Source organism: Botrytis sinoallii (assembly GCF_014898435.1).
Source record: "Botrytis sinoallii strain Bc 23 chromosome Unknown BSIN_002, whole genome shotgun sequence".
Classification (NCBI taxonomy): domain Eukaryota; kingdom Fungi; phylum Ascomycota; class Leotiomycetes; order Helotiales; family Sclerotiniaceae; genus Botrytis; species Botrytis sinoallii.
In genome coordinates this window covers 196,955-268,771 of record NW_024066029.1, presented here as the reverse complement: position 1 = coordinate 268,771, position 71,817 = coordinate 196,955, and the positions used below count along the sequence as shown (strand labels likewise).

General features: G+C 39.1%; 12 protein-coding genes across 12 annotated transcripts; 5 read left to right on the top strand and 7 right to left on the bottom strand.

Moving 5' to 3' along the window:
* Positions 1-11,364: 11,364 nt before the first annotated feature.
* EAF02_001318 (uncharacterized protein) lies at positions 11,365-12,121 on the bottom strand (the record flags this gene model as incomplete). The annotated part of the gene is made up of 2 exons (XM_038897366.1): positions 11,365-11,674; positions 11,904-12,121. 2 exons carry the CDS (start codon positions 12,119-12,121, stop codon positions 11,365-11,367), a joined length of 528 nt encoding a protein of 175 aa, XP_038762341.1.
* Positions 12,122-13,359: 1,238 nt separating this feature from the next.
* On the bottom strand, positions 13,360-15,207 carry EAF02_001317 (uncharacterized protein; the record flags this gene model as incomplete). Its single annotated transcript, XM_038897365.1, has 2 exons — positions 13,360-15,011; positions 15,108-15,207. The coding sequence occupies 2 exons, from the start codon at positions 15,205-15,207 to the stop codon at positions 13,360-13,362; spliced, it is 1,752 nt and encodes a 583-aa protein (XP_038762340.1).
* Positions 15,208-34,875: 19,668 nt separating this feature from the next.
* Positions 34,876-35,624, bottom strand: EAF02_001316 (uncharacterized protein; the record flags this gene model as incomplete). Its single annotated transcript, XM_038897364.1, has 2 exons — positions 34,876-35,233; positions 35,419-35,624. The coding sequence occupies 2 exons, from the start codon at positions 35,622-35,624 to the stop codon at positions 34,876-34,878; spliced, it is 564 nt and encodes a 187-aa protein (XP_038762339.1).
* A 4,850-nt stretch (positions 35,625-40,474) lies between these two features.
* Positions 40,475-43,407, bottom strand: EAF02_001315 (uncharacterized protein; the record flags this gene model as incomplete). The annotated part of the gene is made up of 4 exons (XM_038897363.1): positions 40,475-41,033; positions 41,087-42,731; positions 43,128-43,223; positions 43,380-43,407. The coding sequence occupies 4 exons, from the start codon at positions 43,405-43,407 to the stop codon at positions 40,475-40,477; spliced, it is 2,328 nt and encodes a 775-aa protein (XP_038762338.1).
* Positions 43,408-47,932: 4,525 nt separating this feature from the next.
* EAF02_001314 (uncharacterized protein) lies at positions 47,933-51,720 on the top strand (the record flags this gene model as incomplete). The annotated part of the gene is made up of 6 exons (XM_038897362.1): positions 47,933-49,604; positions 49,681-49,943; positions 49,990-50,624; positions 50,684-50,894; positions 50,946-51,389; positions 51,475-51,720. The coding sequence occupies 6 exons, from the start codon at positions 47,933-47,935 to the stop codon at positions 51,718-51,720; spliced, it is 3,471 nt and encodes a 1,156-aa protein (XP_038762337.1).
* A 757-nt stretch (positions 51,721-52,477) lies between these two features.
* On the bottom strand, positions 52,478-54,215 carry EAF02_001313 (uncharacterized protein). Its single transcript, XM_038897361.1, has 2 exons — positions 53,784-54,215; positions 52,478-53,714 (listed from the first exon to the last, which is right to left on the bottom strand). Exons 1-2 carry the CDS (start codon positions 53,987-53,989, stop codon positions 52,754-52,756), a joined length of 1,167 nt encoding a protein of 388 aa, XP_038762336.1. The 5' UTR covers positions 53,990-54,215; the 3' UTR covers positions 52,478-52,753.
* Positions 54,216-56,313: 2,098 nt separating this feature from the next.
* Positions 56,314-57,214, top strand: EAF02_001312 (uncharacterized protein; the record flags this gene model as incomplete). The annotated part of the gene is made up of 4 exons (XM_038897360.1): positions 56,314-56,443; positions 56,810-56,859; positions 56,983-57,151; positions 57,210-57,214. 4 exons carry the CDS (start codon positions 56,314-56,316, stop codon positions 57,212-57,214), a joined length of 354 nt encoding a protein of 117 aa, XP_038762335.1.
* A 439-nt stretch (positions 57,215-57,653) lies between these two features.
* On the bottom strand, positions 57,654-59,189 carry EAF02_001311 (uncharacterized protein; the record flags this gene model as incomplete). The annotated part of the gene is made up of 4 exons (XM_038897359.1): positions 57,654-57,856; positions 57,911-58,052; positions 58,192-58,770; positions 59,166-59,189. The coding sequence occupies 4 exons, from the start codon at positions 59,187-59,189 to the stop codon at positions 57,654-57,656; spliced, it is 948 nt and encodes a 315-aa protein (XP_038762334.1).
* Positions 59,190-59,949: 760 nt separating this feature from the next.
* EAF02_001310 (uncharacterized protein) lies at positions 59,950-62,654 on the bottom strand (the record flags this gene model as incomplete). Its single annotated transcript, XM_038897358.1, has 2 exons — positions 59,950-62,521; positions 62,581-62,654. The coding sequence occupies 2 exons, from the start codon at positions 62,652-62,654 to the stop codon at positions 59,950-59,952; spliced, it is 2,646 nt and encodes an 881-aa protein (XP_038762333.1).
* Positions 62,655-63,060: 406 nt separating this feature from the next.
* Positions 63,061-65,809, top strand: EAF02_001309 (uncharacterized protein). The gene is made up of 4 exons (XM_038897357.1): positions 63,061-64,294; positions 64,343-64,801; positions 64,974-65,130; positions 65,223-65,809. Exons 1-4 carry the CDS (start codon positions 63,692-63,694, stop codon positions 65,468-65,470), a joined length of 1,467 nt encoding a protein of 488 aa, XP_038762332.1. The 5' UTR covers positions 63,061-63,691; the 3' UTR covers positions 65,471-65,809.
* Positions 65,810-67,627: 1,818 nt separating this feature from the next.
* On the top strand, positions 67,628-68,227 carry EAF02_001308 (uncharacterized protein; the record flags this gene model as incomplete). The annotated part of the gene is made up of 2 exons (XM_038897356.1): positions 67,628-68,016; positions 68,131-68,227. 2 exons carry the CDS (start codon positions 67,628-67,630, stop codon positions 68,225-68,227), a joined length of 486 nt encoding a protein of 161 aa, XP_038762331.1.
* A 664-nt stretch (positions 68,228-68,891) lies between these two features.
* On the top strand, positions 68,892-70,712 carry EAF02_001307 (uncharacterized protein; the record flags this gene model as incomplete). The annotated part of the gene is made up of 1 exon (XM_038897355.1): positions 68,892-70,712. The coding sequence occupies one exon, from the start codon at positions 68,892-68,894 to the stop codon at positions 70,710-70,712; it is 1,821 nt and encodes a 606-aa protein (XP_038762330.1).
* Between the last annotated feature and the right edge of the window lie 1,105 nt (positions 70,713-71,817).

Genomic DNA, 71,817 nt, shown 5'->3' with positions numbered 1-71,817 from the left:
GCACTCGTATAATCAAGAATATCCTCCAAAGACTTCAAAATTCAAAAAGTAATCTGGTTTTCTCAAATGTCGTATATATTCCTGGATTTCATATTGTTACGGATTGGTTATAACTCTACTTAGTAGGTTTGATGTTGATCAAACTACTTATACCCTTTTGGGGTTACGTGGCTTAGTGGTAGAGTACTTGGCGCCGTGACACATATCAATATTGTTTCGGAAATAAAGCTCTTAGGTGCAGGAATATGGTTTTTAGGGATGGATTTTATATTACAGAAGGGCAATCTTGAGAATAGTTATATTATTGCTTATTGTACTTATAAAGATAACCTTTTGTTCTTAGAATACAAATCACTTTCCTCCTACTTGATTAATCTAAGTATAATACTTGTGAATCCAAACCTTCTGATATATTTTACAATTAATATCAATATCAAACAACTATTTCGCCGATTAAGAGATCTATTTAAACCTTGAAAGGATTCTATAAAACTTTGGTATAAATGATCAGAATATTTAAGTAAAGAAATACTTGAATATTTTGTCTTCTCAATAAAGAACATAAAGATAAAAGGACTCTCTAGAATTGAGTGTATTGATTATTCATGTATATATATTAAATAAATAATATTACAAGCTCCTAGTGAATCCCAATCACTATATCCTTTTTATAAAATTCAATAGGATTTATTCGATTTTCCACACATATATATCAGAGCATTCTGGCTCCTAGTAATTAAGGATATATTTAATAGAAAGATCTTTAGCTTTCTATTATACCAAAAGACTTATTTTGAAGTATTCGACACAATCCAGAACTTCCTTGTTTGGATACTTAGAAAATATAGTTTTTCAATAATCTATATCAAATAGAATAACAATACTTCAGTCATTAGTATCATAGAAAACACTATATTCGAAAATTGAATTAAAACCGAAAATATTGAACTTGAGTTATCTCCACTAAATACATACAAATCAAATAGAGGATTAGAATAAGCAGAACAAGAGATAATCATCAAATAGATCAAAATGTAGATCTTCATAAGTATATCTGATCTTTTATAGATTGAAATAATACAAACTGCTACTTATTTATATAATATTAGTTCTCTTAAAGCTCGATTGTTTAAATCCCCAAATAAAATACTGGATACTTGATTTCATGAATATCTATAATCATCTGCCCTAGCGGTCACGGATTATTTAACTATCGATCTCTGCTCAAACTGGAGTAGAATATATCGATACAGGTATAGAGCATACCCTTTGGATAAGGAAAGAGAACTAGGTATAAACAAGAGAATTTACAAAACTAACCCTAGAGCAAATATTGGATATCTCGTCGAATACATATCAGATTCTCCAATCTACCGTATCTGGATACCCAAGCTTAAGTGGATTATTGTTACTCGAAATATTACTTTCTTTGAGAAAAGAATATACAAAATGAATCAAACAAATAAAACCATCGATATATATACGGATCAAGAGCTACAGCAATTTGCACTAGCTCTCAATATTCAGTAAACAATTGATATCGATAATACTATTGTTGATCAAGGTAATAATATAATGACTTCGACACACACTATTACTAGTTCTGTTAATATCATCATATACACTTCAGATATACCTCAAGACAAGCAGAACTCGGAAGTGTCTCTGGGGGATAGAAGCTCATATATGAATATCGAAAATAGTAGTACACACAAGATTCTGTACTCTGAAGAAGCCCTAGAAATAAAAGACCAAATTCAAGAACAAACCACCACTAATCAGACACAGGAGTCTACAAATTCTACTTTGATATTACCGAGTAACCATAATAATCAATCAGAAAGTATAGATTATGAACACACTAGTAATACTACCCAAGTCATACACAAGGAGTATAAAAACGATCTAGATACTTATTCTACTAATACTATAAATACCTACATTGTAGAGGAAATAACATTACCGGAAAGATTACCTCCTCCAACACGTATAATTAATCAATTCAAGAAAGATCAACTTTCATTTCTTTCTAATCGAGAATCTAAAAGATAAAGAATTATAAGAATCGAAATTCCTTATTTAACTCTCAATCCATCTAAATATCAATCCTTTGATTTTGATGATATAACTCCTGATATCAATATATCTATAAATTACTACCATCAAACTTGATAATAAAAGAGATTGCAAAATAATCTGTTAACAAATAATCACACGCTTATAAACACTCTTATTACAAACTTATCACTCGAAAGTAATTCCCATATCAAAGATTTCTATTCAACATTTTGATCTAGCTACCCAAATATAGATATACAAAGGGAAGAACACTTATTTGTTATCATACACAATGTAATCGCCTTCGCTATACAAATAAAACCTAGCCTTCCTAAAGTACCTGAAAATAGAGCCTTAGAGAAGCTACCCAACTTGCATCTATCAGAATTACCTAAACTATCTCAGCATTACTATCAACTCAAAAATCACTTCTTAAAAAAATAGTTTAAATACAAATATGAAATCGAAATCAATAATCTAAAGGATTACAAAATATAGTATGAAATCAATACACAAGATACACCAACTGCCCCTATATCATTACAATAAGTATTCATATATAAATACAATGAACAGGGATTCTTAATATAATATCGAGTTAGGCTAATTGTTTATAATAATCTTCAAGCTAAAGATACAATCAAATCAATCTATATTATAACACTTGTCAGAAGATTATTTAGGATTATAATAGTATTGATAGCAAAATACAATCTGGAAATAAAGCAATTTGATATTGTTAATGCATTTATCAATACTCATAGGGATTTATTAGGTATACCTATAGTTTGCTATTTATCGGATAGATTTAAGGAACCAAATAAGTATATAGTTCTTGATCGCACACTATATAGTCTCCAAGATTCTCTTGCATTATGGTTCAAGGATTTTAGCAAGATACTAAAGAATCTAGATCTAAATTAATGCAAAAAGGAACCCTGTCTTTTCATAAACCTAGATCAGACTGTTTTGGTACTATTCTTTGTGGACGATATATAGATCGTATATTATCGCAAGTATATATCAATAGCTGATGATATCATCTCTGGTATCAAGGCAGCCTATAAATTGAGAGATCTAAACGATACAAAATGGTTTTTGGGTATCCAGATCATTCGCGATCGGAAAATGGGAAAACTTTAATTAGCACATGATACCTACATTAAGAAGATTACAAAGAAGTTTAATCTCAATCAATAATGGTAACGCATGCACACCGTTACCAATCATAGAATTCGTGAAATATAATAGAACTGCTACTATCACATTCATACAAATTTATTAAGAAAAGATAGAATCAATGCTATATACCGCAATCACAGTTAAAGCAGATATCGCATTCACAACATTGCAATTTAGTTACTTTCTAACTAACCCATCTCCAAATCACATGAAAGCAATTGATCACTATATTCAATATTTCTGGAATACGAGATACTATTTAATTGAATACTATCGAGAATAGATCCCACAGCTTTTGTCATTTTCAAACGCCTCATTCGCCAACGATAAGGAATCACGAAAATCATCTTAAGGTTTTGTGATTTCATTATTCGGTAGATTAGTAGTATGGAAAACTTCAAAACAAAATATCATCACTACTTCCACCATCGAAGCCGAATTACTTGGTATCGAGTATACATCAAAAGAGACACTTATTACCCTTCGATTTTTCAAAGAGATTAATCTTATAGTCAAACAACTAGTCACGATTTTCTACAATAATCAGCAAATAATCAGATTAGTAATAGATAAGAACAAAAGAATCACTACTAAGCTAAGACACATCGATATACAGAATATATGACTATATCAGGAATATTCAAAAGGGAGTTTCCATCTCACATATTTGCCTATAACAAAGATGATAACAGATGGATTAACTAAAAACTTATTACAACAAAAGTTCAATCACTTTATATCCCTCCTAAACCTACAAGATATAAGTATTAGGATCAACAAGATTAAATAATATATTTTCCTTCAAGAACATACTTCTTTGTAGTGAATTCAATCTCAAACTATATCAATTCAAGCTTTCGCTTCTTCTCAGCAAGCTTGTTATCAAAATCAACCACATCCCCTTTATCAACAATATTATACTCGTTATCAAGATCATTATCATCATACATATCAAACTCAACCTTTTTCTCTTTACCCTTCGAAGCAGTACAAACAGGCTGTGACCAAGTCTTAGGACTTGCCGCAGGAGCCCTCGTATTAATCTTCGAATACTTTACCGCAGGAGATTGAGGAGCAGGAGAGGATCTCCGTTTCCTAGTTGGAGAGGGAGGTAATGATCTCGTGGCAGGGGAAGGACAAATGGATGATCGCGACGATCAAGCAGGGGGAGGAGATATAACCTGTATTGGTGATGAGAGAGAGTCAAGATCGATGAACTTGCTATCCTCTTTAGTTATTGTCAACATAACCGTTATCGTAATACAGACCGATTTCTGATTTGAAACAGTTCTCTAAAGAGTATATCAGCAGATCACAACAAAATAAAAAAGATCAGAACATACCTTTCCAGAAAGTACCACAAACTCAGGATTGCAAAGCTCCAATAGTTGAACACCCAAAGGTCTCAAATACACTGGGAGAGGTGTATAAATATATATAATACATTTCCAGTATTAAAGAGAAGATACATTTCTCTGCTTAAAACACTTATCATATTCCTTATAACAATCAGAAAGAAAAGAACGAACATATTCTGTACAAAAAACAGCATTTTGCATACCCTTATTTCTAAGATTACACTTTGGGCTCTTTTGCTTACACTCATCACAAGCTTTGCAAATAGATATCCAGCTCTTACTTGATCTAAAAACAGGAATAGGATTGATAGAAGAAGAGGAAGGTAACTCCAATAAGGAACTCTCGCCATTGGGAGGAAGATCAGAAAGATAATATTCTTTCTCGCTATTGATAAAAGGATTACTATGATCCGCAGGAGTTATCATTATACAACTTTTATTTATATCAATCTGGCGATCTCGAATAGCTTCAACCTTCTTCAGAAAGCTATTATCGAGATTTTGATGATATTCATTAAAGAATAATCTTATCTGTGAAAACTGTTTGTTGGAGGGCGATCGAACCTCAGCTATAAATAATAACTGATCAGGAGAACACTAAGCATTAAATCCACTAGATTGAATATCACCCTTTGGTAAGGTATGCGGGAAGGTGGTTGTATATCGATCAACAAGATTAATAGAGGCTAGGGACTCTTTGACAGAAGAAAGCATAATGAAAGAACATATTAGAATTATCGAATATAAATCTAAGGAAGGGGAACTATCTTCCTCTTATAATCATATCGATCCACTAAATTCTCTTAAAATCCATTGAATTCCATTCAATTCCATCTTCGCTATAGAGTGTTATATACACGGATCGATCAAATCAATTGATACAAACACTCAACCGCATAACAATCAAAATGACTCAAGCCTCCTGATATACAACAATCCGAAGGATTAATTCCCTCATTCGAATATTGTCACTTTCTTATAGGCTTTCCTGATTAATGATACAACTCACTCTTTTCTTTTCTTGAAAAATCATATGCTTTATACACCTCACGCTCCTTTATCTAATAAATAAGCCTACCCAACAGATAAAATCACAGCAACTATCCGAACAAGGTGCTCACCAACACTTACACCACTCACAGCCAGAAAAAATTTTCCTTTGTTTGCTATGCAAATCCCTCAGTATAACCATCAAAGCATTGAGCGATCTGGGGGGTATGTCACGAAATTCATTGTATAGTGTAACCCTACGGTATTAATCCTAATACTCCTCCAGAGTACTCATTCCCATAATTACTAAAACTATTTCACTCAGTTCATTTGTATACCCTATATACCTAATTAGGCGACTCCATCGCCTGATCAGGGTATATAAAGCAGGTATAATCCTTATAATCACACCTCAAGTCAATCTAGTTTATTATCATTCTATATACCTATCTCCTGATCAAAGTGACCATTAGACATAGCTATTACCTCCGTGATATATCTACTAGTAGATTATATTCCTTTGCAATTTAATATTATATTTCCTCAGGTCTATATTTGAATTTCTGAATGATTGTAACTCTCAGATATTGCATTAAATTCTTTACTCTTATTCCATAGCATTTTGCTGGCTTTGCTATATACTATAACAATCAGCTTAATACAAAGAAAATGTTTAGTTTTGTATATACCATTAAATGAATGAGACTATCTATAGCTTGTTGGTATTTAGTAATATCAATCAGTTTGTTATCTTTTGTAGTAGATTGTAAATATGAGTAATTAGTAGCAGATATTTTCTTAATATAGTGCTGAGTATATGAGATTCCGAATTTTATAAGTATAGCTTTCAGATATTCTTCTTAATTCAATATGAGAAATCTGTTTGCTCAATCTCTTATAACTCTAATACCTAGAATCTTGCTAATCTCTTTCAGATTCTTAACATTGAAGTGCGATAAGAGTATTGTAGAAAACCAATTGAATTAATCTTTTAAGATCAAAAAAACAATTATATCATCAATATATATTAGCAAATTGAGTTGGCAAGCAGCGTATATATAGAGATACAGATCAGCGAGATTTTGGGTAAAGCCCTAATTGATTAATTGAGATTTTAGAAGTTAACTTCAATCTTGTCCAGCTTGTTTAAGACTATACAAGCTTTTCAATATGTGTAAAACACATCCATCTGATACCTTGAGTCCCTGAGGTAGTATGAGATATATCTCTTCCTTGAGATAGGATTCTATAAAAGTATTCTTTATATCGAAGTATTAGCATTCCGAGTTCTCTTTCATAATAATCACTAAAAATAAACAAAGCATATCAAATCGTACTATAAAAGCAAAGATTTCGTTATAATCTTTTCTGAGAATTTGATTAAAACTTCTTATTATTAATCGTACCTTGAATTTCTTGATCTTATTGTTCTTCATCTTTATTGTGAATACCCATTTTGTTGAAACAAGGTTCCCTTCTTTCAATAGAATATACTCTTTTTAAGTGCTATTTGCAATCAATAAATTAATCTCTTCTTCAATAACTTACTTTCATTTTTCTTTATATTTGAAATTCGAAACCGCTTGATAATATATAATAGGAATAGGGATTCCTAAAATCTATTCTACAAGAAAGGCTATATCCTCGTCTTGTCACGGGGTGACACTAAGCCCTTTCTGTCCTGTCCTGTCCTGCTATATATATGAGAGTAAGGTAGAACTTCCAGTTCTATCTTTTAGTCTTTTGGGCGTTTAGCTTAGTAGTAAAGCTTCTGAATACTCCCAGAAGTGATTCTGTGATATTAGGTAGAATTATTCTTAGTTATAAATGAAGCTATATGGGGAGCCCACTTATAGCTTACAGGCCATTGGTCTGGGGGCTAGAATATATAGATCCTGTCTGCCTGTCTAAATGCTTGAGGTATTAGAATTCAGAATCCTGAATTCTGAAATCTTCTAGTAGGTGATGGTATAGAGATCATACCTTAAGGAGGGGGGTGGTGTCACAAGGTGACACTAAGCTCTTTCTATCCTATCCTGTCCTACTATATATATGAGAGTAAGGTAGAACTTCCAGTTCTACCTTCTAGTCTTTTGAGCGTTTAGCTCAGTGATAAAGCTTCTGAATACTCCCAGAAGTGATCCCGTGACACAGGATTAGATTCTTCATTTTAATAAATATACAAATTTTGTATATAGAGATCTTAAATAAAACTTTGATTAACTTTCCCAATATAATAATTTTATAAAGATTTCGTATTTTCTTTGAGCCAAGATAATTAAATTGTTTGTATTATAATAGATAAGTTTCTAGATCCTTTTTAGTCTTATTTGAGGAGATATCTAGAGTGATCTCATTTAGCTTAATATCACTAATGATCTCTATGCTCGATAGAGTGATATCTTTGTATTCTTTTGTGATATCCAAGATTATATAAATTCCTCTATCCATTTTTGCTTTAATAATATTTATTTTATTTTTTCGAAAGTATATATAATCTGAATTGAATTTGTCTTTGAATTCAGTTTTACAGATCTTTTTGTTAAAAAGGAGATTAACTTCTAATCCCGGTATATACAATGTTTTTGAAAGTAAAACCATATCCTCATTTTCCAGTTTCATTGCAGTAGTACCTATCCAATCATAGTATATAACTCCCTTATTGACTTTTATTGTCTTTCTCTTTATTTTCTTAATATTTCTAAAAAGGGAAAGTTAATTAGATATATGTGAGGAAATACTAGTATCTATATACCAATAAGAAGGGATAATCTTATGGATAAGCTTTTTAGATATACAACACTTTTCATTATCAGATTCTTCTTTGCTTTCTGATAAATCGAAATCAACTGAAAAGCTTTTGCTATCTATAAGATAAGCTTGATTATTCTTTTTAGAAAATAATACTTTAATTATCTTTTTAAATATTACTCTCCATTACTAGACTCTATAGTATTTGCAGATCAGAGCTTATACAAGTAAGAGATCTTTGTAATTATATAAAAAATGTCCTTCTTATTTATACAAATAATAAACAGAAGATTTTACATTATTATTTTGTTTTTGCTTTCCAAATAGGCTTAATTCTTTATATTCTCTTTATTGATCCAGAATTATATATTTTCCACTAATAATATAAATTTGTTCTGTCTCTTTAATACTGAGTTTTTTAACTATAAGATACTTGATCTTATCTCTAATTGCTAGTGTAGGGTATTGAGACCTCATTTTTAGGAGAGGGGGATCATGTAAATTAGAGATTATCCCGCAGTTAGCCCAACCGTAATGCCCCCTGGGAGGTTCGCCTATACGGCCCGGTTGAAAATTACTAATAATAATAATTGCTAGTGTGTTTTGAATACTTATAGCATCGATTATTGTTTAGTAATCAATTAATAGGCTTTTTGTAAGAATTAAAAAAAGAGCTTAATCTTTATATAAATCTTTAAATACAGAATTAACTGTATCAAGCTTATATCGATATTTCTTGAGTTTGTTCTAAGCTTCAATAATAGTCATCTCCAATTGATTTGAGAATTTGAAAATAAATATCTAGATCATTATCAGATATAAGTTTACTGTAATATTACTTATTCTCAAGTATTTGGATTTCAGATAATTCTATAATATATATATTATATCATATTCATCAGCTAGTACTTTATTGTTATTGCTAAGCAATCTGTATATATATAAAAATGCATTAGCTTTATTCTTTAAATATACAGTTTTCTTCTCAATATTAAGTCTAATATGTATTATTATAATATTTTTAGTAATCAAGAAGACCTCAATGCCATCAATCTCTATTCCAAGTTCTCCGATTCTCGTATAATCCTGAAATATAAATTCAATTATATAAAACCAATCCTTTCCTTTCAATTATATTTTTATTTATCGGAACTATTTCTTGTAAGTTTTTTGAATAAAAGTTGGGATACATTTGGCTTGCTTCTTGATATTGTCCATTTTGATATCTGTATAGAGAATTTACAGAGTTTTTCCTTTTTCTCCCCTTTTTCTGTATAAACAATGCCATATAGATTTGTGATTATAAATATATAAGTGTAGATAGCATTGTATACTCTTCAACTCTATGAATTAATAGTAATAATCGATTGTAATACCGCATACTGATTATAAGATAGTATTGTGTACTCTTCAATTTTGCAAGTTGGATATAAGATAGTGCCACACACTCTTCAGCTCCGCGAGCTGGATGTAATATTGATTATATCAATTCTATTCAAAGGCTATATTAACCGGATCTTATAACCTATTAAAAGATTGGGTGGAAGAGGTTTTTATATTGATTATATAGTTACGTGTGTAAGTATATTGATCTCCTCGTAGTATTATATGAGGGGATTAATATGCCTGTCTATGGTTTGTCTAATCTAGCCCGTTTAGATAGCCGTATTACTAATCACTACACGTGCTTAGCACCGGTAACTTCTATTCCTTTTAACAGGTTTATAATATAATAATAAAATGAATCAATTATCGATATTAAAGAATAACAAATTATTATACAAAAAGTGAGCCTGAAGAGAACTTTTATAGATTCTATCCAATAGGACCAAGATAGGGCTAAGAAATAAACGAAATGATTTGCCCTGCCGGGTAGGGTGAATAGGTGACTAATCAAGACTTAAGGCCGAATCGTCACACCACTAGTGTATTATCATATTAAATATTAATATACTCATCATTCATCAATTTTAAATTATAAATTCGATTTTATGTTTTGAAATAAATAAATAAATAACTAATAAATCTAATTCAATTCAATCTAATTCATTTCAAATAGCATAGTTCATAAACCTCTTCTCCGAGATTCTCATCTATATACTCATTTATTTATTTTATTTATTTATAGTGATTAACGTCTTGTGGAGGACCTCCCGAGGGGTATGAAAGACGTGACTAGATCTAGAGTTACAAATACAGAAAGGCGCTGATGCGCACGCTAGTAAAACCTCATAGGGTAAACCCAGTTCCTTCTATATATCCTAAACAAGCCAGTGTAATGTTCGCAAATAGGGCTATTTGATTGGCCCCATATTCCTAGCGCTTCCTTCTGCTCATGGAGAGGAGCGCTCTGATTGTACAATTACTTCTGTCATAGAACCATGTTTATGGACAGGAGCGGTGTGTACAGGTGTGCCGCTTCAAAGAAGCGGGTGTGTGTGTGATGGTGCTCCAGAGGAGCGGAGGGTTCGGCTATTAGGCCGCTCAAGAGGAGCGGCCGGAACGGTGGTTCTGCTTGATAGCGGAGTGGCGCATAGGCGCAGTGGTGGTGGCTGGAGGGGGGATCACTAGTTCCTCCTCAGCACTCGATCGATCGCTTTTGCGGCCCATAATAGAGAAGCTCTATTAGGGTTAGCGGTAGATTGTCGAAGCTCAGAGGAGCTGTGTTATGAGGTCCACACTAAGGTGGCCTATGAGGCGGCATATAGAGTGGATCCATGTGGATCCCAAAGATGGGGATTGGCCCATATATACGAAAATTTCGTCGCTATAGCCTTAAGTCGTAGAACAGTGGGAGAGTGGCCCGATCACTTTACCACTGAACCAGCCGGGCTCCTTGCGGAGGACAATGGTCCTTTTTGTCTATATACTCATTTATAATAGATATAAAAAAAAAGAACATCTAGATTCTAAATAAATATTTAACATCTAATATTTATTTATTTATTCAATTTCTTATCTTATATTATATCATCTTATATCATATCACCTCATTTATTCTATTCTATTTTTATTTAATATACTATTAATTCTCCTCTTCCTCCCTCTTTTCCTCTCTCTCCTCTCCTCTCTTCTCCTTTCTCCTCTCTTCTCTTCTCTTCTCTCTCTTTTTCTCTTTTCTCTTCTCTTCTCTTCTCTTCTCTTCTCTTCTCTTTTCTCTTCTCTCTCTTCTCTTCTCTTTCTTCTCTTCTCTCTTTCTCTTCTCTTTTCTCTTCTCTTCTCTCTCTTCTCGTTTTTTCTTCTCTTCTCTTTTCTCTTTCTTTTCTCTTCCTTCTCTCTCTTTTCTCTCTTCTCTCTTCTCTTCCTTCTTCCCTTCTCTCTTACCCGCGATCCCACTATAAATATATCCAAAGCATTTTATATAGTTACTTTCAATACCAAACCAGCTACACAACCTAAATAATCAATAACCTAACACCTACCCAACCCATGCAATCAATAGAAATATACTAAAAGACCCAAAGACCCAAATACCCAAATTACCCAAATACAAACACAATACTCTCCAAACTTAACTTCGCCTGAATTAATCTATATTATAGTACGTCCCTTTCTCCTCCTCACTCTTCCCTCCTCGTCCCGCCTCTTCCCTCCTCTTCCCTCCTCTTTCCCTCCTCTTCCATCCTCTTCCCTCCGCTTCCCTCGCTTCCCTCCTCTTCCCTCCTCTTCCCCTCCTCTTCCCTCCTCTTCCCCTCGTCCCTCCCTCTCCCCTCCTCTGCCCTCCTCTGCCCTCCTCTTCCCTCCCTCTTTCCCTCCTCTTCCCTTCTCCTTCTCCTCTTCATCCCTCCTCTTCTTACCTTCCCATTTCTATCTCTCTCTCCATCTCCCTCCTCCCCTCCTTCTCTTCACTCCCTATCCCCTCCCCCCCTATCACCTAACACAATAACAAGCCTTCCTATTTGTTCTCCCCTTTCAGACACCTACTTCTCCTTATATTACATTATCATCATCATTATCATCATCATTATCATCATCATTATCCTTCGTCAATCCCTACAATCGAATATTCAATATTCAACATCCAATATCCTCATCAAACCATCAACAATACATCAACTCATTCGCATCACCACAATTAATCAAAAGAATCAAAAAGTTTTGTATCAATATTTTATTTTTTTATTCTCTTCTTCCCCCCTCCCCCCCTATCCTCTCACTAAAAACTATCTAATCTGCTTGCTTTCATTTTGCAAGTCATAATACAATTGTTCCCGTATTCCCATTCCCATTCCCCCTAAACTTTTATATCATCCACTGCCTATCCTTCCATTTCAGTTCCCATCCATTCAGATCATATACAAAGATTCATGCTTCCTCTCGAAAGTTCATGATCTTATTCTCTCAAAAAGAGGAAAAGCTTGAACTGAAAATAAAAAAATCCCAAGGACTTTCTCAAAAATCCATCATGTGGTATCATCCCAACGCCAGTTGAAATAAAATCCGCTGGTATCAAAACATTCTTTGAAAAAGAAACCATTCAGTTTTCTTCATAACACTTTTCCTCGAAAAAAGCTTTTGTGTAAAATGAAGAAAGACGCAAAAGACGCAAAAGAACACCGATCCATAATTTCCCATTCCATACCAGTTTATTCCCATACCAGTGTTCTTTCCATCCCCCAAATATGTGTGGAAGTTGTTGATCTTTTTCTTCCAAGTCGCTATGTGAATATGTAAAAGAAGAAAAGTAAAAAAGAAAGGAAAAAAAAAAACAGACAAATATCCCACCCCTCCTTGATCCTGTGATTGTAAAAACATTCGCTATAATGCAAAGTAAAAAAGCAAAAAGACATTAATTCGTGCCCAATGCTATGACCATGTAAAACTTCCACACGTCTTGTTTCTATGCCAAGAAACTCCATGACGATGAATGCAGTTTTGACTGTGAAGTCGATGTAAGACTTGTAAATTACCAAAAGGTAATACAAGTCAAACGTATAAATTGTTGTATACTGGTGTTGTTTACTCGATGCGCAGATAACCCATTACATTATGCGACTAACACGTAGTATTGTTCAGAAATTTACCATCCCTTGGAATGATATTCTCCCAACCCTTGACTGAAATATTGATTCCAGCTTGAGTTAAGAGCTTGATCATCCTTATCCATATAAACATTCTCTGGGTATTGTTTAAGGTTTGCAACATCATGTGCAGTATGTCTTCGTTTGAGAGCTGCAGCAGCTTCATTGACTGATGACTTTTGTCTTCTTTCCCAAAGGAGGTTTTGTCGAAGACTGACAGTCAATTCAGTTGCAAGCATGTTTCTTCTGGTAGTTCTTGGTGAAAGTGCTTGTTGATGTGCGGTAGTGTTGGTGGTTGTCTTGATAATTGGTTGAGCTCCACGAGGAACTTCAGCAATTGGTCTGAGTCCTCTCATCATAAGAGGGGTCTCATCGGATTCCGGTGATGCTGCGAGGGAAGGACCATTTGGTGAAGAGTTGCGGGATCTTCGAAGAGCTGGAGTCGATCGAGAAGCTTCGGTGGCAAGTGCTTGAGCACGATCGTTTTGGTGAAGCATTGTAGTGATCAATGATCGTCTGGAGGTGAGTTGAGGTCTTGAATCAACTCGTTGAAAGAAGGTCTTGTCATCGATACTTGCGTTTCCAGAATCCTCAACTGAATCTTCCCAATCAGAGGAATCATCGTCATCGTCAATGGCAGATTCGTCGACATCATCCTCATCATCTGTCTCAAAGACATCGTCATCGAATGCTTCTTCTTGAATGGTTCTAGTGGCAACCTCTTCTTGGAAAGAGGTTTGCTTCTTGGCCAAAGGCTTTTGAAGTTTGTCAGTTAATGCACTACGTGGTTGCATTCTGTTTGGTAGAGAGCTCTCGTCTTCGTTTGATGATCCACCAAAGCTGAATTTGGCTGGCTTCTTCTTTTGTTGGAGTGTTAATGGTTTGTCATCCATAGAAACTGCTTGTTCACTGAGTGAGTCTTCACCGGAAGATCCACCAAGAGCGAACATTTGCTTCTTCTTGGGCGCAAGTGCTTTTGAATCTGTGGCGAGAATATCGGCAGTTGGGATCGACGATGGTACGGTGTTGAGTGGGATGGAACGCATTGAACTGCTGACGTGTGCGGGGGAGAGAGAGAAACCTTTGACAACTGAAGTGGCACTCTTTTCAGAGTTACTGCTTGATGATTCCATGGTGGCAGATTGATGTGGTGAGTTGATTGAGAAAGACTCATTTAAGGGCATGGCAGGTGATTCATACTTGGGTTGAATGAATTCTGGGATTCTCTCGGCGAGTGGCGCAAGGTAAGGTGTAGAGATTGTAAGAGGAGCCAAATCTTTCTTCTCCTTGATAGTGATAACCATCTTCTCAAGGTCATCCGGTGTAATGTGACGTTCCTTTCCTCGACTTCTGCTATTGCAAGAATCTTGTCTGTGAATTTGTCGGTGTGAGATATCGAGAGGAGAAGAATCGGAACCTTCTTCGAATTCGATGGCCTCTTCATCAACGAGCGAATCCAAACTTCCACTTAATTCCGGGACGTTATTCGAGTCGAGACCTGCGGAGCTTCTTGAGGATCGTGAAATGATGGGTGTGGTGGTGTTTGCTTCTGAAGTTGGTTCACAGCAAAAGGTTTCTCTGTTCCATAATCTCCAACTCAAGTTTTCTAATCTTTGACCTTCTTCTAAGGATCCAGCACATCTAGAGAAAACTGTGGCAAGGGATGTTAGTCAGTACAGTGAATGATGGGAATGTCATGACGCGAATGATTTCACGAGTGAATGTTGGCAGAGAGAAGTAAACTTACCCGTCCACATGCTGTAGAGGTTCTCGACGTTTCTGGTGTCGACTTTATGGATAAGTCCGGCGTCAACGGTCAAGACCGGCGCATTTAATCTGGAAGGCATAGTGATTGTATTGTGGAATCGAAAATTTGCTCGAACGCACGAGCTGTTATGAAAGTGAAGGCACGACTGCGGCAAGGAGTCGCGATATGATCGCGAAATGGTGGAGGAATGTTGGTTTGTTATGTTGATGATTGAATTTGTGTAATCGTGTAGAATCTCTTGACAGTGATTCAATTTGGTGGAGGCAATATCGAAGAGTGAAAGGTTGAATAAACGGTCGGTCGAGGGAGAAAAGTATTCGAGGGATTGATGCAGAAGGAGGAGAGAGTTGTACTTGTAGGTTTAAGTTGGGGTTGAAGACGTGGGGAGGAAAAGAGGTTGATGGACCGGATGTGGGTGAAGTAAAGTATAAGTATAGTGTGAAATAAGCGTTTTCGGAATCAATCGCCTTTTTTTCCTTCTGGGTCCGTTTTAATCGAGATGGGAATTTCTGGCGAGGTGCAGGAAGAGGTAGAGGAGAGGAGAATGTTCTTGAAGATATTCTTCTTTTTGGTAGATGTGAGTGTGAGTGTGAGTGTTGAATGAGTTGATTGATGTTGAATAGGAAGAGGGTTGATTATGTTGTTGGTAGGTAAAGTGATGGTGATGGTGGAAGTGGAGGTGGAGGTGGAGGTGGTGGTGGTGGTGATATTTGATAGATATTATATCCAAGTAATGTCATGTAATGTAATGTGCTGGTCGCCTTTCTTTTAGACTGCCTGACTTTGACTGAACTTGAACTACCTTGAACCTTTTTAGGTTTACCAGCAGAAAGGCGGAAAAGGAAAGAATGGGAAGAGAAAAAAAAAAAAGATTAAAAAAATAATAATCCAGTAGTGTGGATCCGCTTTGAGTAATATTCTTTTCTTTTCGCACACGATTTTCCTGCTTTCCTACTTTCCTGCTTTTCCTCTTTTCTTCTTATGGTCGGTGAATTAAAATCCAGTCAAGTTCAAGTGGTGGAGGAGGGGGTTAATGATCGGTCTAACTAGGGTGATGAGGTTATGAGTAAGTGAGAAAAAGGCTAGATCTCTCCTCTTCTCTTCATTTTTCCCTTCTCTTCTCTTCCCCGGTGGGAGTGGATCTCAATGAGGATGGGTGGGTGAGTGAGTGAGTGGGTGAGGGTTCTCGGTCTTGGAGAGAGTAATTAATTCCTTAGTGTCATCTGGTAATTACCCCTTTGAAAAGAGTCATATCCCATTTAGTCTTAGATCCATTCCAAATTCATGCCACGATCTATGACCGATCGGTCGATTCTCGATCATTCAGTCATTTTAGTTTATTCCTTCATTGGGTTAAGTAAACGGCCCTTTTTCGTATGGAGTCCAATGGCCCTAAGCCTATTTGAGCTGCTTTACATGAGTTTAAGTGCAATGGGGAAATTGTCAAGGAGTTCAATCATGTGCTCAAGAACCTGAAGATCGGTTCCAAACTTTCGCCATCCTTGTCTCCATCTCTTTTACCCCTGGTTCGGATTGAAAGAAGCCATGAGGTCCAGACAAGATAGTGGATGGGAGTTGAATCGTGATGGGGGAAATTGATGCTAGAGGAAAAGGAGTAATAATTGAAGGAGACTAAGCACAATGAGGATATAATGTGAGGATTGATCCCAAGGACTCCTTTCCCTTTCGAGTATCTTTTGATGGAAAGCCGATGAAAGGTCATTGCTTTCATATTCCATGACTTCTCTGGCGATGGCGATGGTTCTGACTGTGACTATGGATGGTATGGATATGGCTATGGTATGGATATGGATATGGCTATGGTATGGTTATGGCTATAATTATGGCGATGGCTATGGCTGTGAGCTATGACTATAGTTGTTTTGAGTGAAAAGGTTCATCTTTGTACCTTACTCGTTCATATCAAATCTCTCGAGAACAATTGGGCAAATCAATCGGTAGATGATGAGTACGTAAGTTTGAATGAGTATGAGTATGGGTATGGATGATATGAGTATGATTGAGTATGGATGGTATTACGATAATTGAGTATGATTGAGTATGATTGAGTATGATCGAGTATGGATGGTATAACTATAATTGAGTCCCGTTCAATCAATCAATCAACTCAAATATACACGCCGAGGCTTTCCCTTCACTGCCCTCCTCCCCCTTCATCTTACTCCACACAATCATCACCCCAACCAACATCCATATCATGAGGACGATAAAGTATCAAGACCTTCTTAAACTTCGCCTCAACTCGCCTCACCTCGCCTTAACTCAACTCACCTCAACTCAATTCAATTCATAAGCACAGCCATCAATGCATTATTGACAAGTGGTTCTGTATCTCCTCCCCTCCCTTCAGCATTACCGCCCTATCCCAAAAGCACATCACATGTCCATTGTATCATGAAAGTCCTCCCTCCCGGCTATCTATTCATCCATCCACCATCCAGAGACCGAAGTGTACAAGTATAAACCCTATCCTATTAACCCTATCCCACCCTCTACGCCCATTCCGTGGCGATGAACCTCTTATCCAGGATCCCCCGTTCCATTCGTGATAACTCTTCTGAAATCCATTAATTACCTAGTAAGTAAGTATCACTCTTCTACCGACGATGAATCACATCACCGAGATCCGAGGATTATCTTTTGGTTTGTATGGTTTGCATGGGTTTCACGGTTTTCACGGTTCTATTTCATAACATCAATCTAGTAAATGTAGTAAATGTACTACTAACGGACTGACTGATGGACGGACGCACGCTGACTGAGTACCGATGGGAGAAGACCAGAAGAAAAGTTAACCCGCATTCATCAAGCACATGATATGATTCATTGGAACACGGTACCCTTTTCCCAGCCTCTGGTATTGAGATGTGACACTGGTGAGAGTAGTGAGAGGAGTGAGAGTACCTAGTGAGAGTTTGATATCCGTTCAACGTGTCTTGCTTTACTTGTCTAATGACATGGGATTTTTTTAATGGGGATGGAGATTGAGATGGGATTTGATGAGGATTGAGATGGAATTCGGGATCCCCCAATTGTTCAGATTAGATGGATTTTCAATCATTCATTGATTCATTGATTCACATCCTATATCCTATATCTCATTGCCACGGTCCATATTTCCATTTTTCAATCCCATTCATTCATTCAAAAAATGAGTATTCTCAAGTATCCTCATATATCCTCAAATAAATATCCTCAAATAAATATCCTCAAATAAATATCCTCAAATAAAATATCATACATCTACAAAGAATAACTACCAACTACCAACTATCTATCGAGTAATCTTTCTTCCACCTCTATAAAATCACCAATCCAATAACCCTTATACTATCATCCTATCCCATCATCATTCTATCCCATCTATCACCTCCCAATCCCCAATCCCAATCCCATTCATCCATACACCTCATCAACTCTCAATCATCCAATCCATCACACACATCACCTATGATCCCCTCCTCCAAATGACCTCTCTTATCCCAATTCATCTCCTCACCTCGCCTTACCTCTCCCCAAACATCACCCACCAAACATCACCCACCAAAAACACACTCTCCTCCTCTCCCCATTCCCAACTCTCCCCAACTCACAACCCACAACCCGCACCAAAATAAAATAAAATAAAACCCGACGATCTTCCTGCAGGGACTTCCCTCAGTGCATCGCATCAAATCAAATCAAGTCGCATCAAATCGCATCAAATCGCATCACATCACATCAGCTGATATACACATACACATATACAATACACAATACACAATACACAATATACAAATCTATATATATAGCGAGCTATAAGCGTATATTATGATTTACGAGGCTCATTCCATTCCATTCCATTTTACACCATGCGATGCGTCGCTTATTCATTTTGTTTATCTTATCTATTTGTAAGTACAAATGAACCTGGATATAAGGGCCTAAAAATTTCAAAACTTAAATACCTATATATAGGGATTGCTTATATATACAATTTCAGTTTTGGCATTTAACCTTGTTTTATACCTTTAGCCTTTTCATTTTCATTAAATATATTATATGAATTTATGAATTTATTATATAATAAATTAAAATTAAAGTTTAGACGATTTCTATCAATTTGTATAAAGATTTTGGAAAATTTAGAACTATATACTTTTATAAATTCGGGGAATTAACGGTACTCGATTTATATCACATTATATAAACAAAATTATCTTTATAATCAAATCATTTTTATAATATGTAATTATAAAACCCTTTCTGTTTAATTATAAGTAATATACAAAACTTTTAATTAATTAAAACTTCATTTTTCTAATCAAATAGAGAAGAGAAAGTTTATTAAATCAAAAGGAAAAACCCACAAAACCGTTTCAATTTAATATATAATCTCAAAAGAAAAGGAAATTGTTGGTTCGAGAAAGATACAGAAGACGTTGTTCCTACTATTAGTAGGCCCCTAAATGTCTGTTTGTATTCAATTTAAAGAGCTAGTTAAGTGGGAAAATAGTAGGCCTTATATAGGCACTACTGAAAGAACTAGTCTCTTTTGCATTCGCTTAATACCTTTGATATAGTAATCATTGTATTGAAGTTATTCCTTTGAAGTGAATACTCTTATTCACACAGAAATTCTATTAGAAAAAAAGCAATTAGATTAAAGCAATTAAGAATTTTTGAATACTATTATTAGTTTTAGGATAAGTCTTATAATAGTAATGAAATTAATTGATTGAATTGAAAAGAGATATATTTAAAAATATATTTATAAATAAAGATATGAATACTTAAGATATAATTACTTTAAATGTTTTTTAATATTAGAATCTATATTAGAATCTATATTAGAATCTATATATAAAAGTTTATAAAAAGAAAATAAATTAAAAATTATATAAGAGATTAAATAAAAGATTAAATAAGAATTTAAGAGAAACTACTATTCTATTATTCTATTATTCTATTATTTACTAATTAATGAGTTAAAATATTAAAAAGCAAGAATAATAAGAATTAAATTTAAATTTAAATTTAAAATCTATATGAGAAAAAACAGGAAATTAAAATAAAGAATTACTATCTAATTTATTTATTTATTTATTTATAGTGATTAACATCTAATATCTGACCTCCCAAGGGGTATTCTAGATGTACTAAGGAGCGGGCCTACGGGCCGCTAGTGTTCCAGTCACTTATAGTAGTATAATGTTAACTAATCAGGGGCTTGTTGCCTCTAATATTTCCCCGCTCAGTATTGCTTATGGCGATCCTGCGGCTATTCTGTTTAAGGGTTTGTGGTTCTGTTTTAGAGGGCCTTGTTTTGTATGCCATCCGGGTATTGGTGGATAATCAGGTCGATCACTGTCAATCAGGAGAGTGCTCGGAGCGCTTATGGCTGTTCGGTGCGGGTCTTAGATTGATTAGAGTGGAGAGCTTATCCTCGAGGTATTAGAACAGGTTGGAATTTGTATAGTTTTATATAGTTTGAGTATATTCTAGTATAGAATCTGGATCTAGCAAAAAGGTTAATAAAGCTATATTATATTTATAGGATATGGTTGATATATGCTATTGCATCCCATTCGGATTGAAATCGATTTGATATAAGCGGTCAATCGCTGTGCATTTGATTATTGATTGAATATTGAAAGAAATATAATGGACTTTTCTCAATCCTGTATATACAGGTATTTGTACTATTTTCATGATTGAATCTGATATAATAAACTATAAAGTCACTATATCTGGTCTGTATTGTTATGAATTTGTATAATACTTTACAAAAAAGCTTGAGGCTTTTCAGTTTCAAGATATTATATATCAGTTTCCATATATTATATATTTCGGAAATCAGGCCTTTTTTTTCCTTTCACTATCTGCTTTCGGAGTGCCGACATTTAGCATATAGGACAGAACAGGAGCTACTGACTATAAAAAGACAGAATAGGCTAGGATCAAGCGGCCCAGCCGTATCCTGATTAGCGAGGCGATTGGCTGTCTTGTTGTCTTCAATCTCAGTATATCTAGGGGACTACTTGATTACAATATTGTAGTGTTGTATCGCTTGATGGTATTTGTAATATGCCCATTGAGAGGAGGCAGTAGTGTTTCCTTATATTCCCTAGATTACTGAGGTGCTATTAATGTATAACTATATTCGTTTCTGGTAGGGGCGATCAATGATGTTTAGAAGGTGTTCTAGTCCCCGCCACACGCCGATCGCCTCAGCGTCAAAAACATGCGACTGTTCGCGTATACGGCCGTAGCCGCTATCGATCTGTTGCTTGCTGTGGTAGATTGCAAAGCCGTACCCCACGCGGTGACCGTGTTCGTCGTATTGTTCAGACCCGTCTGAAAACACAGAGTAGTCTTCTTGGGGGATTAAGTCCCACCATTCCTTGAATGCTTTCGCGGCGTCCTCTTTGTCCATACCATTCGTTGGATCGGTGCGGCACTCGGGAGAGAAGTGAGGCCGTAAGAGTCTGGGGCGCTCGGTGGCAGGGATCGCCCGTCCCATTCTTTGCAGTTTTGTATTGGGACCTTTCAGAGTACCTGTGCCTCGTCCTCTCAATTACTATCTAATAAATCTAATAAATCTAATAAATCTAATAAATCTAATAAATCTAATAAATCTAATAAATCTAACTAAAAAAAAAAAAGATAGTAATAATAATATTAATTATATATATATATAGATTTAAACTCGAGCGTAGCAAGGATTGGGGACTTGAAGGCTAGCCCTCATATATATCATATATTATAAAATTAGAATTAGAATTAGAATTAGAATTAGAATTAGAATTAGAATTAGAATTAGAATTAGAATTAGAATTAGAATTAGAATTAGAATAATAATAATAATAATAATAATAATAATAATAATAATAATAATAATAATAATAATAATAATAATAATAATAAGCTTTTAGTAAGTTATTAGTAAGTCTTTAATATTAAAGGATTAAAGATAAACTTTATTCTTTATTTTTCCAATTCTTTATTTTTTTTAATTCGTTATTAAATCTATAATAAAAGATATTATATGATTATATACAAATTGAATTCCTAGGTATAGAAAATATGATGTGTATTACGTTATATAAAAAGTCCGTAAAATCTGATGTATAAGTTTTTTTCGCTACGCTCCGAAACAAGAAATCAAACACTCACTCAATCCTCTACTCTCTATATCAAATTCAATCCCCCCCTCTAACCCAAACCCAAACCCAAACCCAAAAATAAACGCACCCATCCATCCATTTACTCGCCCTCATCATAAAAATAAATCGAGAACCCCATCTAACCCGCTAAGCAAAATGGCGAACACATGCACACACACACACACACACACATACACACCAGCTACCTCCAACCCCAACTGCAAACGTGAAACATGAAACATAAAACCCGGGGATCGCGAACCGAACTGAACCGGTTGGATGGGATGGGATGGGATGGGATGGATATGCATGGGGTTAGTTTAGTTGGCTTGCAGATGATCGATCACTCATTCATTCTTGGTTTGCAGGTGGTGATCTTTATTTCGTACTTGATGTACGATATGGATGGATATGGATATATAAAATTTCAGGATAGGATAGATAGGCTGAACAGGTAATTGATAATAAGTGAGAGTGAGTAATAAATAGCAAATAGTACTCGTAAATAAATGAATCAACAAATTAATGAATAATCAATCCCGAAAATGATCACGATATACATATATAACACATAACACATACATACGAGTAATTATTGTACAACGCATAAGATATCTATCATTCACTCATTCATTCATTTGTCTACCCAGGTATTTATTCATCATGCGATCTTTCCAGCTCTCATCAAGACTGGGGGATCTGATTCTCAGCCCTGTTGGGTTTTCTTGTGGATTCTGATGTGTGTGTGTGTGTGTGTGTGTGTGTGTGTGTGTGCGCGTCTTGTAATTATTGTGATTGTGATGGTGAGGATTATTTTATATCCATATCCATTTATACCTAGGTATCCAGAGCTAGCTAGCCATAGACAGATACACACCCAGATCTACATCTACAACCCCCCATCCACACACATCAGAAAAGAACCCTATCTCCCCATCTCCCCATCTCACCCCATCATCCTATCCCAATTCCCATTCCATGCATACCCCAAAACCATAGTACACACAACCAAGCCCTGACTGACATCAGCTCACTCCAAAGCGCAAAGCTGACATGTTACACCTGGGAGCAGATGACTTGACTTTAAGGGTTTTCTCTACAGTGTTGGGTTTTCATTTATATTTAGTTGATACTTGGGATTGATGAGTAATATATATATTATGTGAGGGAAATGGTATAGTAAGTAAGTATCTATGTAAATAAGTGAGTATAAGATTATTTCGATAACATGGTTTATTATTATGTGAGCCATATCATTATGTAGACCACTTTCATCTCAATTATTGTATTCAAATCCATATTATTTTATAACTATTAAATTAATTAATTGAAACTATTAAGAATCTAATAATCTAGAATCTATTATATTATTTTGATAAGTTCTTGAATTGTAATCTGATTTTCCATATTTATTATAATACCTATTAGAAAATGCTTTTTTATTAGGATTTCCTTTATTTTAATGCTTATTACATTGAATCTAAATATCAATTTTTTGCTGAGATAATATATCAAAAGCCTTTTGTTTAGTAAGTACTCCTTCTTAATATAATTGGGTTTTTTTTTGTATATTGATATTTATTTAATATCTTATTTGCTTTTCGAAGTATATAAATCTTTATATTTAAAAGTATATTCTTATAAGCTAATCTTTTTATACCTTTAACTAGAATTAATATAATTTTAAATATAGGTATAGAGAAGTTTGATTGATAATAAGTTATTCGAGATTTAATTAATATTGATTAAAAAAGAGTTTCAATTAGATTATAAAGGATTTGAGAGATCCATTAATCTAAATCGAAAGAGAGAAAAGGGGAAATAAATATATAAATTCGAATATCTAGTTTCGAAAATACAATTTCGGAATCAAAGAGTATTAAACCTGCTCTTCGAAATTCTGATTTTATATTTTGAATTGTGATTGATTCTTTATATATAGTTTTAAAAACTATAAAGAATTCAACCTTCGAAATATAATTGATATATACCTTGATAAATCTATCAATTTAATTATTATATAAACGTTTCAGATTATCAAAACAATTCATATTAAGTGGTTGAGTTAAATAACTTGAATATGATAATAAATCTAAGTATATAATATCGTTTTCTTTGCAATATTCCTGAAAACCATTTGATTTGTAGCTTTTATATCTATCTAGCACTAATATTCGATATTTGCTTTTTCTTCGATTTTTAATATGCTTATCGAAGTGTTTCAATTATTCTAAATCTGTTGTCACGGGATCACTTCTGGGAGTATTCAGAAGCTTTACCGCTGAGCTAAACGCCCAAAAGACTAGGAGGTAGAACTGGAAGTTCTACCTTACTCTCACATATATAGCAGGACAGGACAGGACAGAAAGGGCTTAGTGTCACCCCGTGACATCTGTTTTATTATTTGTCTATCTATTAGATATAGGTTTAATAGCCTAATCCATAGGAAAACCGATTTCGGTATATCAATTGAAAAAATGAATCTATTCTTGAATCACTAGAAATAGGAATATAGTTTCACTTTTCCCTATTACTATATATAATCGCTATAGCCTATTCTCTATTGCTTGATTGTATTACCTTACTTCTGCTCTTTTGTTTAGTATTAGTTACTATCATTCCAGAGCATATTATATTCATCATAAAGCCCGTTTTGTTGAAATTGTAGAAATCACAATCGAGAATACCATATTTCACTTACATATTCGAAATTAATCGAAATCACTTTTTAATAAGCTTAGAATCTTTATAGAAAGCTTTTTGAAAGTTATAAATATAACTAAAATACATCTTTAATTCGATTCGATACTTTATAAATCAATGCGTTCAGAGTTTTCCAATAGGCTTTATACCTCTTAATTCAAGAATATGATTTACTATATCTTTCATATTTTTGAGTTTAGGCGGAAATCCTTTATCATTTATATTAATTATATATTGAATAATTACTTTCTCTTTTAATTCTATAATCTTATAGATTTTATATCGATATTCTATATAAAGAGTTAAACCATTCATTCTGTGCTGAATCGTTGTATTTATTTATTTATTTATTTATAGTGATTAACGTCTAATATCTGATCTCCCAAGGGGTATTCTAGATGTATTAAGAAGCAGGCCTACAGGCCGCTAGCGTTCCAGCCGCTTATAGTAGTGTAATATTAGCTAATCAGGGGCTTGTTGTCTTTGGTATTTCCCCGCTCAATATTGCTTATGGCGATTTTGCGACTGTTCTGTTTAAGGATTTGTAATTCTGTTTTAGAGGGTTTTGTTTTGTATGCCATTTGGATATCAACAGATAATCAGATTGATTGTTATCGATCAGGAAAGTGTTTAGAATGCTTATAACTATTCGATACAGATTTTAGATTGATTGGGGTGGAGAGCTTATCTTCAGGGTATTGGAGTAGATTGGAATTTGTATAGTTTTGTATAGTTTGAATATATCCTAGTATAAAATCTGGATTTAGTAAGAAGGTTAATAAAGTTATATTGTGTTTATAGGATATGATTGATATATACTATTGTATCCTATTCGGATTGAAGTTGATTTGGTGTAAGTGGCCAGTCGCTACGTATCTGATTATTGATTGAACATTGAAAGAAATATAATAAGCTTTTCTCAATCCTATATATACAAGTGTTCGTGCTATTTTTGTGATTGAATCTAATATAATAGACTACAAAGTTACTATATCCGGTTTGCATCGCTATAAGTCTGTATAATACTTCACAAAAAAGCTTAAGGCTTTCTGGCTTCGAGGTATTATATATTGGTTTCCATGTATTATACATTTCGAAGATCAAACCCTTTTTTTCCTTTCATCATCTATTCTCGGAACACCGATATTTGGTATATAGGACAGAATGGAAACTGCTGACTGTGGGAAGGTAGGATGGGCTAGGATCAAGTAGCCCAGCCGTGCCCTAATCAGCGAAACGATCAACTACCTCATTGCTTTCAATCTCAGTATGCTTAGAAAACCACTTGATTATAATATCGTAGTGTTACATCACTTGATAGCACTTATAATATACCCATTAAAAAAAGACAGCAACACTTTCTCGCATTCCCCAGATTACTGAAGTGTTATCAATATATAACCATATTCATCCCTGATAGGGGTAATCAATAATGCTTAGGAGGTATTCTAGTTCCCGTTATACGCCAATTGCCTCAATATCAAAAACATACAACTATTTGTATATATAGCCGTAGCCAGTATTGATCTGTTACTTGCCGCGATAGATTGCAAAGCCGTACCCTACGCGGTGACCGTGTTCGTCGTATTGTTCAGACCCTTGAATCGTTGTATATAGGATATTATACAGCTTAACAGCTTTTCGAATACTTAATTTTTTGTCTTTTTGAATAGCTTGGATAGTTAGAATGATTTGTACTTCTTTATTAATCGTTTCCATAATAAATTATTAATAAATCGCATATTAAAGTAAAGAAATAATAATTGAGGTGAAAGTGGCCCACATAATGATATGGCCTATATGATGATAAACCACGTTATCTCTTTTTTATATTTTATGATTTCTTTCGATAGGTTAGGTATTGTAGATTTTGTATGGATGGGTGATTTATGTATAGATTATGGATTATGTATTGTATATTATGTTTTATAGAATAATACGGACGATATTGATATACGATATTGGTATACGATATATGTAGATATGATATCTACAAGCCGTTTCTATTTCCATTTCCACAAGAAGACGAGGTTGAAAATGATGATGCGAGATGAGGAGGCCAGGGTGGACGGGGAAGCAAGGCAAGGGAGCTGAATGGGTACATATGATGTGTTTATATAAGCTTTGCCACTTTCTTGGGTTTCTCTCAGCCTGCCATGGATGGATGGATGGAGATTGAAGTTCCGGATTTGTGTGGTTACAGTTATCGTTACAGACAGGTACAGTTACAATTACAGGAACGGATAGGATTGATGGGGAAGAGAGGGGAAGAGAGGGGAAATGAAAGGTAATAAAATGAAAGGGGAGCAAGTCGCTATTCCGGGGAAGAAGAAGAAGAAGAATACGATAGTTCATTCGTTCGTTCTTGTTGAGTACCTAGGTACAATAGAGAGTAGTTATTATCCCTCTATTCGTAACCTGTAACTTGTATTCGGATCTACTTACGTATAGGTAGATAGATAGATCCAATTACTTGTTCAATTTATTCGTTCGTTCACCAGTTCTATACTCGTATCTAGGGGAGAGATCATCCATTTCCAATTCAATACCTAGATAGTAAGTCTTACAATCTACAACCTCCAGCTCCTCCCACCCCTCTCCATCTACATCCATCGAATAAAATCCAAACACAACATTTTTCCCGCGCAAATCTCTCTCTGCTAATATAGTATAGTACTGTTGATCGACATACATCTGTGTGCATACATACATACATATATACATACTTTCCACCATCGTAGGTTAATGTACAAAGGGTCTTTTTCCCTGTTATATTATGTTATGTTAGACTTATTTTTAATATTTGATCTATCTGTCTTGTCCTGTAGTAGTCTATCTCGTAGAAGAGATAGATACTCTATCTAGATATCTTTAAACCTCCTACTAATACTATCAATATCATACTATTATCATATCATAAGTACATACCTATTTACTCATTTATCTAAGTATAATTGTAAATCTCTACGAGTAATTAGTATGAACACTTTATCTAGACGTCTGAATAATTCATAGAGAAGAATTTTACCCCTTTGTTTAAATCTCTGTTAATTCATTTAAGCCTTGAAAGTTTATACTAATACTGATTGATATTGAAATATGAGGAAATGGAACTTTGTATTTATTAGGTACGTATGTATTTTCAAGCTTGGTATACCTAGGTATCTAGATAGCTAGTTAGTTAATATGCAATTATATCTCGATTTCTCACTTTCTCCTTTCCTATCTATCTTTCTATTCAGCTCTACGAAATCATCCCCACAGACTACCATACCAGATCCGCTCTCAACCTTCATAAATCATTTTCGCCCTCGCCCCAACAACCACAGCCGACCTTCCATCCGAATACCCCAAAAAACAACAACGCATCTACGGAGTATCTATCCATCTACATTCGCCACCATCAACAAGGTACTAGGTAGATACCCAGCTACACATCCCCAACAAGGACCATCCATCCATCCCCATCTCGTGATCATCACTTCCACAGCCCCTCAATTACTCCGTGTAAGTAACTCCCCACCCATATTTATTCCTAGCTATCCATACTCTGTACAGTATATTCGTACAACATCTCAACCCCGCACCCCGTACCCCGCCCGTCCACACAGCGTAACGAATTAGTATCGAATTACTAGGTATTGTAGTAATCTTACATAACTAACTAACTAAATAGTACATTGCAAAGAACCACCAAGCTAGCAAATGGAGAAAAATAAGGGTTCATCTGCATACCGGTACAGTACCTCTACCTAGGTACTCCACACAAGGAATAAACAAATAAATCGCACAATGAAGAATTGAGTCTCGCATGTGAGCGGAAGAGAATTTATGAGGTATAGGGGCGGGGAAGAGGAAGATGTTCGGGGGTTGGGGGGTTGGGGGTTTGAGTTTGGATGACGAGAATGATGATGATGATGAAGAAGAAAAGAAAAGAAAAGTAAACAAGGAGAGGGGAGGAAGGAAATTAATTAATCCGAGGTTCAGTTCGGTATCGGGGTAGTGGGATGGATGATCGGATCTGATCTGATCATCTGATCTGCGTTTTTTACCCTTGGATGGATGATGGATGTCAATCAGTCAGTCAGTCAGTCAGTTATTCAGTCAGATGTCAAGTTAAGACGGGTCGGGGCGAATCGAGAATGACATGACGTTGTGGTTGGGAGGCTTAAACTTGGTAGGAGGGAGTCTGGGAGTATGGTTGACGTTTGACACGGGGTACTAGCAATATCTGAGTTTTTGAAATTGAATTTGAATTTGAGATGGAGATGCAGATGCAGATGCAGATGCAGATTGATGGAGTGAGTGATTGATACGCAGTACCGGTACCGTAGATCTCGCAATGGAAAAATGAAATACTGTAGATGGGAAGGGTAATGGAAATGGAAACGGATTCCCAATTGGTTAGTCATCTTGATGATTTGGTGATTGATTGTATCTCTTGGTTACTTTGATATTCATTTATTCATTTGTATTTTAATTATTATTATTATTATTATTATTATTTCTATTGCCATTACTCTTGTATTTCTATTTCGGTTTGTTCTTTCATTCATTACTAGGTAGATTGGTAGATTGATAAAATACCTACCTAGGTATGTATCTAGATATTGTCTTGTCTTCGAGAATATCATATATTTCGAATATACGTAATAAAGAAATCGATCCATCTATTCATCACATCACATGGCTAACAAGTAAACAAACCAACAAACCCAAAACAAAACAAAACAACCCCGAAAAAGAAACACGGAATTTCCCATTCCGCTTTATTCATCCATTGATTCATCCATCCATCTGTAGAGTTTTTGCCTTCGAATCCCCAGATGGAAAATCATGAGATGGGATGAATTGGGACGGATGGGATTCCCCGCATTCCTTTCGATTCATTCATGAGGTCGCTTCTAGAAAAAGAAGTAAGACTAGGTAGGGAGGGAGAAAGAAGAAAGATGGCACGAGGGTGTGGAGATCCCCGTTGCGATATGGATATACAAGGTATCGGAATAGAAGATGGAAAAAGAAATGAATGAATGAATGAATGGATGGATGATTGTATGAATGGAAGAATATATGAGAAAAAGAAACAGAAACAATATGTAATCACATGATGAGTTTTTATTTTATTTTCTTTTCTTTTCTTCAGAGTACGAGTATATCATACGTCAAAGGAAGAGAAAGCGAGGAAGGAAGGAATAGATAAATCCAAAATGGGGTATATTTATTTATTTCTCAATTGATTTCTCGATTTTAAAGAATGAAGCCTTCCTATTCGTGCGCATCGAATCGACTCGTCGCATGTAAGATCTTATATATGTACACGATGTACGGAGCATGTATGTAATCTACACACGACACTATCCACGGTACATGGGATTTACATACCAAGTACCTCGGTATGGGATCAGAAAAGCACTCTCTCCGTATTGGTACGGAGAGACCGTGAGTGAGTGATACGCCTCGTCTCGGATGCGATGAACTCCTAGTGAGATACTGGGAGGTAGCTGGGTAGACACTGGATGGCCTTGCCCACCAGTGATCGCGCGACTTGATGATGGGGTTGGGAGGGGATGATATGATGGGGATGGGATGGGATTGAATCATGAGATGTGCAAATTATGTATGTACATTCATTCATATACGATGTATATCTAGACATGACTTGTTTACTATGATTCGTGTGGATAATTTGAGGGGACGGCGACTGGTACTGGTACTGGTACTGGTAATGGTAACGGGCAAGACAAGGCGTAATTGTGATGTGATTGGAAGTAAAACAAATACCCAAGTATGGAGTGGAAATATACCCAGGAAAACGTTGATCCGAAGTATGGATGGCGAAATAATAGAAAAGCAAATAAAATAAAATAAAGTAAAATAAATAAATAAATACATATCCCTGCATCACTCATATCACATTATTTATTTATTTAATTATTTATTATTATTATTATTATCATCATCATCATCATCATCATCATCATCATTTAAATATCCCCCTTCCAAGCTTTCCCATCAACATTTCCATCCCCTGGCACTTGGAAATTGAGAACATGGGATCGAAGCGAAAAATACCCTTAACAGGCGCCACGGGTCGCTTGGATCCTCGTACCGGCGGTTGAGCACCGGGAGATTCGAGGAGATTGGGATACGGGGGTGTGTTTATTTATTTATTTATTTATTTACCTACCTGGATGGAAAACGCTCGGGGCAGGGCGCAATACTTTGGGGAGGATGGGTGTGTGATTACTTGTTTGTGTGCTTGTGTGCGTGATGAGTCTGTCTTAGCCTGAGCTGGAGCCGGTGCCTGAACCGAAAATTGGGAGAGCTGGAAGAATTGAATTGGGCTGTTTTATTTGTTCTGGAATAGGTACCTCGTAGGTGGGAGTTGGGAAGCGGAGATGGGAAATGGAGATGGAGATGGGGAATGGGAAATGAGGGTTGTGGATGGAGGATGGGTGGTAGGTATACGTTTGTATGGCTTTGATAGAGAAAGGGAGATGAGTAAATGAATCGTTAATGAAGGATATCACAGATTTGATTCAGGTGGTGAGCTTTGATGCATTTGTGATCTTTTGAAGGATATCATAAATGGATGGATGAATGGATGGATGGATCGTCGTCGTTGTTGTTGTTGTTGTTGTTGTAGTGGAGTACAAAGTCATGGAATGGAACGGTTATGGAGCAAGCGCTTGGGGTTTTTGCGTACGCTGTTTGCGTAGCTGGTGTACGCTACCTGATGAGGAGACGAATTGGGAAGTATACGTGTTTTGGATTTGGGGTTGGGGTTTGAAGGTTTGAGGGTTTGGTGGATGGGTGTGCTATTTGTGTGCGTGCTATGTATGTGCGATTTGCGATGTGGGTGCAATGTGGTGGGTGCTAGGTGTGTGCTAGGTGTGTGCTATGAGTGTGCTATGTGTGTGCTATATGTGTGCTATATATATACTATATATGTGCTATGTGTGTGCTATATATATACTATATATGTGCTATGTGTGTGCTATCTAATATAATGTGCTATGAGCTCTACTACTACAGAGAAGAAGTTGAATAGAATGTTTGAGCTTTGTGAAACTTATCTGAGGACTCAGGATTCCCTGTTTACTCCAGCCGCACGCAGAATATTGTAACTATAATTATCTTATCATATTTCACTCTGTGCTAGCAATATGCCATGTGTTATGTACTATCTATGCGTCTACCAATGTGTTTGAGAACGCACGTATGGGGAGATATATTGACTGAGTCGTGAATTCAGGATCAATAGTATCACTCGCATAAATACACTATCAAATGTATATTTTCCATACCATTGAATTCTAGACCGATTTGAATCAATTCAATGAATGCATGATATCGATTATCAGTTATTCATTCGACTCATTGTTACATTCCAATGCATAGCATAGGATACTTATTGCAGGTACTCTGTATGAAATGCATACCTCGTGGAATTTAGAGGTTCATGCACTCCACAAAAGCACACCACCCCTTTTTCCCAAAATAGCCAAAAGGCTCCCTAAGCAAGTCAAAGACCCTGGGTCGTCCCGAGAACGAAAGCTTGTCGGTCCTCTCATTCACTCCATTCAAACTTCGCTCCAAAGTATCTGTTACCCAGTTCTTCCCAATTCATTCGTGGATAGTTTCACATTCCCCAGTCATATGTAATGTATACGCAAACGTCATTTATATCATCTCATCCAAAACATCACATGAATCTAATCTCCTTTAAACTTTCGCAAGCACCGAGAAATAACCTTTTTGGACCTCCTGGTGCTCTCTTAGACTTTTCCTTCCCGCGGTCGTGGCGTTTCTAGTCTCCATCCCCGGATTCGATTCTTCCCCTCCCCGAGTCCCTTCGAAACTATCCGGCTCTAACATGTCCATTTCTCATGCACTTTCAGTATAGCTTCAAACAAGCTCATCTCCCACCTATCCAGAATCGATTGGGAAATCTTCTAGAAACCCTTCCTGGAGGCCCAATTTGGTTGGACTTGCCATACTATGCTGGGTACGCATTGATGTGATTTTGATTCTATTGATTAACGAACCGGTATCACTGTTTCCGCGACCCGTGGATTGCTTTATGGATGGGAAGTGGTTGATCTCATTTCTTTTCGGGGATCTCTGTAAGGGAATGATTCAAAGTCTACTTTGAAATTGGGGATTGAAGGTAGAGATGAGAAACAGGGGTTTTTCTTTTGTCTTTGGGTAGATATTCATTCTTTTCCTTCGGATTATTATTATTATTATTATTATTTATTTATTTATCTTCGAATATTTTCGAATATTTTTATTCGATATTTACTTGGGTTTATTTTCATCTACGAGAGTACGAGATTTGAGTCGGGATCATCAGAAGTGGAGGATTTGGAACCACGGAAGAAATACTATATCGAGTATTCCGACACGATCAATTCCCAGCAAAATTGCACGCGTTGCTCACTCACTCATTGCTTCCAGATGGTTACAAAAGTCCCTGCAGGTTATAGAAGTGAATATAGCCTGCGAAAGACTACTACCCTTTGTGCATACGGACCTACCTGCATGCAGATATATAACGGTTTTCTATTCTCAAGGCGGGTTCAAGTATATCATCGGAGAGGATGTCATATATGTTAGTATCACGCAGGTAGAAGAATTGATAGATGTCAATACATGTAAGACGAACAATTGGTAAGCAAGTAAACAATAGATAAGATTGCTACCCTTTGCAAAGCATGTTGAGCGGGGCTAGATGGGGAACCCAAAATCTCACCCGAGACGATGAGGCGTGTAAGCAAAAGATTTTATCACTTCATGTGATAGAGGAGGATGATACGGGCAGTGAGATGAGATGAGCTGAGCTGACATTCTTCAACGGGTAGTAACGGGTGATATCGCTCGGTCATTGAGTACTTGATGTGGTAGTTTGCTTGCGCGATGTATGTGAGGATGAGGAATATCACCGCGGAGGTGGATGGATACGGGGAAGAGAAGATGGCTCGCGGATGGGGATTTACCGTGCCGTGAGTAAGAGGGTGAGGGTAAGATTTTAGAAGGGGATATTGGAGGAATTGTGTGTACTGGACTGGGAGTAAAGTGTTCTCGCAATGATAGTAAGTATTCGATAACAACACAGATCTCTTTATTTCATAATGTGATGACAGCCGGTACTTCACTATATCAAGATACGTGATTGAATACAATATCCATCTACAGTACAATAGATAATATCTGCCTAAGGACTCCAACATCACCACCACACCAGCTGATTACTCTTGCAAACCTCCAAACCTTCCACTTCAAATCCCCTCGTATTCATTGGACGGAAAATTATCGGACCAATTTATCCGAGCGCCGGTAAAATGTGAATGAGCCGCCTGGCCGCAACACAAACACGAGATCAAGATTGGGTCTAGAATTTTTCACTTGATTTTTACTTTTTATCACCAGGGATCATTTTGCGGTCTGGACTTTTGCTCTTTACTCGAATCATGAGAATAAGACTTCGGGACAGAGAATAAGAACCTCACCGTCGTGTGTTTTAATGAAGTATAGTAGATTTGCGAGAGTATATCACGCTTCACTTCATCTCACATCACACAAGAGTCTCTTTGGATATGTTTAAAGGGTAAATAGACTTATGCAGGTACCATTACGAAATTGTTCACTATTTTCTCGATAGTTCTCTGACAAACCCCTCCCTCCTCGAATTCATTCAGTGATCCAATCATTCATTCGCTTGAAAAACATAAAAACACATCCGGAATCATCCAGACCATCCATCCATACCAAAATACGCATCCCAGAAGTTCACACTTCACATTAACTATTCATTCATATTATCCCAACCAACCACGCGACTCATATCAATTTAACCACACCAACACAATAGGGCATCAATACCCCGATTCTAAATCATGTGTCAAAACCCACGCGTGGTAATTGGCACCGTAGCGAAAAAGCGTGGTAGCCCTGTTTGTTTGCCCTACCAACCCCTGCTTCTCATCGCTTCCCGTTCTACAGATTGCCAATGGTGGACGATACTCCGGGATGAGGTCGCGTAAAGGGATCCCAGCAGCCGGACCAGTATCCATGTGGACTTTCGCACGGCGGTTTTTTTCGTTTGGGCCCATCCTGGGAGTGGGGATGTCAGGATGACTGGAGCTGGTATTCGGGCCGGTAGGGACTTCAAGCGCAATGTGGGATGCCTCCGAGGAATTGGAGCTGGAACTTTGGGCGTTGAGAGTCTGGATGCTGGATGCGTGTAATTGGGATAATAGAATTGCAGGGGATGGTTTGGGGATTGGGAATGGCTGGAATAGGAAATGCGGAGGGAGTGATTTGGGTTGGGATTGATCATGTGATTTTAAATCACGAGTGAGGAATTCCAGAGAGATGGAATACCTAGGTGAGATAAGTGCCGAGGTCTTATTGTTCACAAGTTACTCTCCGCTGACGACAAAGGCCATATCTGGATATCATGTGAGGTGCTTCTGGCTTCGAGATCAAGTGCACAGGAAATCATCGTCGTCGCAAGATTATCCATCGCAGAATACAAGGCAGCTAAATCTAGATGCAATTTATCTAAATCCCCAGTTCCAAACTCTTCCCTTTCATCTCCATCTCCATCTCCATCCCAATCCATCTTTCTCTATCCCACGAGGAACACAGGTTTGTGCTCCTTAATTCACGAACCGACATCTAGGATTTGAATCCCCCCAAGAATCCCAAGGTTGTCAAATTTCCAAATTTCCAAATTCCCACGCGAGTCATACAACATGCAATCTGGAAAATCCCATGTATAAACGTTACATGCGCTTTATCGCGATACAGAAGCGAGGTGTCAAAGGTGTACATGTTACATCAATTTCCTAATTCGATCTATCTCTCTACCGATGTTACGGGCGAAGGTACTCCACTCTCACGTTTATTTCGTCGGTTGGAAAGTTTGATGTGAAATGGGGGTTGGACCTTTGATGAAGGGATTGATAATGATAATCAATGGGTACTTGATACCCGTTATTGGGGGTCCGGATAAGAGATTATCGGGTAGGGGAATTGGTTCCAAAACGGAAGGTAGAGACTATGAGCGAAATCCTTCATATGCCAAAGCTGATTTGGTAGGTATAACCCCCACGAATATGTGTTGTAAAATTGATCATCGGCGGTAAGGTTATAGCACGTGTTCTAGGATGGAATGGACTTCAATTCAATCAAATCACGGGAACCCGAGTTTTCTCATGATGCCTAAAATCTGCTTGGGAACATAACGAAGGAATATTAGAAGACAAGACACAGTAAACGGTACGTGCAAACCCTATCTAGCTCTTTGCCTATCCCATAAATCACAATCTCTCATCGCAGATTCCCGAAACAAGCCAACACAGACAAATCAATCAATCTCAAAATGATCACAATCCACATCACACGTTTCTAGATAAAAATTACCTATCAAGCGATGAGCCCAGATCATCTGTCTGTCCTTACACCGTCTCTTCTATCCTTTCATTTATCCATTTATCCTGCTGATCCATGCTTCCATGTGTTCTTCCATCATTCTATCTACCTTCCAGACTATGTGTGCTAGGCTGGCACGGCTGGAAACACATCACTTAATTTCTTTCTTCCCTCCCAGAAGTAGTTTTCCGGGCTCTAGATTGTCTCACCGTGCTCAAACATCTGTGTTATTTAGATGGATAGGTGGGAATCAAAAATTGATGTCACATCACATCACGATGCATACATACAGGTAGACATGGTCCCCGGCGGTATTTGCAAAGAGCAAGGGGAGAAACGGGTTGGAAGTGAAAAGTTTCGCTTCCGAATATGCAGATGTGGAGTTTGGTGGGGATTGAATTGTTCCGGAATGATTTTTTTTTTCTCTCTCTCTCTCTCTCTCTCGGGTTTTCTTTTTGTATTACGATATTTTTGAGGATTTTGGGAGGAGGGGCGGACAGAAATCGAGTACCGGTCCCGACCGTTGGAATTGGGCTGCGCATGGGAGATGAGATGAGGCTAGGAATTTTAGCAAGCTGGACTGTGCTGTTTGGTTCATGGGACATGGAATTGGTGGACTTGGTGGAGACGGTGAGACAAGACATGTTAATTATACTCTGGCTCTTTGAGACAGACGGCTCGGCTGTACCATTTCACTTTTGGGTGGATTGACTTCCTACTGACGTATGTATTCTAGTGGAAAGGGAATTTGGAGTTGATTTAGAGTTTTCATGGAAATGAGAGGGGGGGATGACAATGTATTATTCCCATTGGTAGGAGGAATCGAAGCTGTTATATTTCTTCACTTGGGATGGAGTTTTTCCATACCAACCATGTCAGTCGCATGGTAGATGTGGAAAACTCAAATAAAGTATTATGTGTTTCTTTCATGCTTTCCTTCTTTACGGATCCCGAAATTTGGTGGGCGGAGGTAGTGGGCTGGCTGCATGTGCAGCATCGAGACTCGAGAAGCACGGATAGTGCAGCATGAAGTTATACGCATCTCGTGATTGGGAAAAAGGTATGGGTATGAGTATCGGTAATCTACATCCATCGAGATCGAGCAGTTTGGATTTGAAACAGAATGATGAGGTGGTATCGTTGTTTTGAATTTTCAATGCATGGTTGATGATTCTTTGATTGGGAAGATTTTGTATCGTTTGATTTACTTGAGTGAGAATATTGGAAATAATGGAAATGTTAGAAATATATTTAAATACCGTTTTTCGGGAAAAGTCATGTTTTCTTTCTCTGGTTTGGATATCGATTTCTTGGCGATGGTCTGATACTGGTGAGATTTCCTCGTAGAGATCACATCCATGAGTTTGAATCCCTCCTATCGAAATCTGGGTATCTATACATGCATGGTAAATAATACATGGTGTTCAAGAGATTATGGTCTTGGTGGATGATGCATGTATTACCGCGCAATTAAGTATACACTAAACTTGTCTTTTCGTTTGTGGTGTGTTGTTTATTTATTCATTCATCTATTCATCTATTCATTCATTCATTTATCTATCTCTTCATCTATCCTCTCAGGTCAACAATGTGGATGAGAAATCGAAATCAAATTTGGGACTCGGGAGTGAGATGGTGTTGGAGGAGAGAGATGATGTAGTGTAGTATATTGATTGTATGATGTAGAGTTTGAATGGATGAGAAGGGTTTGTAGGTTGGGTATGTATATAGAGAGAGAGGGGGGGGAGAGAGAGAGAGGGGAGAGAGAGAGAGGGGAGAGAGAGAGAGGGGAGAGAGAGAGAGGGGAGAGAGAGACTGTGTGTGTATGTGAGAGAGAGAGATATATATGTATGTGTGAAGTTTCTGACGTTGAGTCGGTCGATCGAATCGATTGATGTGATGAAGGTGAACGGATGGATGTTGACTGGTCGGTGGATAATGGGGGTTTGCGTAACGAGGGTATTGATTTGGGTGTGGGTTTGTGGTTGAGTTGGGAGTTAGAATGATGTGGATGGAATCTGTGTATTCTGTAGGATGTAGCACATGATATCTGCCTCCATTTTTCATCTTGGGATATACATATGTGTGTGTGATGATTACTTGCAGATATATATACATACATACCTATACATACGTAGCGATATCTTTCGATTTTTGGCGACGGAGATGTCTCCGTAAAGGTAGGTGCTTGTGTACTTATCTACTCACTCATCGATATTGCGAATACTATTTGGAGTTTCTGCATGGGTGTGTTTGTGTTCATATATTTTGAACTATGGGAGAGTGGTTAAGTGATTGCCGGATAGATGTTGTATCGTTGTTTTAGAATTTATCTGATGTATGGATTGAGGATGCTAAGAGTGTTTATAGAATATGGATATGATGATGGATGATGGATGATTAGGATCAAATTATACTGTGTCACCATATCTGCATCGAGTATTGAGAGGACCATACCTATCTATAGGTTCCAGTTTGTTCATTAGCTCTAGCTATAGGGTATTGTTCATATCGCGAAGATAATACATGAGCATACAGAATCAATCTATGTATTTACATCCACATACAATTTTCCTTCGCTCCAAAATCCAACGAGATTCTCATTCTATGATCTGGTAAGTAGATACTTACTTATCTACCTAGCCACCTATCTAAACACCCCCCAAAAAGATCGGTACCACAAAATCCACGCCGTGTACCTATCCATCATTTCATCATCCATCCACCGCTTCCGCAAGTGGGGTTGTGAGATATCAATATGCACTCCCACCCTCCCTATGCATACCAATATGCATGTGGAAAATCAAAAATGTGTGCATCTGTGTGTGTGTACACACTCAATCAATATTGTATCGCGTCCAGAGCTCGCGTTGTGATTCGTGCGCGTGGGGATGAGGGGAAGGTCCGGGGAAGCGAGGGGATGGATAGGAACATGAGGGGAAGGGAAGAGATGGCTTGTGTGTACCGGTAGGTAGGTGTGGATTACTTAGGGAATTGGCAAAAGTTGATTAATTGGTGATTAAATCTATTTGATTGAATAAATGAATTAAACTAATGTGTGTGGTAAATATTTGATGGATGAATGAATCGAGTGTATGTATGTGTGTATGTATATCTGTACTCTATCTACTCCATCAAACCCCCAAAAAGCAATATGAACCCATTAAAATCAAAAGTCTAGACTGATAAGCCAGGTCCAGCCAAGTTAAGCATACAAAAATAAATTAATTCATGAATTTGTATTGTTTTTTTATTTATTGGTCTATGTTGTTTTGTGTTGTAACATATCACCAAACCCGCAAAACAAAATAAATAAAATAAAATAATCCCTCCTCCCTCTAGGTATACAGACCACGATAATTCACGATAAATAAATAAATAAATAAATAAGTAATTTTCTACAACATACATATCCATACATTCATCCCCGGTTCTCGGAAAAGACACAACGCCGCCAACACGATTAATGAATACTTCACAAGGACTGTTAGCTAGCCCAGCCCGATATCTTGGCAGCGTAGAAAAAAGCAAGTAGAAAGAAAGGACATTCCAACACGAATTCGGTTTCGGGATTGCGTGCGTGTGTGCGTGCGTTTCGGATCGGGATCGGGATCGGGGTCGGGATGGATGGGTAGGTATTGGTAGATGTGAGAGGAAGGGGAAGAGTTTGTGAGATGTGATACCGAGGTGTGATGGTTGGGTATAGGAAAGAAAGGGGTGTGTTTTATTCAAGGGATAGTTTGGGTGAGATTAATATTTGTATACTTGTTTATTAATTATAGTTTTGCGGGGATCATTGCTAAAATGCACTGAGCTGGGTTGTTGGGATTCGTGGCTGTAACTTGTGGTGTGCGGAAAAAAGAGTGTGTGAGTATGTGATGTGAGTCCAGATGTTTTTGGTTGAGGGTCTATTGAGTCTAGATTTTTTGACATTTCGAGAAATGTATCGATGCATCAAGTGAACAAAAACGGTATCAAAATGATTTTGCAAGTACTAAAGTACCGTCAGAGTCTCAACCCAACCATTCCTCAACCATCTCAAGTCTTCTTCGCAGTCCCACCACCAACCCTCCTATACTTCCTCTTATCCTTTCTACTCATCCTCGTCTTATCTCTCGTTCCCTTTCCTCCCTCCCAGAAACTTGCTCCTCCCCTCCTCCGACTAATCACCCTCTCTCCACATCCTGCACAATCTTCTGGTCTATAATTCCCCTCCCTACTACACCATCCACAGATCATTCTCTTAGCCCATTCATTTACATGTTCTTCTGCCTCATCATGACATTTATCACATGGATATACCTTTTCACAACAACTAAAGCGGAACCAGCGGTAACTTTTACCGTAATGGCGACAAAGGCCATTTTTGGGCAAAGGAGTACCAGGGACAATGCCGAGCGTTTCTTTCTTCTTTCTAGGGAGGAGATTATGAGGAGTTGCTGAAGAAGAAATGTGAAGAAACTTGATAGTAGGAATTGAAAAGGTGAACTTGGAATGACATTCTCGACAAACATTTGTGGTTGTTTCACCGCGGATAGAAACGATTCCAGGAGATGGATATACGGTGGAACATGTGGAGCATGTTGGCGTGAATGTACTGTTTGTGGTTAGTTAGGCATTGAGATGGAGAAAAAAAATAATGTGACCTGCCTGGGCAACATATCACTAACTACACATCCTTCCAAATCCAAAAATCCAGCTCGGACATTGCTTGCGTGAACGAAATCTCGACGGTAGCAAATTGCAAGTGCAGTTGCACATTTCCTACATGTCTCGGTCTTCTGAACTCCAGTTTTAAGACCTTTGATCTCTGTAATCTCTCTGCAGCGAGAACATTTGACAGTGACGTTCAAGGTAGTAACCTCCAATAATTCAATGCCATAAAGTTCAATAAAGGGGAATGATATAGCTGTACCACGTTCAGGATTAGGTGTTGAGTTTTCAGGTTCATGCTCAACTCCGACTCCTCCTTCATCGGTTTCTGATTCGTCACCGCTGTCATAAGAGTACATCGAGTCAGAGTCAGAGTATTCCGCATCCTCAGCATTGACAATCGTCCATTCGGGTGGTCGAGCAATATATTGGATGTGACTCTTCTCTCCATCTTCATCAGTGGAAACACTTTTTCCCTTGACATCCTTTTGTTCTTCAACAACAGGCGACGGTGTTCGTACAACAGGAGTAGGTTTTGGCTCTGTATTCAAAGCAGTCTTTGCAAGAACGTGCATATTTTGTGCAAGGTAATTAATATAACCCATCAAGTTCAAAGCTTTTGCTTCTTCAGCTTTCTGCCCAAATCCTTTCTCTACAGATTTTGCTTCCGGAGCATCTACTCCTTCCAATTTGATTCGACAAGGTTCGAGTGGATAGATTGTGGGCACGAAAAGTTGAATGGCTTTAACAGCTTTGATCGACGGTGGCAAATCTCCTCGTTTCCGGGGTTCAATTGGAATGGTATATGCAATCCCATCACTAGATTTCTTGTAAAGGGGTAATCTACCCATTCTCGCTTCCAATTGTCTGGTTTCTAGTTCTCTCTTTTTCGATGCCTCAGCTTTCTCAGATTCTGTGAAACTTACAATTGCTTTAACTGGAGTAACCTTGGGTTGTTCTGATTCTTTCGTTGCAGATTCAGGCTGAGGCGGTGGAACCACAGGTTGTACTTCTCTGCTCGGAATGGAAAGATGTCGCGTGTCTTTATTCATGACAATTTTAACTGTCTCGGCTTTTTGCGCAGATAGAAACTCTTCTAAATGCTTATCCAATGATTTCATCAAATCTAGCAAGGTAGCATTCTCCTTTTTATTGACCAATTGATCGAAGCCATTCTCTACATTGATAGCAAATCCTCTGGGAACATCCTTATTCTCTACCCTCAAACTAGGTGGGGAAGTAGGATATCGAGGAGGTACTGTAAGAGAACATTCCAAAGCAGTCATCTCAAAAGGGAAATCGGGATCCGACGGTGTGAGATTGAACTTTAGAATAGTAGTACCCTCGGCATTTCCAGATGGTCGAATCTCCTTGGGAGAAAATCGTCTTCGAATTTGTCCTAGCTGAAATTCTCGAGGGTTTTCAGTTTGTGCTTGTGGTACCGGCTTTGATACCACCCGTGATGCTGGAACAGGATTTGTGATGGCTTGTGATGAATGATTTTGAATCACATTTTGTCTTTGTGTAGCGTCCGATACCGAAGCCTGAGAAACCTCGGGCACTGTTTTATTTACCGTGGCACGGCTAGGAAGTTTTGTCGGGTCGTGGATGAATGAACAACTGTCACCAGCTCGACAATTCCCTAAAGTGTCAATATTAGTACCTTGTCATCATCGCATAGCTGATTCCCTCTTCATGTGCTTTCACATGTGTTTCCAATATCACGTGGTGTAACCCAAGATATACCCAATGGCAATGGCAATTGTAATGATACGAACGCCTCATGACAAACGCCACGGTTCAACAAATAGGTAACCCCCAACCATTCATCTCCATGATCATATCAACATCCCACGCTCATTACCGATGATCGGTGAATCACGGGATCTCCACCATGACTGCAACATCATGCAACTTTGCATTACCCCATATGCAAGACAATGCCCTTCTCCAATTCTCTCTTCTCCCCAATTTCCGGCAATCCAATGAAAATATTCCAAATCAATTGATGGATGAATAAAATAAAATGAGAACTTACCTGATTTACTGAAATAACGACATATCCTTGTTTTCAGCGGCTTTGGAGGATGAGGTTCGATAGCTTGTGAGGCGGAATCATGTTCGTTTGTAATATCTGCCAACGCATCAGTTCAATTGAAGCAAGCAGATGACCCTAGGCAGAAAGCCATGATATGCACTACAACCCGGGTTTTAAGGTTGATGCATAAGGGGAAGATAGGGAAAATCAAGCAAAGATGAAGGCGGTGAATATGTAAATAGAGCTTCTGACCTGTTGAATTTGAAAGATTGGATGTCATGGTATCTAAAGATTGAGGAGGTATTGATGAGCTGGGCATAAGAGGTCTCGGAGGGTTGTCACGAATAGGTATAGAATGATGTTGAAAAGACGGTATGGAATGTTGATCTAGATAACGAAATACGACTTTTTGGTGTATGATGGGTGAAGTTAATTGAGTCGATTGTCAGCAAGGTTTTCGTGTAATCAGTCGGTAAGAAAGAATCGCAGATGATATGTTTTCTTCGTTGTGCGTTGTTGATGTTCTTGTCTGTTGATGTTGACAGTGATATTGATGTTCTTTTTTTGATATCACGGGGAACCCGAAGGATTTGATACCGAGTGGTGGCCAATTTATCAAAGTGGAAATCTTCATAAGAATGAGTCGAAATCAGCCACTCTGACAACGTTATGTAACAATGACTCCAACATGCCTCGGATTTGAGTCATTCATTGTTTACGATTGAATAGAGTTTTTCGATATCAAACATAATAATAATAACAATAAAAATAATAATAAAATAATTATTTATTGTATTTTCTTTATTAATTTTTATCTAATTATTTCTATTTCTATTTTTGTATTTCATTATTTTCAACTATGATATTGATTCAATTCAATTCAATAACTTTATTCCTTTTTCTCATAATGTTTCATCTGCCACACACACCCTCCATTATACAATCGGGACATAGAGCCGATGTCGTCACTCCCCAACGTACAAGCATGCAAGCATACTTGAAGATTTTCTTGATTGATCAACATAAAGATTGATAGAAAGGTCGAGACCATCGAAAAAACAAACAACCCTTGAAGCTATCCTTATCATCTCTTCATCTCATTCATCAGTCAGCACACGAGGAGATTAACAAATCGATATATCAACATTTTCACAAGTCAATACGTCAATATGCTAGACATCGAGATCGACAATCTACTCGGGCTCCTTTACCGAGTCGGTACTCTCACATGTTATAGTTAACATGCTCGACATAGTATCAGTATATTGATATCTTCAAACTAACATTCTCTTACCATTCTATTTGAAGATTGGGCATGACTTACCTAAGTTTTTCTAATCAACGTCCGCAGACACGAGCAAGCCATTCCCCCATTCCCCCACTTTGTTACTCATTGCAGTCTTCTACCTGGTGGCGTATGTATGAAGGTTACTTTACCATCAATATTCAACGCCACAATATATGAATCATCTAGACTGGCATTACCTAAGATTCAGATGTTCGAAAAGGGGATTTATTGCGAAATCTATTGGTTTGGGTATTATATGGTGATTATAGATACTTTATTCCAATATCCAGGTTTCGAAGTCGTGAACTTGGGGAGGAACAATTGGTTGGTTGCTTGCTTCAAGCTAGGATTTATAGGCCGGTTATTGGTCGCAAGAAATGAATGGGGTAGTGACCATTCAAGAATCAATGCTCACTCACGTGTGTTGAGCTTTCTGTACAATTTATCTTTCTTTTTAGGGGATAGCGGAGTCTATGAAAGATTTACAGATGATGGGCTCTGGATAGTATTTAGTATAGTCCGCTCTACTAGTGGTAATTGGTGTAGATTTAGAAACCTTGCTACGTTAAATCCAGCCCTGAATTATCAGTGAAAGAACTCTGGAAGAAGTATCTCATGAGAATTCCAGGATTTGAGAACCATTCAATATTCAATCTGTTGATGGTACTCTATCGTTTACTAGCCCCGATTTTTTATGATAACTTCCTGCTCATCGGTTCGTAGCTTCAGAAAGGGCGTTCTCCCAAAAGGTCGCTTAGTAGCTACAATGTTGCTTTAAGGTCAAAACATAAGATAAAAATTAATCCACAATGGAAAGAAATAGACAGCATGCAGTGTAGTAGTATGTATTCAATTGATGGACATGCAGGATAGAGCTGAGATATACTCTCTACGTTCCCACGAGTGAGGACCAGGACTTGATTCTGCAATGTAATCCCTTTCGCGACAACCATTTAAGCTTCATCATGAGTATTCGGGAGTATCTGCAGTCTCGCGGTTATTGAATTCACTCAGTGACAGATTTCGATACCTGAGATACTAGCTACTTAGTAACAAGTAACAGCAAAATCCACCATGATTACTTCAGGTACATCTCGATCAACCGAGTTTTGAGAACTCCATTTCAGAACAAAATCATTTCATGAATTTCTAGTGATGAATCAATAAATGATTGTGAATTCTGTGGATATAGTAATACGATAGGATGGAGTCTCAAAGAACCATACAACTTCCCCATCTCATCGCGCTGCAATAAAGCTTCTGCATTAATCGGTAGTCTAGCACTGATAAAAAAATTACGCATTGAACGACTGGCCCCATCTTTACGTTCCCCTGCCGGGGTGGAATCCATAGATGATATATATTACACGCAGCAAGCAAGAAATCAAGTAGCTCCTCAAGAAATTACAAGGACACCATCATTCCCGCGCCACGAAATCATCGCACTCTCTCGCCATTATGATACCTATCGACATTAACAACAAGCACCTAGGTTATAGATATACCTGAATTGCGTGGTTCACAGATATTCACATATAGTATACCAATTTCAGCGAGATCAAGAATAGTATGAAAGTTAGATATTTGGATTCTGTATATTGAACACTGGCCTGTATGTGCGGTTATGTGGTATACTATGATATTAGTTGAGCTGTGATTACATGGGTTAGTGAACTAACTAGGTACCTATGAGATTTGGAAATTTCGGTGAATGGGAACATGGGATTCGCTATCACTTGATGAGGAATTTGAAGTAAGAAAGCTAGGTCTACTGGAATTTAAGAACTTTTGTATCACTCAAAGTTCACAGAATTATTATGTCTAATAGATGCTTCACCAATCCCTCTCAATAAAAATGGTCGCATGTTTGATATTTGTTGGGCAGAGAAGGGGATAAGATGGAAAGATAGGAGAATGGGAATAGAATTGGAAATTGGGTTCAAATTTGATTAGTCTGGTGGATATGTGGAGGAATTGTATGTATGAATGCTGGATTTATTGTTGTATGCGATTTTGTTGACCAGCATGATAGTTGAGAGTTGGACTTAGAGGCAGAGTAACTTACTATGAGTGACAGCATAGGTATGGAGAACATCGTCTTGTATGTTCCATCTCTTTCAATGGATAGTGATGAAAAGAAGTGTCTTGCGTGTTGGGCTCCTGGAACGTTGTTGTTCGCAAACTCAAGGATAATGACCCACACTAGATTTAATATCAAGAGCATAATAGTCCCAAGAGGAGGGATTTTGAAGTACTTTGCAGCAATTGCATTGTGTGGTCCGAGGTTTTCAGAGGGAATATTTGAGATACCTTTTCGTCTGGCTGGGTTTAGCACTGTGGTCAAAGTTTCTACAATTGGGGTAAAACAGCGTGATAACATCACCAGGATTCGAGTAGGGAACAATCTCAAAGCAAAGAACATTCTTGTAGATGATCGTTGTGCAGAATCTATTGCACAAAACATCACTATGCCTCTGCCATATGACATGTTCATCGATCCAACTAGCAAATTATTAGTTTGACAAAGCTCTTTCTCTTGTAATGGAGTTAAACAAAAATTAGCACCAAATGTGATTGGATTTGCATGTATGTACAGCAGTACACGACCTGTCGGTTAGAAAACCAATCATAACCCCGAAATTCATTAATCTGTTCCCAACAGTCCTCAGACTATCCTCCTCCTTCATTTATTTACATTAGTAACCCCGCAAAGTAGCAATCGCATCATTATGAAATTACTTCGGAAGAATCGACTGAAGATGTAGTCTGCAGTATCGGGCTGGAGATGCAAGAGTACACTCTGGAAATTACCACATGCTCTCGAGAGATCGTTCAAAGATGTTTGCCAATTCGCGACTTCATGTTTTCTCTTTTCTGATACTTCTTATCTCATAGTTCTGGGATATTAGGCATGTCATTCTGTGCCACAGGGATTATCTCCATCAATCAAATGTATCAAAGATAATTTCATTCTTGCTATTTCGTCAGGTCTGCGAGCTATATATCTACTCACATGATCAAAGTTTGCTGCAAAAAACACGTCTTTTGTGCTTGAGGTAGTTTGATAGCAGCCCATGTCTTGCCAAATGTTCACAGTTAACATCTGCACTTACGAATGTGTACTTAAGATTGTTACGTAACGTTTGCCGAGCCTCATGTGATAATGAAGTCACTCCAATGGGATCTGAAGGGACAAATGCGCATCTCACGAAGTATCGTGAACTGCTTCTCATAGGCGTGACAGTTTCGTGTAGTTTGAATGCCATTCACCAGACCAATCGACATGGTGGCCATCAAACCTGTGCAAAGCATGTGATATGGATCTTGCCAGAGAGAAGGGTTGTGACGCGGAGAGGCTCTCACAAGAAATCCGTATAAGAACGTGAACATTTCCTGTGGAAGTAGGTAATCATTAGTGTTCAGGCGCATTCCAGATCTGCCCCTTTCACTTATCCATTCTGATCCATTCATTCTCAAATTCTGCCTTGCTGAAAGTTTCGCGCACACAGATATCAAGATGCAGCTGTACGTACGAAATTGTGCCCTGTGCAAAGGCGGAAAATCAGAACATCAAAGAACTCAACATTGTTTGTTGGATCCCGACATTAACCCTTACCGGAGATTTGACGCGGAGCGACAATGCGACTTCTGTACAAAAGATCATGAGCCTCATCAATGCAAGGAAGCTAAGGCAAACGCTTGTAGTAACTGTGGTCATGGATGGCATGACAAGCGTGAATGTATGCTAGATCAGAGTTTTGACTCTCATCTTGAGCAATTTACTCTCCCTAAATACAAAACTGCAAGTCAGATTCAAAAAGCAAGGCCTGAGTCTCGGAGAGAAGAGTGTAGAGATAATTACAATAAAAAATTCAAGAAAGGACGCTACGCGCAGTCCCTGCCGTCTGCGACATTGACATCTACTCCTTCGGAATCCGGCCCATCTGAGACTGGTACTTCGGTATCCCGTTCTATAGAGTCTCATCCTCTGGTACCTAGTCTCCCAGCACCTGGCCCTGTAGCATCTGGCTCAACCATAAGTTTGTCTGAAGCCAATGCGAGCCTGCCAAGCCAATCGAGTCAACCACATCAGACAAGTCAGGCCTCGGGTCAAACCCAAAGTCAAACTCAAGTTCAAGCTCCTGCAGGTGGCAGTGATGATGCAGAGACAGGAGAGAAGGACAAAGCGACCATCAGGAAGAAAAATCGCGAAAAGTGGACAAGTGCAAGTCTTGAGCTCCCTGGATACCCTCCAGAGAATCAGATTCCACCTATTAGTAGCAACAACCCTAACGCCAAAACGAACTTCTTTCAAGTTAGTATTAATCCCAACCCCGTCGATCTTCGGAGATACCGCATCGAATTTGGAAAGACACCCAGCTATGACTCTGCGGGAAAAATCACCCACAGAGATGTATTTAAGCCTGACGTGAAGAGAACAACGATAGATCAGATGCTGACAGCAAATCCTCCAACTGCGACCGTTTATGCAACTGATTATTTCTGTTACATAATTTCGGTCGGAAGGCTTTACCACGAATGTGGGAATGATCTAAATAATAGTATCGACAAAAGTCATTCGATAACTTCTGCGGATTCGACTTCACCTGACTTGACCATGACTAATGGAATTGTCTACGAAAGCAATGTAAACCTTGCGGAATTGCAACGTTTCGTGAACCGTGATCCAGCAAGAAATCCCAATTACAATCCTGGTGAGGATCTCAAATCTTTAAACATCATATCTTGGCAAAGGATACATTCGAGTACCTTTCAGGGGGGTCGGTTAGGGAACAAGTTTTATCCAGATAGCATGGAAAATCACAACTTCAATGTTGTACCCCCAGGTTTCAATTCAGAAAGCCAGAAGTACCCACTCTGGAACCTTCGCTCGGGATTTTTCAGTTCCATGCGCCCTGGGAACGGGTGCTTGCTTCTGAATGTGAACTGCACAACCTCGGCATTCTTTCCAGATATTATCCTTGAGCATTGGATTTATGCCAAATTTGGAAATGGAATTCAGCCTACAGAAGTGTTGAGGATGTTGAGAGGAGTCAAAGTTACTTTCATAGGAGATCCTAAGCGAAAGAAGCGGGCTATTTGTGGCATAGATCCTCTAACTGTCTCTCAAAAGATGTTTATTCCAACAGGCGGAAATCCCATATCCGTCTGGCAGCACATGTTCAATAGTAAGCTTAGCAATCCGATATTACAGTGCTCCCCATATCTCATTGTCCAGACGTAGCTAATTCTCGTGATACTTAGCATATCCTAAACACCAGCAAGACTGTTCTCAAAATGCTTGGTGTGTCAATGTAGGTAGTAGCATTAACGGGGGTATGAAAATATGGTACCCAGCAGATATGCTCAGAATTTGCTTGTGGCAACCCGCTGGAAAAAAGGCCGGGGTAGAAATCACACAACAAATGCTGACGCAGGCAACGAAGACCCCTTATGAAAACCAAAGGGCTCTTATGGTCGATTCCAAACCTCATTTAGCCTTGGTGCCACCACCAGAATGTTACGTGGTAAGTTCATTCAGATTCGAGAGAGGACTTAAACTAATCATAACAGCCGTTTGGCATTAGAGTTTCGCCCGATCTTTTGCTTCTCAGCAGAGTTCGCCAACTAGCTCCACCTGAATTGAGGTTTCGAAACCCCAACCCTAATAACCAAGATCGTGTGCGAGGCGTGTATCCAAACCTGGCGACTTGGGCCCTAACTAAAGTTGCAATCAAAAGGCCTCAAGATACGTTGAAAGGATTTGACGTGGTTAGCAATGTTTATCCTAAGTTATTTGTGATCAACCTCACGCAGCATCGCAATGCAGTGACATTCATAGAAACTTTGATGGGTCAGTTGAGAAACTATGGTTTCAGCGCGCAAACCTACAGTATGGCGCCTGCCATTATAGGTGCAGGTCTAAATGCAATGATTTCTCAATCGCGTCGCGCAGGTGTGACGACTATATTGAATGCAGTAGTCACTAGGTGGGAACAACAATTCAATCTCACCGGTATCCCACTGATTATTGTTTTGTTGCCTAATTCAAAGAAGTCGAATCCTCGTCTGTACTCGGATGTCAAATGGTGGGGTGACTGTGTCCGAGGCATACCCACAGTGTGCATCAGTGAGGATGCTATCAGAAAGGGAGCGAAGAAGCAAGGTGGAGACATAAAGATTGATTTCAATCTCATGGCAAATATCGCGTGAGTTCATATGCTAGTAAGCGGAATTATCTGTTAACTAAGGCTAACCATATTTTTAGTCTTAAAATCAATTTCAAACTGGGAGGGAGAAGTCATCACGTACAGGATCTCGGAGTCGAAAATGGAACCATGATAATGGGCGCTGATGTTACACATGTTGGAAAAGGTCAAGATGATGGCTGTCCATCTCAAGCTGGCGTTGTTGCTACTCGGGATCAACACCATATTCACTATTTGGCTTCAGCACGTCTACAGACGCACAATACTGAGGTATGCATAAAACTTCTAAAACCAAAGATTTTCACTGACAAAAGTGACTAGTTCATCGAGGATCTTGAGGGTATGGTCGAAGAGCGCTTAGAGGCGTACTATCAACGCAATCGCCGCCTCCCAAAACATATATTGTTCTACCGTGATGGAGTTGGCGAAACTCAATACAGAATGGTGCTCAGAGAAGAACTCCCTCAAGTTCGTGTAGCGTGTATGAGAATGGCCACCAAATATGATGGGAACCAGCCATTGATCACGCTTTTGATAGTAGGAAAGCGTCATCATGCGAGATTCTTCCCTGAAATTCCGTTGAATGCACCAGCTAATGGCAGAAATCTCATCGCCGGCACAGTAGTCGACCGAAACGTCAATGATCCTAATCGTACAAACTTCTATCTACAGAGTCACGATAGCGCATTAGGAACTGCGAGAACGGGTCATTACGTGGTAATTGTCGATGAGTCTGCATATGGGCTTGACAAATTGGAGCGTGTTGTAAGTAATCACTTTGCGTTTATGCACCGCAACACTTTCATATCCTCCTGCAGCTACAATTTAGATACTAACAATTTCCTCATAGACGAACAATATCTGCTTTACGGGATCTCGCGCTACAAAGGGTCTCTCGGTCTGTACACCAGCGAAATATGCAGATATCTTGTGCACACGCCTCCGCTGTTACATGTATCCTGCTTTGCACAGAGAAATGGGAACTACTCTAACTAATGCGACGGTCACTCAGTATCGACAGAACGCCACAATCTGGAACAGTACCGCTGGTAATCCATGGCATCCTAATGTCAACAACGTAATGTTTTATCTTTAAGAAATGGAACAACGAGAGCGGCGAAAGAATTATTGAGCCGCTGAGTTTTTGATTGGGAGTTTGGGAGTTTTGCGGGAGTTTGATGAGATTTTGGGCTGTTTTTTGGTTTGTTTCTTCCTTTCTCTCCCCTTAATTCATTTTCATACTCGATCCTGTCTTGCGGTTTTGTTCTTGGTTGTCGGAGTTTAGGATATGGAAAATATGAAGAAGAAAAAATGATCTGAGAATTTTGAATGGGGGTTTTGAGTTGGTGTTCAGGATTTGATTTGTTACAAATGTTTGGCTTTGGGATGGAGTATGGGGTTTGGTCTGCTTTTTGGGTGTTCGGTTTGGGGTTGATGGTTTTATCTGCTTTCAGATGGAGTCTGCTGAAGAACAGTCAATTTAAATGGCAGATATCCTTGCATATGGCCTTGCTAATATGATAGTCTCCGCGTGTTCCGTGACTCATGTTATGGTTTCACCGCAATGAAGAACGTGAAGTGATCTTGCCACTTAGCAATGGCCGACCGGTGATGGATTAGCAGTTCACTAGCCGTACTCTAGCTTGTCTCTAGTCTTCAATTTCAGGACCCTTTTATATCAAAATATTAACTTAGCTAATAAATTCGTACTTTTAACCTCATTCTTCTCTCTCAAAGAACCAGAATTTAAATTCCGCGGCTCCATCCAAGTCACAAATGTCAGAATCATTGGAAATATCAATCTCATCGCTAAAACAAAATTAAAAGTAAATGAGCAACATGAGCGACTATGCGAATATGTAAAGAAGAATTAAGATAAGTGAGCAAGTAATCAAACTGGGTATAACCACTCCACCATTCACCATTCCGTCCCACCCCTTTCCTCTCTTCGCCCATAAATCCATTATTCGAATCGCTGTAAATTCTTTTCCCAGTTCAAGTCTAGCTCATTTGGATCTCCACGACCAGTAAGATATCACCAGATCCCAGTCTATCTCCCAAAACCATTGTAATATTCCTTCTCTCCGCTCTCTAAATCTTTCTTTGACTTCTTTCCCTTTCAAACGCCATCAACCAACAACAGTGCCCCATAGTATACCACCGCCAAACATAGCTGCCACACTAATAATACTACTAACGCTCAATAAACTCATTCCACTAATACCATGTCCACTCGTACAACCACCTGCTATGCGTGCACCGAGGACCATGGCTATGCCTCCTAGAAGTGCATGTATTATTGATATTTCTGGGATGGTGGGTGTGTCGAGGGATATTTTAGGGAGAGGGGAGGTAGGAGAAGATGGTAATGTAAAATTATGAGAAAGGATGTAGGAGCCGAGGAGGATACCGAGGGTAAAGAGGTTTGAGCGGATGGAGGGGCGTGGTCTTTGTTGAGTGATTGCGTGGTGTTTCGATACACCGTTCCCATTTCCATTTCCATTCTCATAAACCTTTTCAGAAACAACATCACCACCCCTCAACCTCTCCAACCCCCACCAGAATAAATCTCCAATCTGTTCATACGCAGCACTGGTCCCCAATGTGTTCCCCGTCAACCAAAGACTTGCTCCCTGCGCACACCCGATACCAATACCTCCCCACGTCGCACTCAACAAACTTTGTTCCTGAGAATTTGAAAGCCACGAAGCAAGAAGAATGATTCCCCAACAGAAATTTTGATAAATATAAACTGCTTTTAGCTCATCGGCTTTGGGGTCGAGTTTTTGATATAGTGTTGGCTTGGAATCGGGAACGATTGGACGAGTGCCGGGAGAACGGATGAAGGGACGGATAAAAGAATATATAATTCCGCCAAGGATTCCTCCGAGGAAAGCGTAACGTCCGGATGAATAACCGGTTACGATTTGAGGGAGAACGGTCCCGGGACAGGCACCTGTAAGTGCCATACCGGTACCGAGGAGAAGACCTCCGATGAGATTTCCATCGTAGGGAAACAGGGATAGGGAAGAGGGTTGCCGAGGAGGAGCGATAGTTGGTGAGAGACGATGAGCGATGAGGAATATCGCTCTATGTTGTGTTAGTGAAGCTATTCTATCAAAAGAGCTTTGGAATACATGGAAAAGAGAGGGAACTTACGCGCTAGTAGCACTTGCTGATAGAAATACTTTCAGCATATGAAAAGATTCCAACTTCATCTGCGATACAATCACAGTAGGAGAATAAACTCCTGCTGCAGTAAGTGCTGCACCAAAAAGTACACCACTTAATATTGATTTTGCTCCTGTTGTTGAAGAAATTGAAATCATGGCGAATTCGTTATTCCGGATCTCAATGTGAACCATCTTGAGAGAGAATATGGTTGGAAGTTGAAGTATATGTATATGGAACAGAGACGATCTTCATGAACTAAAATTTAAGTTCATTCAAGAAATTGAATCGTGTCTTTCATAGCGTCTTGAGTTTTGGTACTAGTATTTTGATATGTGGGAAGTAGCAACTTTGATACCTCGACCATGCTAGAAGGATTTGTTATAATCATATAAAGAAAATGATTCACTCCTTTAACTACCTAGGTAATAAGATACGATTGAACAATTCTTTGATCCATTCTTCATTCACTCAAATTTATCAAACTGAGGATGACCTCCACTTGCAAGAAACTTCGCAAGCTTTCCACAAATGTGAAAAAAATACTATGAAATAATGTACACCTTGTGCATGAAAATGACAGACCTATAACGGTACATGATCGCGAATTCATTACTTGTTAGTACTTACGAGGTACATAGCTATCTTCCTACCTTCCTTTGTTTGATGAATTCTCCGTAGTCAGATTTGTTCTTTCACCCGTATTTTGAAAGTATTCATCCATGAAAGGGAGGAAGCCAGCCCCATCTAAAAAAAAAATTGAGGTCGCCGATTATATTTCCCCCTAACAAAGAAGCCCGTGTGGTGGACTATTTTTCTAAAGAACTCAAAAAATCCTTCTAGAAACTTTCCACTGCTAGAGTGAAGTTAATTATGGAACTTCTCGAAAATATAGAGAGTTTCAAAGTAGTACAAAGGAAAGTAGAGACGAGAGTTACTTTTTTCTTGAGAGATCGTTGCATATTAGTGAGATTCCCGAGATCTCTCGGGAAATAGATAGCCGGGTCTGAGGTCCCCGAGTAAGCGACTATAACACCCAAGAATCCTTACTTGTCGGCGAGGATGCTACTGCACCATTTTACTGCCTTTATAATTTGCGGGGATGCGGGAATTTGATTTAGGATGATGCCCGATAGGTATTTAAGGAAAGGAGGTACGGGTCGGAGGGAATATGGTTACAATCCTATGAAATGAGGAATGTCTTGCCCTATGCAGATTAAATGAACTCACCTTGGCTCTCCTGTCATATACGGATATGTTGATTGATGGATTGAATGATATGGTGATGGGTAGGACGGGTACGAGGATACATGAAAAGTGTACTTGAGCAATGTAACTTTCGCATGTTGACTAGGAAGTGAAGCGTGGCTTCGGAGATTCGGGGACTTGCAAGATGGAATGTTTCGTATAATGGACATTCGTAAAGAAGCTTTAGAATGATTAGAATCGGTGAGTGGTGCATTTGTGAAACTTCCGCCGTATAACAAAGTTTGTCGTATATATCTGTTCGCCGGTTTGCGAGCTAGAGTTTCTATCAGGATGATGGAAAGGCTTTAGAATGATTAGAATCGGTGAACTGTGGATTGTACTACCCCGGTTGTACATCCGATGGGTGGCTACCTTCGTTGACTTGCGAAGCTTGTGGAAGCCTCAGCATTGATAGATATATGATCAGTAAATTTTCGAGTATCAAATGAAGGCTGTAAATATATTTGAGTTGACGAAACCATTCTGTTATGCATCAATAACTACGCCGCGGTGACCATAGATTACGCATTATCGAACCAGGCTCTTGGCTAGAATTATGAGGAAGAGGCCAATGAAGGGGGTTTGATGATGGAGTACCAGATGTATTTTCGAAGATATTTCAAAAAAAAAAAGCTACATGCACACAGAATATGCAATGCAAAGGTACGAGGAAGATGATGCGAGATTGAGAAAATTGGTTTTGCGGGAGAGTTTGTTTGTCTTCTTCTCAACTTTACCCCTTCATCAATCGGTAAATTCACGGATCCTCCCAGATGGCTCAACTGGGGTATTGTATGTTGATATCCCCTCTCACATCCTCAAATAAATCTCGAGGCTCTCTCAAGGTGTCAGTGAGATGTCGAAACTCTTGTACTCCGTACTCGTTCGTATATGTTCGTACATGTTCGTACCATCAATTGATACTGCATCCCCGCCATTGTCATCATCCAAAAATAAATCCCTGTCCCCACACACCTTGCACAAATCCTCCTCATAAATTGCCCCTCCCGAAAAAATCCCGATAAGCACTCCCGTGCCCCTCATTCTCATCATGCCACTTCCATAATCAATCCCCACACTCCCCACCGTCCACCATTGTCCATCTCCCGACTTCCTTTCCGACTTCGGGTTATGGTACGTATGAATTGCTTTTCTTGCTTCGTATATCTCTCTACCTTTGAACATCTTTTGAATTCATCACATTGACTTTCAACATACAAACATACACACGCATTTTATACCCTCTTCTTTCATACAACACACATTCAAAATGGCACCAAAAGGACCCTACAAGCTCGTTACAGTTAACAAAGTCCCAGCTCGGGCAAAGATCTTGATTGGAAGAGTGGTCGAGGATGTTAAGGAGAACTATACCATTGAATATGTCAAAAACGCTGAACGTGAGTTTGATCTATAGTCTCTTCTTTCCCTATTCTGGTTTTTGCTATTAGCTTCGGACTTGGGGGTGGTGTTGTGATACTAGAGAGGGACAACAGGGCATATGGAATCGCAAAGGAAAGATGGTATGGGATTTTGTAACTCTGGCACAACTTTGAGCGGGTAGTTCCCTCTGTCAAATGCCCAACAGTCATTCGCTACCTAGATGAAGTCTCACTGGCCCCAGATCCACAAGTTTCATGAATGAAATCTTCATTTACTTCATGTTTGAATCTGCAAGCAATCGACGGCTCAGAAGAGAAATGAAGCACGTGAAGAAATTAACAGCTAAACCGGGGGACTGAGCAATGATACTAACTACCTCACAGGAATGGAAGATGTAAAAGCCATGGTCGAAGAGCAACAACCAGATGTTCTAGTACGTATCGATTCTCTCATTTTCTCCATAACTCCCAAACTCCCTTACCACCTACACCCTCCATCTCTTTAGCCTCCCCCTTCTCCCGAGTTTCTTCTCCAACCCCCACTGACACTCCCCAAGTTCGTAGCCTCAATGTGGACCACCGAAGAAGCAAACGAAATCCAAGAAATCGCCAAATCCACCAAGCCAGGTATCAAAACCATGGCCATACCACACGGATTACAAATCGAAAAGGGTCCTGATGCTGTTGTCGAGTTTTTGAAGGAGCAATGGCCAGGACTTGTTGATAGTGAGTTTTTATTTTCATTTTCACCGGATTTGATAATGGTAAAGCTAACTTTTCGTAGACTAGAAAAGAATGATTAAGAAAAGTAGGATAAAAGAAGAAGGCGGAAATAGATACATGTATACATGCATTTATGTATGAATATTTGATAATACCCATAGAGAAATCAAAGTATAAAAATAATCACAATATCTACTTAGGTAGTATTGAATTATCATGTATAAGAAGGGGAAATATTATTGTGCCATAGTAGGCACATCATATATAGAATCAAAACCCACTCACTGTATTTGCTCAGCCGAGTTATGAAGAAATCCAAAAGCAAGAATATCAAGTCGTATATCGTCCCTTCATCCTATTTATACATATTGTTACCCATCCTGTCTATTAATCTCACCATTACACGCCCTCTTCTTCTCTATCCTCCCGAAATCTCAAACATTCTATGAAATCTCTCGATATATCCATCACATCATCACATCCTCTCCCTCATGCCAACCTCCATCTAATTCCTCTTCTCCTCATAACCCCCTACCCCCCTTTCTCTTTCCCCACTCGCCTCCCTCGCATACCCATTAGCCATCAGCACAAAAACCGTCACCAACAACGTCACAAACGCAATCGCGATGAGCAATTCTTTCTTGCGCTGCAACTTTCTATCTGATGAGTTTGTGGAGGAGGTGAAACGCACGCAGCAGTTATTGTGGCCTTCAAATATTGAGTTATTTTATTAGCGATGGGGAGCAGGAGAGAGAGACTTACCATTCATGACCAATGCTTCCTCCATATCTCTCGATGCATCGGTAAATACAACGCAGCAATTCTGTCTGTTTCCTTGGATTTCGCCTCCTGTATTGATACCTGTACCAGCGGCTCTTAATCTGCGGAGTTCTTCATTTTCCAACTGCTTTGTATCGTTAGCTTGATTTTTTGATAATTTAATCCTCCCATCCTGCATCATTATCTCCTCTAAAAATGAAATTAAGGGGAGCAAGAGAAAGATATTTCGGAAGGGTAGGAAATTAGAAGAAAGAAGAACTAACAAGCAACCTCCCAATACTCTCCTCCAACCTCTCCATTCTCCTCTCCAATCCCTTCACCATCAATAATCCCCCCGTCCCCTCTCTATCTTCCCCTGATTCATCACCTCCAGAAGTAGTAGTCGCTACGCCCCAAAGTTCCACTCCACTTCCTCCACTTACACCACTAGCCCCACTGACATTACTAGCCAGTGTCCTCGTACTTGGCGTTGGGCGAGGAGTACTAGAGCGGGAATGAAAAGATGGTGGTGCGGAGTCCGAATAATTCGTAGCATATGAATTGTTGAAAGGAGGGAATGGTGTAGTCCCTGCTCCGCTTGCTCCTCCTATCGCGTTTCCATATGTGTTGCTAGAGGTAAATTGTGAAGAGCCTTGACTATTCAGATGCGCAACCTGACTGCTGTGAAAGCTAGGCGGTGGGGTACGGGATGAGATACTAGTGATGGATGTTCGATGGCTTGAAAGGGCGGATGAGGGAACAGATGTAGGAGTGCCGGAGTTGTAGTTGTAAGAGGGGCTATTGTGAAAGATTGGGTCGAGGAGAATCGGAGGATTTGAGGAGGGAGATGAGGTGCGGGGGAGCTAGATGAGGGGTGGTTAGTTGATTGGTGGGCTTTGCTTTGGGAGTGAGGCAGAGAATAGGATGAGATATAAATGGGTATGAAGTGTAGAACGTAAGGTGTAGTGCCTTGCGGAGGTAACGAAAAGGTGGAGAAAAGTGGCTAGACATGAGAATAACAAAAGCAAGGCGAGGAATAGCAATATTCACCAATACATAAACGACAGTCTCCCCTATCTACTAGACGCTCGATGCATACATAGCAACTCCAATCAAGCATCACGAAGCACAATACAAAAGTAAAAGTTTCCAATCCTCAATCTCCAATCTCCAGATCCCTCCGAGTTACGCAACCCTCATCCCCTTCCATTGCGCATTGCACTTCTAGTCCCAATCAAACCAAAGAAAAAAAACTCACAGCTTCATAACGCGAGCGATTCATCTTCGACAGTTCCGGGACTCCCGACCTAGAATCTCTTCCGTGTACCCAAACTCTAATTCTATCCGCGTACCTGTACCTGAAAAGTGTGGATCAAAACCAAACCGTTTGCAAATAGACTTGACAGGAACCAGAAAGCGTACGTATTTCCTTCCGCGCATTTCAATCGACAAACTACAAAAATGAACAAAAAAATTCCAAATTTTAAGATCTCAATTCTTTCTGCCTAGAACCCAAGGGAAAACCGCAGCTATAATAAAAGGAATCCTCTCTCATGAAATTTCGCCGCGTCATCCAAACTCGGCTCGCAAGCTTGGGACACTGCCACAATAATGGGACGGAATGTTATTTGCTCGTGAACGATGACGGATTGCGATAAGACTTAGACTTGCATATGCGGGGTCCAGATTTCTGCCACTTGACGAATTGAGGAATTCTGATTGGTTAGTTCATAGCCCCGTAGGGCTATGCAAATCATGTGACGAATAGGACTTTCTAGGCAGAAGCATTTCGACTTGATCTAACATTCAAGTCTCAACGTCAAGCTTCTAGTATGAATATAAACGATGTGTGTAAATTTGTTTCAAAAAGTAGAATTGTATTGACGTAGCTAAAGATTTCAGTGTTAAAGATGCCATATCTGCAATGATTAGTTCTTTCTAAATGTTAGTCTGCGCTCTTCTAGATCAGCAACAATACACAGTAAGTAGTATGATAGCAATGATAGCAAGATCCTCAAATATCCATATCAGGCCATCCCCTCTCACAAGTTAGCAATTGTAGCAGTAGTCTTTACATCGACTTCCTCTTCACGCTCTCCACAAACAATTCTCTTCGTCCATCTTATCTCTTCCCAATCCGTCACTCTCACATTGATGATATGCAACAGCCAAGAACCATTTTTTACGTCCTTCTTAACTCTGCCCAGACATCTTGCCATCAACGATTCGCTTGATTCGATGAAAATTCTACTTTCACTCTCCGCCAGTCCCGACGTCTTAAAGTTTGCGAGAATACCCTTAGCAAATGGTGGTCGATCATGAAATAAGTCTGAAAATTGAAAGTGCTGTTTAGTAGTACCAGGTTCTCGAGATGAGAAATTAACACGGGCAAAGAGCTCGATAATTGCATCTTGACCTAACGCATTGCATCGACCTCCTTCTTTAAGCATCTCACCAATCCTGAAACAAACACGAAGAATGGTTTGGGACGATAATCCATTGATTGGGCATCGATCTTGAACTATTTGGGGAAATTTCGGCCGAGCAAACGGTGTGAGGGGTAGATAATCATCACTATCATCCAGCCACATTTTCGATATGTTGGTTTGAATCGATTGAACCGGTGTAGACAATTTCTCTAGACGTCTGTTTTTCAATGGTTGGATAAGAGCCTCAGAAGATTGAATGACTGGAGCTTTGACCGACCTCAAAGCCGTCGATGTAATAAACCTCCAATCTGCATCTTCTTGTGTCGCTGGTGGTTTCGATGGACTAGATTTATCAGTGGATTTGACCAGCGCTATTCCGTTAGAATATGGTTCTCGGGGCGTAGGTGAAGAGAATTGAAGATTATCATCATATACTTCCCTGTCAGTATCATCACCGTCACGCGGAAGAGTTAAACTTGATGGTGGTTCAAATGATTCTACAACTCCTTGAAATTGACTTGTTCCTGCGAGTCGAAACAATTCTTCTTCCAAATCAGTATCCATTGGAAAATCGTCCACCTCATCTGCAACGATTGGTGGAGATGTAGCGCGAGTGACTTCTTGCGAAAGAGTGACGGGATCATGTAATTGCGTTGTCCTCGTGCGTAAAGAAGAAACAATATGTGAAATGGAAGGTGAACATGGTTGCTTTGGAATGCTTTGGATCACTTCGTCTCTCATGGGACATTCGAGAATAGCAGGATCTGCATCCAATGCTAACAAATCTTCATCATCAATGTCATCGCCAAAGCTATCGCTGTCAAAACAATCTAGGGGAGGATTTATGATCGTTAGCATGCCTTCTTCAATGACTGGTAACTCAGAATGATTGTCGTTGTGATAAGTTTCGGCACTAATTGTTGGCAAAAGTGCCAGTGACTGTTGAGAATTCTGTGGTTGTTCTTGCTCGAATCCTGTGTTGGGCAGCTGATCATTAACTTCTGGAAGATGTTTATTGTATTCTGGCAACTCGGAAGTCATATCTCCAAGCTCAGTGGTCACACTGTTGTCAATTGTTGTCGGAACTAGCTGCGATTGCTGCCTGTCGACATCATTATTGGTGGGGTTTTTAAGAGCATCCTCTGGTATTCCTTCACCAAAGGCGGAAGATCCAATGGTTTGGTTTAGCGAGTGCCCAATTTGGAACACCTTCTGCTGCGTGACAGAGGCCAATAGATTTTCAGAAAAGGGACGGGTTTGAAGTTGGTTAATTCGAATAGTGTCAGGCTCGTTGCTATCGACAGATTGTTTTGAGATCCACAAAGCTTCCTCGAAAAATGAGCCACTTGATATATGCCCATATTCTGATGAGGTATGATTTGACTCTTCAAAAACATATCCATCACGATGCTTATCCAGGGTAAGATGAGTGTCATCTCCTTTGCTCGCAGTGATCGATTGATTCGCCAATAGATTCTCCTCGCGAGGCACATATCTAAAAGCTGCTAATTTCTGTAAAGTTGTGTTCGCGATTCCATTCGAGTTACGTTTCATCTGTTCCTCAGTTGTCGTGAAACCTTGTAGCCGATTGATGGGCTGTGATTGCTCTCTCGAAGACTTTGAGGTGAAGCAAGACAATGATGGTTTGGTAACTGTTGAGTTCTGAAATAACTCTGAAGATTTCTTCCGCTTGGTAACTGTGGCAGAAAGCGCTCTCTTCTTAGATCTCTTATGAGTATCAGGTGGTGTAAACAATTGAGAAACAGAAGGCCCGTCGCCTAATTTGTTGGGTGGTTTCTCAAGATCTTGATGAGCAGGTATTGTTTTTACTCTAGAAGGGACCTTGAATGCGGGTTGCGCTCCTTTCGTAAGAATTTTCCTTCTCTTCGGCGATGCTACCTCAAATAGTTCAGTATCACAATCTTCAACAGTAGTATTTGTATGCGATTTGGCATTGGGTAAGATTTTCGTGGGGCCATTCTTCGAGCGTGGAGTTCGTCGCTTTTTACCACCTGGAGTGGGAGGACTCGGGACGTCCTCTGGTAGGTCGTAGACATCTGTGTTGCGCAAAATTCTCAATGGATCAATTGTGCGTGTCAAAGGTGATATTGGGTTTAGACTTTTTGAACGGTTAAGATTGATTGGAGTGAAGGATAAATATGGGCGCATTGCTGTTTCTGGCGCACTGTTTGTTGATAAAGTATTAGTACGAGAGGATTGAAATATGACAAAATCCAGACAAACATATATGACAGATTTTCTTGACTTCTTCCTTCTCCTCTCAACTCCTCTTGATTCAAGCCTTGATACTGCGCCATCTTGACCATATTTCAATTCATCAGCAACTCTTCCTCGATCCATCACTTGTCGCACCACCCCCGTCATGCCCCTCCTTTATCAATCTCCCCTCTGCTTTACGTCATCAATTGAAAATTGGCGAACGACTGAACTGAGTATTGATATATCGAGTTCAGACGGTAAGATGAATGTCTCGCGAACCACGGGTAAGAACTAACAATTGATACTGTGTAGTTGAAAGTTGCCGATAGAAGTCCTGGAGGGTGTATGGAGCCTAAGGCTCATATGCCATTAAAGTGGGTACCTCGGACACTAAAGAGCCGTCCCGCCCCGCTTTACTAGTCTTCTTTCAATCCCTTTACACACTCCGTACATCACATGCTTCACTTAAAACATAACCAAAACCAAAACCAAGAAATACTTTGACTTCGTCTGAGTAATCTAAATCAGCAACTCACTCAATATTCATACCTTCTGGCTCACTACTTGTCGTCGACTCATTATTGAATGTCTTAACTTCACTAATATCGATATACTGTACTAGATACACTAGCTACTTCTGTACAGAGAGAGGAAATCAGTCAGATATCACCAAAAAAAAAACATTCACAGGTCATCCAACCCAAACCCAAATCCCCCCTCCCCCCACCTTCCACTTTAAGACGTGGCAGGAGAGCATTTGACATTAAAATCTGATAACTTCCTTCCTCGACAACTCACACTACGTACATTTTGAATCTCATCAAATCAATACAGACTGCATCCACTTATTCTTGGTTATCCCGATATATTTGCTCGTCCTTCCTGCACTCGTACTATTGGTCTCTTGTTAGACATTCCGGAAGAAGCTTGTAGCGAAGCCAATCCCTTTCGTAGTCAAGGCTCCTGAGATTCGGGTAGCAAATATGTTCTCTTCGGTCAGTACTCCATAGCCATTCTCTACTGTTGATTCTTGACTTTCTTCACTCCTCTTATTTACTCCGGAATTGCCCCATTCTTAACAACTCACATCACGAGATTATGGAGACATATTCGTGATTTGTGAGATTTATGACTGATGTCCTCCTGTCATGGCGAGCATGGTAGTAGGTCTGCCAAGAGAAAACTTCAACGTCGCCATGCAAGATCTTACACTGCGTCATACATTCCTTCAGAACCTCAATCCGACTATTTCCATAGAGGTCATGTGGGAAATCTTCTTTTTGGCAGACAGAAAACAACAAAGACAGAGGAACTAATATATGTTCGTCGTAAACAGAAGAAACCATATTCAGCAGTTACCGTCGCTATCGAGCGTCTCACTAGTGAAGAAAACGAGGACGATGCCTATGGCGGTATTCCAGATTTGGTAGATGTTATCAAACTTCAAGCTACCGGTCCTAGAGAAGCCACTCGAGCTCTTCGAAAAAAGCTCAAATATGGTAACGTACAACGTCAGCTTCGAGCTTTGGAAATTTTGGATGGCCTTGTTCAGAATGCCGGCCCAAAGTTTGAACATGTTTTTGCCTCCGATGATACTTTCCTCGAACGTCTACGTGTCTGTGGTGTTTCAAGCACTTCGGACCCTGCAGTGAAAGCTAAGTGCAGGGAGCTATTTCGAGGCTGGGCAATTAAATATAAGAAAGTTTCTGGAATGGAAGACGTCGTCAATCTCCTTCATGTATGTATCATCTGGATGTTGTAATATCACTTACTAACGCACTTCGAGGCACTGCCTGATACAAGGAAGGTTGTCACGCAAGATAGATCGAAAGTTCTCCGTGAAACAGAGGAAAATCCCTTCCAGGATGACGAGATTGAAGAGCCATCTACACCTGTTTCTTCTAAACCAGGTCCCTCTAAAGTTGGACCTTCTCACTCAAGACAAAGCTCTTTAACAACTGCATCTGCTAGTACCAGAGAGCGGGCATCCTCAATTATGTCTGGATCTGCTAAGAAGGTCAAGAAAGATGATAAGAAGGACAAGAAGAAGAAACAGAAGCCTTTCAACCTAGAAGCCGAGAAAGAAGCAATGAAGGCTGCTATCGCGGAATCAACTGTTGCATCTACCAATCTCTTGAACGCATTGAGACATATCGATCGAGAGAAAGAGCGAATTTCTGAAAACAAAACAGCCTCGCAGTATTTTGATGCCTGTAAACTGCTACGAAGGAAGATTCTTCGATATGTAAGTTTGAAGTCAAGATCAGTGTGTCCAGTCGACCATACCAGTAGACTAGATGTAGACTCCAATGATCCAATTATATTGGAATGTTGAATCTCTCTGATTGTCAGACTGCAGTCCGCACTGTGGTACTACCTGGTTAATACATACTTGGATTTGCTAACCGTTTTCTCAGATCCAACATGTAGAGGCCGAGGAATGGCTTGGAGGTCTTCTTCACGCAAACGATGGATTGGTCAGTGCCTTAATGACGTTTGAACAATTGGATAGGTCGATAGACGCAGACAGTGACTCTGACGACGAAATGGCCGAACAAGCTCATCTCTTCAAAAGTATGTGTATTTATCCTCAAGATTACCTTCGATTTTCGAGAATAATTAAAACATTGAAATGTCGCATTTAAGCACGTACTAATACCATGCAGTGGCGGAAATCAATAATGCAGAACGTAAGGCAGGACGTAGAGATAGTGATTCAACAACACAACAATTACATGATCTTACACTCGGTACAGGCCCACTTACAGGCCCACATAGTCCAACTAAACCGGCTCATCGTCCTGCACCACCTACTCCCGTTCAAGCGACTCACCCGAGAGCACAGGAATCGGAGGACGAAGAAGATGAGGAGGATGAAAATGACCCGTTTGCTGATCGCAATGCTCTTGATTGAGCGTAGGTTTTGGATGCTTTGTTACCGCGGAAGACTACTATCTGGGGTGATGGATTGTGGTGCATTGGATTATGTGGATTTGTTGATTTGGGTTGGCAGTTTTGGAAGCAAATGGGAGTTGTTTTATTGGTAAATCATAGCATGGATGGAGGAATATCGTTTGAAGCGGTGCGGTGCTGTGCAGTGAGGTGTGAAGCTTGGCGGTGATGAACTGAGGCCGAAAGAGTCATGGATAATGAATGAATAGATGGGGAATAGGATAATCAATTGCGAAAGTGTACTAAAGGCATAGTTTAGGATCATGATAAAGCTTTACTACTCTGCAAATTGAATCTCTATCTTCGGTGACTGAAAGACTCACCAACAATTCTCAACGTCTGTGGAAAACTCTGGAGCTTTTGCATGAAGACTTTGGGATACACGGGGTGTATACTCACCAAGACTTCTGATTTCTCATCAAGAGAGACTATGGTAGTATACACTAGGTATACACTTCAAGAGGAAGCAATGGAATTTGATATTAATTGTTGTAGATGAAGTTGGAGTAAAATCTGCCAAGCGGGGTCGTGCTATTTGGGAGTTAATATCCAATAAATAGGATGTATAATGAACACGTTATGACTTTCAGTGGAGCATATACTATACTTCTCCCTTTCAGCTAATATTTAGATGAAGCAGCGATGTAGAATCTATTCTAATTTGTTGCCGTGTCTTTGAATAGGTTCCGAAACTAAATTTCTGGTTGCAGCTCATCCAGTGTACAAGTTCGACATGAGGAAAATGCGGTATGTTTTTTTTTTCATCGTTTGGGACTCACGACCAGCAATCTCTTCTGGGTTTTGATGAAAGAGCATACAGGACATTCATGCAAGAGATAAATTTATGATATCGACAGTAAAATGAGAATCGACCTCTCGATCATGTTCAGAGTTACGCATTTCTTGTTGAGCTTTCTCGTTTGCTGTCTATCTCATATTTCTAATTTCGTAATAACCAATGGTTTGGAGATTGGCTGGAATAATACTAATAGTATAGGTTTGCACATTTGACAACCCCGGCATGAGCTATGTTCATTTACTTCGTTCTTTGGCATCTTCCTCCCTCGAAGTTATTATGCTATACCTAGCCACAGAGATGTTTAAAAGAGTTATTATTCATGACTGTCAGACTCAAGCGAGCAGGAATTCTTTCGCACAGTGCCCCTTCACTGTCGAAACTTGATTCTAAAAAACTGCTTTTGTCATCTCTCTCTTCGTATGCTGAGCCCACTCATACTCATACTTAGATTCTGTCGCTTGAAAGGTTCATTCCGACCTATACCAAAAAAGAAAAGTGTGTTCTAGTGGTGTATTGGCATCCTCTTTCATACCTTTACATAATTGGGAATAGAAATGTGGTATTTCACACCCAAAGTACCGCGCTCTAAAGGCTACTGCCTAGATATCATTGTAGCAACTAAATATCTCAGACACTTCTACGCCAACAGCACCCTTGTCTATTTGATCCCGTGATGGTATTTCCAACCCCATCAATTGCTCTTCCCTCAATCAAACTTATTAAACGAACAAAGTTGGTTCCTGAGATCCATGATAGAGGAACAAGTGTACGTCACACTCATCCAGCCCTTTCTCCACCATGATACACAATGGGCACGGGACTTCCACCTAAGCCGGAACCCGGATAAGTTGTCCAATCAGATCTTACAGGGTTGTGGAAATACCTGGTCCTCCATGCATATAGGGTCAGCCTTATAGGTTGGACTTACGACTTGGGATGCCGTTCGAGCCTTTTTGAAGATAGGATATTCGCCGAGTAGGTAATCATGGCACAAGATTCCTCGGTTGGAAATGATTAAATACTTCGATGCTCGCGGCGAAGAATGAAGGTGGAATGTGTACAATTTTACTTGTATTCATTCCGAGGAACTTTGACAAACGAAACGTGTCAGATTTTAAGAACGATAATACGTAGATAACGATATCTGCAGGATTCCAAGAAAAAGAGTTCTGACATTACTTTTTGTATACTTATTCGTTTTGAGGTGTGGTGGGACCTGAGTGAACGCCTTTTTCGAGAAGTGACCTATCAACTGTTCCAAACCGAGTGAGCAACTCAACCGCATATAAACCAATATCCCTTCATTAGCAATCGGTAAACATGAAAAGATCACCACCATCATTGTCGTCGTCATCGGCATCAACAGGAAGAGAAATGGCATTGGACGATTACGAGAGTTTAAACTCTATCACCACGTTGGATACCCAAAGCAGCGATTCTTCCGATATCAGAGTTGCAGGGAGAGGAAATGGAAGGGAGATGGAGATGACAGAATTGACTCCTACATTTATAGGAAGAGAAAAGTCGCCTACTCCATCGATGTTGATGAGGAGAAGAACGGAGGAGGAGTCTTTGCGGAACGGGCAGACGGAAAGGAAAAGATTTGAGGAAGCGAGGAGCGGAAGTGTGAATAGAGGGAAGGGAGGGGAGAAGAAGGATGGAGTTAAGAGAAGACATTCGAGTAATGAACATGCTAATGTCTATACTGAGTAAGTTTTTCCAAAGGCTTTGGTGTTGTTGACATTCTCGGCTAGCATCTTGATAGTCAAACTTTCTGCAACAATAACTTCCACATTGCCATGTGCTGACTTGGAGTATTATAGGTGCGGAAGACATTCAGACGATTGGCTATTCGGAGGATTCTCCGTTACAGATGCAGTGAAGAAGATTTGGCACAAGGATGGAAAAGATTCGGGATGAACTTTGAAAGAGTGGGCGATTGAAGTAAAGAAACAACAGCACAAAGAGTTGCGACAATCGAAGGACCTACGTTGAAATGCTCCGTACATATATCAGAATTGAACAGCCAACATGTCGGCTTTGTTGAGGTGGAGGGAACCTCCGCGGCGTTTTTATTCTTGTCGAATTCCTATTAGGAAGAGATCTAGCTGGTGTTGGTAACGGGAGGTTGCTTTACCCCTCGTGTTGGGTTGGAGAAGATGTATACGTTGAGCACCAAGACAATCTGAGGAGGGTTTTGGTTCTGTCATATAGTTTATAATTCCAATTCGACAATTGGTCGATGATTTAAATCTCCATATATAATTCCCTAATTGATGTTTATTAATGCAATGAATTTTGGTGGAGTATCATAAATTTCACATGAACGCTAAACTTCCATTGATCATGACGCTAGACCCCAAGCCAATTGGCCCTAGGAAAAAAAGTTCAAAGCTCGAGGGGATCGAAATTTTGACTTCTAAGAATAATCGCAATTTTTCAGTGAATCAAGTCATCCTCTGCGCTCTACATTTTGAATTGGATTTTTTTAATGTTGAAATGCTCTAGGAATCTTTCAAGAGCTTTCATTTCAAAACCTTTACTATATAAATTTACCCCAATTCGATCCCATAACTTCTTCGCAATGACTCCATCAGCAGACCAAGGACCGGATCGCAAAAGAAAGCAGCATCAAGGCGGTCGAGCTCCTAAAAGACAAAAGGCTTATAAACCAAAGCCAGTCAAAGAGGGATCATCTGAAGAAGTTTTGATAGCAGATGTGCGAGCATTGTTTGAGGCGCAGAAAATCTCCAATGCTTCTCAGGTCCCAATCGAAAATGGAAATCCCGAGTCTGCGAAGGTCGAAAATGGAGCAGAACAAGAGGAATCAGCATCCGCTGAATCAGCGCCTGTTACGGCAGACATTCAATTAGAAGCAGCATTAACAGAGAGATTCACGGAGATCGAAGTCAAGGTCGTTGAGATATCATCCACAGGAGACGGACTTGCGCTTCACCCACCTACGAACAGAATATATGTTGTGCCGTTCAGTGTGCCAGGGGATATTGTAAAGGCGAAAGTCATTACACATTTTTCAAGAGACAATTACTCTTTAGCAGACTTTGTTTCCGTGGTTCAACCATCTCCTCTCCGAGATGATAGTCGAGTAAACTGCAAATACTTCAGCAAATGTTCCGGATGTCAATTTCAGATGTTAGATTATTCTGAGCAATTGAAACACAAGAAATCGATTGTTGAGAAGGCATACAAAAATTTCTCACAACTTCCATCGGAACTAGTACCGGCTATCTTGGATACCATTGGAAGTCCATTACAATATGAATATCGCACAAAGCTTACTCCACATTTCGATGGACCACCAGGTTATAGGAGTAGGTCAAATAGAAGGAGTGATACTAAAGCTGCTTTCGATAAGGTTCCAGAAATTGGATTTATGCAGAAAGGGAAAAGGGCAACATTGGACATTGAGGATTGTCCAATTGGAACAGACGCAGTAAGAATGGGAATGAAGCTTGAGAGAAAAAGAGTTGCAGAGGAACTCCATAAATACCAACGAGGAGCTACGATTTTATTACGAGAGAGTACCAAGAGGATTTACAAAGGCGATGCGGAATACCAAGAAGATATGGAAACACCACCTAACACCATTAAAGTCACAACTCCCGAGTATACTGATCTGAAAACTTGCATTACGGATAACAAAGGGGAATCGACAGAATACATTGACAAATTCCTTTTTACCAGTATTGCGGGATCTTTCTTCCAAAACAACAATTCCATTCTTCCCGTTTTCACCCAATACATTCGAGACCATGCTTTACCACCTCCAGGATCCTACTCCCCAGACCTACCAAAAATCCAATACTTAATCGATGCGTATTCCGGCTCCGGACTCTTCACCATTACACTCTCATCTCTCTTCAAATCCTCAACCGGAATAGATATCTCAGACGCTTCCATCATATCTGCTCGTCGCAATGCTGAACTCAATAATTTAGATGCATCAAGATGTAGCTTTATGGCAGCGGATGCACCAAAACTCTTCAAACAAGTCACTTATCCTAAAGATGAAACGGTGGTAGTCATTGATCCTCCAAGAAAAGGATGCGATGAGAGTTTCTTAAGTCAGTTATTGAAGTTTGGACCGAGAAGGGTGGTTTACGTTAGTTGTAATGTTCATACACAAGCGAGAGATGTGGGGGTATTGGTTAATGGAAGCGAGGAGGGAGTTAGATATGAGATTGAGAGCTTGAGGGGTTTCGACTTTTTCCCACAGACAGGGCATGTGGAGGGGGTGGCGGTGCTCAGCAGAGTTGATGGGGAAGTCAAGGGTGGAGATGCGGAGATGGTTGATGGCAAAGAGGAAGTGGCTAAAGAAGTACCGGCCGAGCCCGAACGAGCCAAGGAAGAACCGGTTTTGAATGAGGTCAAGATGTCAGAGTAAAAATTGAGTTCTCTAAATGGAATTTCGCCTATACCCTTACAAGGCTAGATCTTGATATTCGACTTCATTTTCAGAATATACTATCAACCAATCAAAATATTATCAAAAATTTATTTACTTCCCTGCTTGATTTCTTACTTGCTTGCCTGCCAAGCTGCTCAAACAACCTCCTTCCAATCCAAGTTCTTCAAGATATATCTCTAATCTCCCCGCATATATTGTGGAAACTCCACTCCACTCCGCCTCCACTCTGGCAATACTTCGTTACATCTACCTACCATCAGCCGATAGGAGGAATAATTGTTATCTTTTTTACTTCATGATATCTCGTACTGCATTTCTCTAAAATTCAAATTGGTGGGATCGTGGGATTGTCAGATCTTGGATCGTTACATTGCATGCATGGTCTGCTGAGTGGTGGATAGGTGAGAGGTGAGGGTGAGAGGAAAATACAGGATTTTATGGAGTATATGCATGCTCAAGAGATCGAGCTCGGGAGATTTCGTAACGGCAATGCGTATGTATCTTCTGGGCAGTGCTGTGCTTGGGCGTGTGGATATGGGGATGAGAGGGAGAGGGAGGGGTTGGGGTGGAGTGGGGATAGAGATGGGAAGGATAGGAATTTACCTGGAAGGTGGAAGGTAGAGATTGGAAATTGAAAGTTGGGGGTTACTCGTTGGGCTGGAGGGAATTGGAAACAGAACTTGAAAGTTGGTAATGTAATGTGGATCTGGAGGATGGTTGATATATGTATGAAGATAGCATCAGCTAGTTCATTGATTTGTTGGAAGTACCTCCGAAAATAGATTCATTACAATCATCTATTTGTTTGAATAACCCGAGTACTGGGGATTTTTAAATGAACAAAAGTCAAGGAAAGGATACAAAAGTGGAATGAAGGATGATGAGGAACCGGAGGGGTTGGAGCTGGCGATTTGCGGAGTGAACGGTGAGAGGGTAGAAGATAGGTGAAACCCCGAATGATGATCAATTTGCCATAATATAACCTAGAACTCTTTTTTCATGTGTGGGTATGAGTATAGATATTTTATGAAAATGCCATACCAAAGTTGAAGGACTGAACTGCGATTTGAGTGATGGAAAA

What these genes read in the sequence shown, in the direction of transcription:
- EAF02_001313 (XM_038897361.1), bottom strand. Translation starts at nt 53,989, where the DNA reads ATGGTTCACATTGAGATCCGGAATAACGAATTCGCCATGATTTCAATT. An exon ending in TCAGCAAGTGCTACTAGCGC is followed by an intron (nt 53,715 to 53,783) that starts GTAAGTTCCCTC and finishes AACACAACATAG; the next exon opens with AGCGATATTCCTCATCGCTC.
- EAF02_001309 (XM_038897357.1), top strand. Translation starts at nt 63,692, where the DNA reads ATGTCCTCCTGTCATGGCGAGCATGGTAGTAGGTCTGCCAAGAGAAAA. An exon ending in ACGTCGTCAATCTCCTTCAT is followed by an intron (nt 64,295 to 64,342) that starts GTATGTATCATC and finishes ACGCACTTCGAG; the next exon opens with GCACTGCCTGATACAAGGAA. An exon ending in GAAGGAAGATTCTTCGATAT is followed by an intron (nt 64,802 to 64,973) that starts GTAAGTTTGAAG and finishes CCGTTTTCTCAG; the next exon opens with ATCCAACATGTAGAGGCCGA.